The following is a 72,089-nucleotide window of genomic DNA, read 5'->3' on the forward strand; positions in this document are numbered from 1 at the left end:
ACCAAATATATTGAAATCGACTGTCATTTCGTTCGTGACGAGATACAAAAAGGGGTCCTATCTCCAAGCTACGTTCATACAAAGCATCAATTGGCGGACATTTTTACTAAAGCTTTGGGTCGTGCTCCATTCGAAGAATTACTACCCAAGTTGGGCGTCTCGAACCTCCACGCGCCAACTTGAGGGGGGGTAATAAACCCAAGGCTCTAAAGAGCCGTTGCCCTCACAAATCAAGGGATTATCCTTGATTGATCCTTCCCTTATTTGTACATATAGCTGTTGCAAATAATTCTTTACCGTAAATATGAAGATTCCTAGCTTGTATATATAGTTAGTCATATGCTTGTGTAAGGATACAATAAACGTGAATAACATTCAACATATTTCCCACATATTGTTTCTAATAGATCATAATTTGGGTTCGGTTGATTCTATGGGTCGATTTGAATTAAAATTCTGTAATTATGAGTTGAATGGTGAAATTCAGTTGCACATGAATCACTTAGAGCATAAATCAATTTTGATGGTAATAACTTTATTTGTGTGCATAATCTCTATTATAGTAACCACTGAAATGTGTTACGAATTAAACATGCTGATTTATAAAGTGAATTATTGTATATGTCGACCATGTCATGTGCATTATTTGGAACAATTTGGGTATTATTTTCTTTAAGGATTGTTTAAGGTACATGGGTAATTAAGCTGTTACATATCTTCGTATGATTATTTACTTAATGTCCTTGTGCTACGACAAATTGCGGTTTTTCTAAAGGAGTTTGGTACGTGGTGCAAAATTTGGGTTAATAATCAATTAGGATTAGGTTTTATGCTCTTGGAGTCATGGTTAGTAAGCATGAATTCAGGGTTGATTTTATTAACCAAACTTGTGGTTGTGATCTGGGCACCACTAATTCATAAAGATTTTGGGCGAGTTTTTGTGATAATCCTATTGATAAAGTCAGTATTCATACGATCATATATATATTGATAAGCATCTATTGATAAGTTGAATATGTTACTGCATGGCACACTATTATTCACCTTGACTTCGATGTTCATCTACGGATATGGGATTATCGATTTGTTTGGAATTTGGAATGCGTTGGTGAATTTTGGATAGCCACTACTATGATCAACATGCATATGGATTGGCTGCATATTAATTAATTTTTTTTAATATTCAGTTGCATTCATTTCGCCCTAAATTTGTGTTAATTAGCGGCTGATTAGGCTAATATTGTTCATGATATGTTGAGATTATGATTGTGGTTATAATTATTATGTGTCCATAATTTTTAAGGAATGTTCAGGGCTTGGACAAGTGAAAATAAGGATATATACTTGTATAGTCTATCAATTTTACAGACTTATATAACTAAGGAACTATTTTGATATAGTTTTGTATATTATCACTAAAGGTTAAATCACTTGTCAATTAAGGACTTGTGTTTTCAGATTTATAATTGGCCAATCGGATTTATAATAACGGGTCTAATATTTTAGGTTGTTTGATCGACACAATAAGTTGCCAAAGTAACCTCTATTGTGTAAGTTGAATGATTTAGAATATTATGACTACAGTGTGTGATTGAGTTTCATGCGGATAATGGTCGGCCCAAAGGAAGGCTATTATTTGGCCGAAATTCAGTCATGCATGTGGTGGTAAGTATGTAACAATTGTAAGGTTTTCATGTGAATATTAAGTCGGCCCAAAGGAAGGCTTAATGTTTGACAGGAATTTATTGTTAATACTTGATCACTACACCAAGATGACCACTTACAAATTAATTTTATGTCCAAAGACTAAACTTAATGTTGTGCTAGGTGTCTTGTGTTGATGGGGATGTCAATATTGAAATCTGAAAATCAAGTTAAGGGAGTGTCGTTATGTTTATGACATTCATAAAGATTATGCCCATAAAGCTTTTAAATTGAATAAATTCAATTCTTTGGACTAGTGTGTGTAATTCATGCGAATAATGGTCGGCCCAAAGGAAGGCCATTATTTGGCCGAATTACATATACACGTTGGGTAATAAATATGTGACGATTATTCGGTATTTTCATGTGAATATTGAGTCGGCCCAAAGGAAGGCTTAGTGTTCAACGTGAGTTTATCGTCAATATTTGATTACAATTATTAAAGAGTAATGTCTTTAACTAGTTAATATTTACGTCTAATAACTAAATATTTATTTCGGAAAGACACTTTAATTATTTGAATTTATTCAAAATATAAGGATGTTGTTTTGTTCATTCAGTTTGACATTTATGGTTATTATATCTGTCATTTCAGTTACATTCTCAATTCGGATGAAACTATTTATTAAATGAATGGTAAGAAAATGTGAATTTTATCTCTGGTTGCTTTGATCTTACCTTGCTTTAAGAATGTATAATTCTGCTTCTCATAAGTAAAAGTTAACGTAAGGACTAAGGTTGTAACTTTGAGAAGTATTACATTCAAAATGCATGAATTTAGTGATTATTCGAATTTAGGGAAATATTTAAGGGCATTGTTTTAATTAATTCAGTTAAGTTAATTCAGTTAATTAAGAAGCTGCAAAAGTCAAACTCAAAGAAATAACAACAAACATAAGGTTAGATTTTTTAGTCGTTAGTTTGTTAAGAGTTTGGACACATAAGGAAAATCTAGTACCAGTTTTAACTCTTGGCGTGTCGTTAAAGTTAAGCTTCTCATTCGGTTTGTCTAAGGTTAATTTTTATATCCAATCATGTTTGGTGGGTGAATTTGGTTTTTCCACCCACATAAGTATATTGATGCAAGTATAATTGAGATGTTACAAGCCAATTGATGATGAAAGATTCATCTATTTGGGGGATGTCATCATCTAAGTTATTTGAGACAGTCAACTAATTTAGTTATCATTAATGACTTGTTCCTTTATTTGAATTTGGAAAATTCTTTTTGGTACCACCTTAGGTGGAATTCGGATATTTTTCATAGGGTAAATTTGGTTCTTTGTCCATTGAGAAATAATTAATTTTTTTGTTTTCCAAATTCAAATAATGATGAATCCATCATTGTTGATAGCTTTATATAGTTTAAATTTTAGTCTCTTTCAAGTAAGCTTGCATTCAAGTTCAGTGGATATAAAGAAGAAAAGAAACTACAATTCTAACCAAGTGGTGTTAGTCCAGTAGTAGCTGGGTTAAACCTTGAAGCTTGCAGAAATGCAGGAGTTGAGAGGTCTCAGGTTCGACTACCAGCTGGGGCGATGATCACTTGGCCACTGCAGCTCCCGAAGGGGGTGGCTTACATGGTTCATGTGGTGGTGCGGGAATGCATGGGCCCGGGGGGGACTCAACCCCCTCGTCATCAAAAAAAAAAAAAAAAAAAACTACAATTCTTTTCGGTATGACACATTAAAAGGAAAATTAAAGTTTTGTGTCAAAATGAAATTGTTAGCCCCTTTACTTCGGATATTCAAATTTAAGGGGATAAAGACAAACTAAAGGGAGATTAGATATGAAGTGATTTTAGATGTCTTACTATTAATGTAATACTCCGTATTTATAAGTCTTGGGGTACTCTATCGAGTAGCCCTTACTCTGTCGAGTAAGGGCAAGTTGCGAAATAAAATAGTTTCTGACCTGTTGGGTACTCGATCGAGTATTTGGGGTACTCGATCGAGTAAGGGTACTCGATCGAGTACCTTGGGTACTCGATCGAGTGTCCGGTTTACGGGGAGTTTTCTCGGGTTTTGTTAATTACGCGATTAAGGTATTTAAACATATTCGTCATTGTTTTAAATCACTTTTTACAAAACCTAAAAACTGTTTAAGAGAGAAAGCAACTAGTTCTTCTTCCTAATCGCGTTCTTGACAATTCCCGGAGTTCAGACGGTCAGTTCGTATCGTAGTTCGTGTCGTTGGATTCCTTGCGTCGAGGATAAGCTTTTAATATAGTTTTTATAATGTTTTGTTAAGATTGGTGAAACCCTAATTTAGGAATTGGGGGTTTTTATGAGTAGTATTTGAATGGTAGCATCTATGTGTTGTATGATAGGAGGAGAATTCGTAGAGGAGCCGTTTTGATAAATTTGTAGATACCGTCTGCGTGTTGTGCTTTCCGGGTAGGATTTCCTACTCAGTATTAGTCCCATAATGGGATATTGGTGATGTGCTGTAGTTAGTTGTTTGATATGATGATTGTGATTGTGATTGTGATTGTGGTTGTGTTTGTTGATGGTTCTCGAGATGCGTTCTCGGCTGAGTGGGGTCACTTGCGGGAGTGGCTTCACGCCCTAGTTTCGCCCTTCGTGGAACCCGCCACGGAAGGGGATGTGCACATTAATGGACAGGGTTATCGCTCGTACGATGAGCGGGGCTTAGGTGGGAACGGCTGCGGTCCCCATGGCGGCTGGTCCGGTGGACGATCGGTATTGAGATGATGGGAGTTGGTGGTGTGTGTGTGTGTGTGTGTGTGTGTGATTCAAATTTGTCTGTTTATCTTATTGTTGATTTATGTATTGAATTGTGTGATTAGTCTTCGACCCCGTTTAAATGTTTTAAAAGCGTGGTGATCCATTCGGGGTGGTGAGCGATTATTGAGCGAGTGTGATATGACGCGTATGGGATAGTTGGGATGAGTCATCACGTGGCAGTTAGAAGTCTTCATTTGTGTCGACGAAGTCTAGTAGCTTTGATAGTTTTAGCTGTAGACCGTATGAAAACCTTGTAATTCCTTTTATTAGTTTTGGTTTGAACATGTAATCGCTTAATCTATAATTACTTCAAAAGTACGTTTCTTTATTGTCTTATGATATTCAGTACCTCGGGCAACCGAGATGGTGGCATCCTTATACCTGGGTGGTCCTGGTAAGGCACTTGGACTATGGGGGTGTTACAAATGGTATCAGAGCGACGATTTTGGAACCTGTAACAAATGAACATAATGAACATAGGGAGTCTAATAAAATGAACCTGGTGTATGTGTAATGGGAGCCCCGGCTGATGCTAGGTTTTGGGTGAGTAGGCGCCCTCACTTCAAAATCTTGGCCCCATGATACTTAAGCCAGTCACATGGTATGGGAACGTGGAGTCCGTGTGTATATGTGCGACGTGTATGTTAACTGTGTTGTATATGGTTTGTTGAAAGCATGTTGCATGATAGTTGGTTTACATGTTGGTTGGAATCGTTGGAAAAATATATGAGAATGATGAATGATATGGTAGAAAAAGAAAGTAGTTCGTATATGATGATGTGTGATGAAGTGGATTTGTAATGTTGTTGTATTAGCAACATGGAAATAGGATTTGTAGTGTATGGGTGTGGTTTGTGTTAAGAAAAGTTATGAAAATTTAAACATGCGGGTAATACATGATTGAAAGTTGAATGTTATATGAGCATGATAGATGGTAATGTTTGGCTTTTGGTAAGTAGTAACATGAATAATAGAGGTTCAATGATATGTGTTTTATATAACGAATTGGATGAAAAGCATGATGGTTGTTTATAACGTGGCACTTGATAACACGAAGTAGATTATTTTGTTAATTGTATAAGGAGTCGCGCAGATTTGAATGCGTAGTTGTAATCATAATGTTGACATAATAATGAATGCATAGTACGTTGGGGTATGTGAGATACCATGCGGGTAGTATTCTTGAGTCTGCATGACTCGATCGAGTGGGTTTGATTCGATCGAGTGGGTATTTGTCGTTATTTTGACCAGAATCGTGTTTTGGGGCACTCGATCGAGTACCTAGGGCACTCGATCGAGTATGGTGTCACTCGATCGAGTAGCCGGGCTACTCGGTCGAGTAAGTCAGGGATCAGAAGGTCTGTTTGGGTTCTGGAGTCGGGTCACTCGATCGAGCATGTTGGGCACTCGATCGAGTAGCCTCAACTCGATCGAGTAGCCTCAACTCGATCGAGTAGGTTCTGGTACTCGATCGAGTGGGGTCTGTGCAGGTCATATGCGTGTTTCGGGTCATATGTTTATCTTTTGACATTCGTTGCATATTATGTTTAATTCAAAGGTGTTGTATTACTTCTTTATGCATTGTTTTACGTATGTGTTGGTCCTGAAGCGTAAGTTACCCAATCTTATGATGTAAGGAGTGGCATTATGATGAGTATGAGTTCGGTGGGGAGGACATGAGCTATAGGTGATTATGATAGAGGGTGGAAAAAGAAAAGGAAGGTTAGTATAGTTTATTGAGGCATGGCGCACGTTTAGCAAGACGGGATGAGTGATATGATTGTGTGTCGAGTAATGTAAAAATAAGTGAATATAGGCAAGGGATGATGTGAGTATAATGAACGTGAGAATGAAAAGATTGAAAGTAAGAATGTGGATAGTGGCAGCTTGAGATGTGTAAAGAGTTATGGAGGGAAATGGTTAGGAGTCGTGTGGGTTATGGATTTATGTAGTGAAAGTTCGTTTAAAGGGGTTGAGAAGAGTAATATATAGTGAAATTTGTGGAGACATGTCGCGAGGTGTATTCGTAGGCAGTGAGTGAGTTTGGGAGGTTTGGTTTATTAAAAGATGAAACTACTGTGTGATTTCCTTGGAATTAATTAACGGTATTAAATGAATTATGATTTCTAGAGATGTAAAAAGGGAGATGCAATTGTTTGAGCATTAAACGTTGGTTCTATGGATAGATTAGTGGCAAGTATGAGTGATAGCATAATAAGAGAAGATCCATGGTAAGAAAGAGTGAGATGATGTCGGTAGGAAATAATGGAATTAAGTTTTGGAGCAACGAAGGGGTAACCAGATTTCTAAAGAGTTAGCTAGAAGGAATAAGGAGTTGAACTATTAATTGGTATTATTGAGTGCAAAGAGAAAAGAAGGATGAAAGTAAGCTGAGGAAAATGTTCACCGGAGCTATGTGATATAAAGGTAAGGAATCATCGAAAGGTGTGATAGTATCACGAGGGTGTTAGCTAAAGGTTATATAGGAGTTTCAGGACAACATGATTGATAATGAGTTTCGAGGAATTAAGGGAGTAAGAAGTTGGTGGAGTATTGGCACGATACGAAATATTTGGTGGAGAGTTGGATGACAATACAAATAAGACAGTACTGGGAATAATATTGAGGTAATTTTGTGGATGGGCTTGATGTTCGTTATTTGGAATGTTAACCAAAAATAGGAGAAAAACCATGTTATTTTGATATGACTCATATGAGTGTAACAGATTTGATATACGAGCAGTGGTGGCATTGTGGTGTTGTCACTAATGGTTAAGAGTGATGGAATATTAGAAAGGTAGCAATTCTAAAGAGGTTGATTTGGTAGGGACCTGATTGTTGTGTATGATTGTGAGAGGGTATAAGATGTGGTTAGAGGAGGCGGACGCTATTAGTTGAATAGTGAAGGTATGGTTATATTTGGCGGGAAGTGATGGTTGTGTGAATGAGGGAATATGTTATGAGGGGCATATGAGTTAAACTCGGGCAGCAGGTAACCTTTTTCGAGTGGTAACTTACGTGGTCAGGATTGACTAGTTGGTTGTGATTACGGGTCTATGATATGTGTAAATGTTTGTGTGAGGTTCTGACGTCACAAGAAGTGGTATGATGTGATAATTATAAAGTTGTTTTATGAATGTTCTGTAATATATATGTGTATTCAAAAAGGTAATAACTTGATTGATTTGACATGGCTAGTTATAATTTTATGTGTATTGATAACACATGTGTACTCCAGGAAATGGTAGAGATGATGTTCATAAGATGCTTATCTGTTTATCCATATAATATGTTGCGTGGTGATTTAATAAATTGGATTTGAGTAAGTTTTTCTTGTCTGAGAAGTTATGCTGAGTAAGTATTTATGGGAATTGTATGCAGTTGTGATGTCTATCGGTGTGGTTGTGGTGCCTCGGGTGGTGATCCGGGCACGGTACATAGTGTTGTGATGCGGGTATTTTCGCACTACGGTGTGGCTGTTGGTGGCGGTGTTGTAATGCCGTCACCGGTTGTGGTGGAGTAGGCGGAATGATTATGATTCGAGTTTCGAAAGTACATACCAGTTATACATAGATTGTTGTTTTGTTTGATGTTGCTCTCTGCGAGTTTCAGTTTGTGCTGGTAGACAGTTGTCTTGCTTATTCATGTTTTCTTTACCAGGTTAAGTTGGGAATTAGGTAGAGTATGATATGAAATAGAGTGGTATATGTTTCGTTGTTGGCATGGGATAGTGATAATCTGTTGAGGAGACATCGGTAGACATGGTAATGGAAAATGATTCGTGGAACATGTGTTGTAATGATCTGAAAGCGACAGGTAGTTCATAATCTTTTGTTGAGACAGTGAGTGTAGGGTGTTGGGGAAATTAGTGTCATGTTAAGTTGTGTATGATTTTACGGTAATGAAGGAAAGAGCTTGAGGACCTAGTGTGCGTGTACGTAACGAGTGCGGATCGTAAGTTATGCTTACGGGAGATAAGTGCCTTACATAGAGAGGTATGTTGTTTGGCAGTAATAATGAAGAGTGGGTATGGTGATTTGCTATGTATTTATGGTATAGGTTAGGTGCTATGCCGAATGAGTTGAGGAATGGGAAATGCTTATGTATGGGAGCCTTGAATATAAGAATGGTGAGTGTTTGGTTTATAGACGGTTATCTTTGACATATGGTGGTACAGAGGGTAATGAGAGATAGATATGGTTTGGTATTAGTGAGTTACGAGGACGTAACATTTGTCTTAAGAGGGGTAGGATGCGATAAAACAGATTTTGATGGTTGTACATATGGTAATATATTCGGAAGTTGTAGAATAAAAGATCGATTCGTGTTGTGGGTGATTTTATTAAAGGTGATGACCGTGCTTGTAGTAGCGTGATGTTTAGGAGTGTGAGAATATTTCGCTAGTATTGACAGTTGGATGATGAGGTTACGAGTGCGAGTAAACTTCGAGGACGAAGTTCCTTTTAAGGGTGGTAGAATGTAACATTCCGTTTGATGTCTATGAGTGTCTTGGTATTGGATGTGATAGTTGATGATATTATGGAGCTAGCAGCATTAGAGGATGGTAGTTGGTTATGTATGGAGTTGGTATCGTGAGAGATATATATGTGGTAGATACGGTATAGTGAGTCATGTTGTGGAATAAACATAGTTGGTGGAGTGAGTGTTAAGAGTTCATGTTCTATGTTCGGTCGAGTTCTTGAGTCCTTAGCTAAGTTGTTGTGTCTTGGTCGAGTCAGTTTGGTTGTTTTTATGTATGGGTTGAACTTCGGGGACGAAGTTCTTTTTAAGGAGGGAAGACTGTAATACTCCGTATTTATAAGTCTTGGGGTACTCTATCGAGTAGCCCTTACTCTGTCGAGTAAGGGCAAGTTGCGAAATAAAATAGTTTCTGACCTGTTGGGTACTCGATCGAGTAGGTGGGGTACTCGATCGAGTAAGGGGTACTCGATCGAGTACCTTGGGTACTCGATCGAGTGTCCAGTTTTACGGGGAGTTTTCTCGGGTTTTGTTAATTACGCGATTAAGGTATTTAAACATATTCGTCATTGTTTTAAATCACTTTTTACAAAACCTAAAACCTGTTTAAGAGAGAAAGCAACTAGTTCTTCTTCCTAATCGCGTTCTTGACAATTCCCGGAGTTCAGACGGTCAGTTCGTATCGTAGTTCGTGTCGTTGGATTCCTTGCGTCGAGGGTAAGCTTTTAATATAGTTTTTATAATGTTTTGTTAAGATTGGTGAAACCCTAATTTAGGAATTGGGGGTTTTTATGAGTAGTATTTGAATGGTAGCATCTATGTGTTGTATGATAGGAGGAGAATTCGTAGAGGAACCGTTTTGATACTGTTTGTAGATACCGTCTGCGTGTTGTGCTTTCGGGTAGGATTTCCTACTCGTATTAGTCCCATAATGGGATATTGGTGATGTGCTGTAGTTAGTTGTTTGATATGATGATTGTGATTGTGATTGTGATTGTGGTTGTGTTTGTTGATGGTTCTCGAGATGCGTTCTTGGCTGAGTGGGGTCACTTGCGGGAGTGGCTTCACGCCCTAGTTTCGCCCTTCGTGGAACCCGCCACGGAAGGGGATGTGCACATTAATGGACAGGGTTATCGCTCGTACGATGAGCGGGGCTTAGGTGGGAACGGCTGCGGTCCCCCACTGGCAGGGCTGGTCCAGTGGACAGTCAGTATTGAGATGATGGGAGTTGGTGGTGTGTGTGTGTGTGTGACAGTTCAGCTGTCTGTTTATCTTATTGTTGATTTATGTATTGAATTGTGTGATTAGTACTGACCCCGTTTAAATGTTTTAAAAACTGTGGTGATCCATTCGGGGGTGGTGAGCAGTTATTGAGCAGGTGTGATATGACGCGTATGGGATAGTTGGGATGAGTCATCACGTGGCAGTTAGAAGTCTTCCGCTGTGTCAGACGAAGTCTAGTAGCTTTGATAGTTTTAGCTGTAGACCGTATGAAAACCTTGTAATTCCTTTTATTAGTTTTGGTTTGAACATGTAATCGCTTAATCTATAATTACTTCAAAAGTACGTTTCTTTATTGTCTTATGATATTCAGTACCTCGGGCAACCGAGATGGTGGCATCCTTATACCTGGGTGGTCCTGGTAAGGCACTTGGACTATGGGGGTGTTACAATTAACATATATAGATAAAAGTGAACCATTTTATACTTAAGTATTAATGGTTTATATTATTATGTTAATTTGTAGACGGAGTTTAGGCATGAATATCTAAATCTCATTTGTCAGAAGTTTTAATTTCTTGATGTTTTTAGTACATATTTAACTGAGTTATTTTACTCAGTAAAGGAATAATTATGTCATCTTTGATCTAAGTGTTAATACTTTGGCAAATGACTATTAAGGATCAGAACGTCAAGGTTATTATTTTAAAGAATTTCTAGAGGAGTTTGATCTTGTATTTGATATTATTACACCATATGAGGATTCTTAATATGGATGGTGTAGTATGTATGCAAACAAGATCCTAAGGCCTGGTAAGGAGTGTGCTTATTCATACTCTTTTCCATATTACTCTAGTTATAAGTTCTTAAGATTGCAGCTATCTTTGGATACATTTCTAACAATACCATTGACTATTTAATGATAGTGTAAATAATGTACACATCCGGTATGTCCAACTAATTAAGGTTGAGGTTTAAAAGTCATAAAGTTAATAGTTGGACTTAAGGATAGTCAATGACTATTTTGTTGGATAGTACTTAAAGTTTTAAGGGTAATAAAGTAATGATCCCACAATAAAGCTATTTAAGACGGAAATTAAGGGGTTCATTGAGAATATTGAGTTTGAGTGAGAGAAAAGGTAATTGACATTGTTTGAAGTCTCCTTATACACGATTATAAGATCAATTTGGTTAAACAAACTCAAATATTTCAATAACCAATTCATTAGAAGATCCACATAATAAGGTAAATACAACTACATTAATTACATTGTTTTTCTATATGGATAAAAATGGACAACAATGTAATGACAGATTAACTAGTTGTAATAAGAGTAGATAATGGAATGGTAAAGATGATTTAATCTTCTTTTGCCAAACCATTGAAGGTCCTAACTCATATAAGTGGATTGATGCCATAAAGAAAATAAATTATTTGATGAATGATGATATTTGGACTTTGTTCCATTACCTAAAGTTGTGAAATATATTGGTTTCAAATATTCATTTGTTACCAAGAAGAGTGTAAAAGGTAATGTATGTGACAATCAGGATCATCGTGTCGGTATTGACTATAAGGACTTTTGGGCATATTCGGTTTTTGGTTATATTGGATGAATGTTAAAAGGTTTGTTTTGCAATGGTGACATTGATGAAACTATTCAGTGCAGTAACTAGAACTTTGATTCAATAGATTCAAAGTAGAATTTCTGCAATAAGGAAATTCATCCAATAAAGCTCAAGTAAGGTTTTCCGTCATAAAGATTACAAATCTGCCTTGCTGTCATCTTATTTTTTTTTAGATGAATGGGTAGATCATTGTAGATACTCAAGATTTAGTGGGAGTAAGTAAATATTTCTAGTTAATACCCTTTCAGTTAAGGAGACAAATTAGTCTCAAATGCCCTAAGGAAAATATTCAGAAAAATTCATTAATGCTAAATTCACGTGTCTCAGGAAATATTTAATGTGTTTAAGTATTATGGTATATATTTAGCTTGTATGCGTTTGGATATTGCGTACATTCTACAATTTGTTGGACAGATATTAAGGCAATACGGATTAGGATCTTGGATCCACTAAGGGCAGCCAAATATATTGTTTGTTAATTATATTTGGAACAAAACATTATTTATAGGAGGTCGATTCAGGTTGAGATCATTCGGTATTTCGACTCCTAGTTGGTTATGAACACTTGTCATGAGGCTGCAAATTCGGTACGGTACTGAAAGACCACTTAAGTAATTTGTGACAAATGTGACAATTGTTATAGTTTCTAATAACAATACAAGTGATGTATTGTTTAAGGAACAATTCAGAGTGAAAAGGTGTCAATTATACATGTTGATACAAACTCCATTTTGCGGATCCGCTTACTAAGGAATTACCCACCCACGGTCTTTCTTGAGCTTATTGCTCAAATGGGTGTGTCAGTTATAAGGAACTTCAGTTTAAGTGGGAGTTTGTCATGTTAGACACATTAAAGTTTACGGTTATTAAGTTCTGCAGAAATAAGGATTTCGGTTTTCGGTTTCACTCTGAATTATTTTGGTTGATCTCACTAAGGTGGACCAGTTGGAAATATGCATATTTGGATCACATTCAGATGCTATTTTCATGCTGCACTCCCATGCTCGATTCATGTCGTTGGTTATATTGACATACGTGACCATTGAGGGCCCTGTTACGACAAACTGTAGCAAAGGCCGCTTTGATCCTATGTTAGTATGATTGATGGACCGAATTGCATAAGACGGTTGGATTATTGATAGCACTGTTGAGCGCGTAAGGTTATAAAATTAATACAATTTTTAGGTGTCACACACTATCTGTATTTGACCCAAGTGGGAGATTGTAAGAATATTGGGTATAATACTATTTATGTGGACACACTATTATACAGATTGTATTTATTTGCTATCGTTTAAGTTTAGCCCAATATAGTGATCCATCTGGATAATAGAATACGAGCATATTAATTACGTCTTATAAAGTATGGGCCGGATATCTTAATTGTGTAGATACCCATTAAGTTACTAATGCATGATGAGCGCATTAGATTAAGGAGACTATATATAAGTCACCTGGGTTATGGTCCCTGGTAGCACACAATAACCTAATCTCCCCGCATCCCATCAGCAGAGAGATCCTGTCGGTATGTGTGTCTATTAGAAGACCTAATCCTGAAGACCGTCCCTTCAGACGATTCATCCCAACTATTCGTCATGTAATCAGGTATGCTTCCGCTCTACTGTTTATACCGAGTAATTTAGTATGAAGTTTATGGTCTCTATTCGGATTAATTCTAACAAAATGGTCACAAGCTTGTGAGTTATAATCACACACCCGATTAACATATTTCAAAAAAATTCCACACATAATTTAAGAAATGAGAAAAAATTAAAATACAAAGACAATTTTACCTTAAATTAATGTTTTAATATACATCTCAGATTGTCACTCAATTATTATTCCAGCTTAAATAGTGGACGATGGACATGTGTTAATATTGGTTTCAATGATATAAAGTTTACAAATTGCAAGACAAAGTTATTATAGGCTTTGAAATCATATTCTATAATATAAGAAGTAACGTACTCGTATATAAAGTGTTTATTCCATTTCGAATTCGTTAATATGGGACGCTCATATACGACGTCTCATTATAGGTTGAATTACTTTATCCCACTTTTCAAAATTAAAGGACGTTTAAGTGAAGGATACATAAAAAGTGTAAATTCAAAATTTTCCTCAATTTCCCTCAACTAATTAGCTTAAAAAATTTTAACGTACATGCACTTCTCGCAATTTTTCCCCAGGTCATGTGCATCGCTTTACTAAATTATTTAAATTTTATAAATTTATTTATTATTTTCTCAATTTCAATCATTTATTTATCTTTAGCTAAAATACCGCTTACAAGGAATATAAAAACGTAGTTGCTCATTCATGGACGGGTTTTACTCTTTCATGTACTTTTTTTCATTTTTTTCCATAGTATGCCCTTTACCTAATTCTCTATACTTCTCCATCTAATTTTCCCTAATTCTCTCCCTCACAAAATTAATCAAATCAACAAAATTACTCCGTCAAATTACACAATTATGAATGTTAATTCTCGTATCGATCAGGTAACAATTCTAGTTCTTAATTTTATTAACTATATTAGGGTTTGTTTACACTAATTAAATTAGGACTAATTAAATTAGGGTTTGTATCAATCAAGTAATTAAACTCGCGGTACAACCGCGAAACCAACTCAGTTCACAATCGTTGTACATAAACATCATACCACCAAATCGCTACTTGCGCTGAAATCTCATGTTACTCTCAATGTTGGTGATTACTCTGCATGTTTCACGTACAATTTTTTTTTTTATAAATGTTTTATTTTTATTTTAGTGATTTTTTTTATTATTTCTTTAATTTTATTTCCAGATTTCGGATGAGTGTGAGGAATTTTCTTCAAAAATGATAGATACCGGACATATTTTCAATTTCGGAAAAAATTTCAAGAGTCACGATGAATTGATAGCGGATCCGTGAGTTCGACTGATGGCCGGTGGCGCAAGGGAGGCGGCGGTGAGGGTGGTGGCGGACGGGTGGTGGTTGGATGCACTTAGTTAGAGTACTATTAAAAATTTAAAAAAAAAATGAAGAAGAGAGAGTGTAATGGTATTAAAATGGATTCAGTAAAATATAAAGGGTATTATGGTCATGTACGTCCATGATTGAGTAAAACACGTACATGAATGAACACCACCCTATAAAAAACAAATAAATAATTAAAATAAGAGTTGGTCTTGCTTAAGACGGGTCGAATCTTAAGACGGGTAGTTACACTCACAAAACGAATAAGGGGGACAAGGTGGGGGCACCCCCATGTGCTCCCACTATCCTCTATTTGGGCATTTTGTCTCACAAAATGGTATCCGTCTACAACTTAAGACGGATAGTGCCCGTCTTAAGTAAGAATTTGTGTTAAAATAAATACTTGAGATATTCTTTCGTGTACCCCTCAACTTTTTCATTTTCTATGATATACCCCTCTTTTGATGCAAAAAAACTTTGACCGTCAATAACTCTTGGCTACAAGTTCAGAATACGATAATTTTTTTTTTTCAAATTGACCGTCTTTAAGAAGTCTTCTGTTTGAAAAAAAAATCACCGACGTCTCAACTCGTACTCGGGAATTATGGTCGGTCAAAGTTTATTCGTTAAAAAATGTTTGACCAACCATAACTACCGGCTACGAGTTCAAAAAGCGGTGATTTTTTTTTTCAAATTCAAGGCCTTGACGAGATAATTGGTTTGAAAAAAAATTACCGTTTTCTGAACTCGTAAGAGAGAATTATTGTCGGTCAAAGTTTTTTTGTGAAAAACGAGGGGTACACCTTAGAAAACGAAAAAGTTCAGGGGTACACGAGAGAATATCCCTAAATACTTTTATCTTCAATCTATCAATTTTGGAAGTAATCATGGCCCAGGTCAAAACAAGCTTGAATATAAAAGATCCCAAATATGTAGACCTAGTCGGGGTGAGCTTGGATAGTAGCTTAGTTTTTGCCAATTCAACGCTAACGTTTTTAGCATTTGGGCAAAATCGGGCTTATCGGAGCGAATGGCCTTTTCGACCTCTAGATTTTCAGCAACTCTAGAAAATTGCTACGTACTACAACATGTCCTAGTCCAACTTAGATCATGGCTCACGAGAACAATTAGCAGTGTTACCTTAATATAGTAAATGTTTCACTTTATCTAATACTCCCTTCATTCAACTCCACACTACCCTTATCTATTTTGTACACTATTTATAGTTAAGCATTTAATTTCAGTTTTCTTTCAATACATAAGTGAAAATATAATCACAAGGGATCTTGTTTTATTCGTTGTTACGAGTACATTAAAAATATCTTAACTTTTATATTTTTTTGCAAATACGTAGCTAACGATATTTAGAGCGTAAAAAACACTTTGGCAAACGTGAAAAAAGAAAGTGTTAATGTGGAGTTGAATGGAAGGAGTATATGTGAGGAGTATATTATAATAAAAAGAAATTATAGGCTGAATAAGAGGGAGTATAATATTTGTAATTGTAGCTTTTAAGCCATCATCAATAATGAACATAGAGGTGTCAATCAGATCGATCGGGTTTGGGTCGGGTCAAGGCGGGTCGAATCATATTGGATTCAGGTTATATCGGGTCAGCCTATCTTTTCAGATCGGGCCGGTTTCAGGTCATAATCGGGTGGGTCATTTCGGGTCAAGCAATGTATCGGGTCGGGTTAGATTTGGGTCGGGTTATTATCGGGTTCGATTACTTTATCGCATTAATTCAATTTTTGACCACTAAATTTAGTTTTTAACCATCATTTGGTTAAGTTACTTCATTATCCCGTCAAATGTATAAATCAAAACACAAAATCCTTTTCATTTTGATCAACATCTACCTCAATATTTGTCGGCTATCAATTTAGTGGGGTCAATATCGGGCCGGATCAGTATCGGGTCGGGTTTTAGGGCTGGGCAAAATTATACGATACGGTTTTATTTTACGTATGTGATACGCTATGCGAATTTAATTATACAGATTTCCGGATATCCGATACGAATTTCCGGATATCCAATACTGTTCTTTAAAAAATGTATCGGATAAGGATCGACAAAATATGAAACCGGATATATGGTATGCGATATATGTTGGTGATTAAACCTTATTAGTATTAAACTTTATAAGTTATTTAATCTTATAACTTTTTAAAACACTTTTAAGTTACAAAAAAAACCAACAATCACACATAGAAAAGAAAAAAAATATATTAAATTACTTAAGTGAGGCTAAAACCCGAATACCGGATATACTGTTTCTGTATATACGGAAAAACCGTATCAGATAAGGATACTAAAAAAGGAGATTAAAAAAACCGGATATCTGATATGGTTTCCGAAACCGTATCGGATATCCGGTTTTTCTCAACCCTTATATATGTGGGGTATGGGTCGGGTTCGGGTCACTGATTATCAGGTTCTATCGGGTTACAAGTCGCCATCAGGTTGAGTCGGTTTCGGGTGGCAAAATTTCCAAGTCCTATTAATAGGGTTTGCTCGAGTTCCGGTCGATCACTCGGGTCGAGTCAGACTTGCAAGTTCTAAATTAATGATATAGTATAATTGAATATAGGCATCCCGCCCTAAATCAAACAATCAGCTATATGTTCTTCAACCTGCGTGAGATGCAGTGGCGGATCTAGAAATTATTTTTTACGGGGTCCTGTTTATGCCAATTGTACAGCCCGGGTTGACATCAAAACACGGGTCAAAAATGATCCAAATACTAACACATGTTAATAATAGCGACAAACTTTTGCCATTTCCTAGGCAACGTGTCATGCCATTTGGTATCTATTCAACCCGTCTTAAGGTTTAAGACGAATACTTCCGTCTTAAATAAGAATCTGTGTTTTTTCAAAACTTTTTGTTTAATTTTTGTTATATTTATAATTACGGAGTACTTGGTATCAATACTTTACTCGTTTTATTAATTTTAGCAGTATTGCTTTTGCCTTAAATTATAATTGATCACTCAATAATTTGACTGAGAAACGTCTCATAAAAGATCTACTAAAATCACTAATACACAATATTTAACGAAAGTAGGTGCAAAATAGTGAATAATAACTATGACAAGGGGTTACTACACTGTATACATGGGTAAGGGAATAAATAGAAGACTATCATGCAAGCTGTGATTTAACAAGTACTCCCAAAATATCAATGATTTAACAAGTTCCGGAGGTGTCTTTGTGTCACGGTCCGCTACTTTTGCCGGACCGTGGCTGTAACACCCCGGTTTATAAAAGAAGTCCTCGTCAAGACATTCCCTCATAAAATGGACTGTTACCATCTCGGTTTCCCGAGGTAGTGAATAACAAATTAAACTCCAAGGCAATTTACGTAAAATTTTAACTTAATTATTACAATTACTCATTTCAACTCAAATTACAAAAACTGACATAATTAAAAGTGAAAGTCTTCTAGAGGATGATCTAGCTACTAAGTCGTCTGATCCAATGTCTCACGCCCATCAAGCTCCCGTCCTATCTCTTAAACCTGTCAAGTCTGCTCCCCATAAAACGGTTCATCACAGGTGTTCACGAATACACAGGGTCAACCGCGAGGTTGAGTAGGGAAAACAATAAAACAATAAAATATGATATGCATGATACTCCGCCACCTCCATCTCCATCTCAACTCAATCTCATATCACATATCCCCTTACGCCCGGCCATACCGATCCCCGGCAGACACAACAATCGACCGTCGTCGATATACCAGCTAAACAGCTGAGGACACCAGGGCAGGTCCTGCAGAACCCGCCTGGGCCTTATCACAACATCACATCGTATCACGATCTCATCACCACCACACCATCCTCCAACTCCAATGCATATGAAATGCTCAAAAGAAGGTGATGCAATATATATATAAATCAATGAACTGATGAATCATAAAATCATGCCAGTTACCCGATGTTGTGATATCATGCTCAATACGATCAAATCAGTCAATCACCTTTCCGAATATAAATGATAACGTAAAGCAACAACCAGGAATCAAGTCAACACAATTCGACAATGACGATAATAGGACAAGTGTATTTCCCTACCTCAAAGTGCCAGCAATCCAATTAAGCAGTTAAGCAGTCCCGAAAATAAAGCAATGAATTTGATAATTGATCCTTCACGAATTCGTCACCTAAAACAATTATAATATTTATAATTACTAACTACTAAATATAGAAATCTCCTAAAATGGAAACCTTCCCGATATAGTAACTTTCCTCTTTTAACAAACCCGACTCAAGATAATTAATTATGATTAATTATTATTTTATTTTAAGCAACTCGGAACAAAAACCCAAAATGGTAATTAAAGGATTAACGAATTATACTTTTTAAGAAAACCCGCATTAACATTTGAACAACTCAACACCCGACTTGAATTATTAAGTGTCTCGGGAATAATTTATTTAAATGCCTCGGGATTTAATTTGAATAACTAATATGATAAATAGAGATTAAATGAATTATAACGATTAAACTAATAAAAACCCGTCCTTAATTAATTAAATAACTCGGAATATTAATTAATTAAGCATACGATTTCGTTTAACGAATTATAATGATTAAACTATGAAAACCCGTCTTTGATTATTTTAATGCACTCGGAAGTTAATTAATTAATTTTAGAATACGATAACTTAAATAATAATTAAACGAATCAAAACCCGACAACATACACGCATCTTCACTCTCACTCACGCACCACCACCGGCCACCACAGGGCCGTGTCAACCGCCAGCTCAAACACCCACTCTGCCCCAGCCACCAAAGGCCACCCCCACTGGGGTAGACGGCCGCCGGCGAGTCCCACCATGGCCGCCATTTGGCCTGAGTCACTACCACGGCTCACCAACCACCCTCTGTTTCTTCTTTACCACCACCGCAGCCAACCCCTATACTCTGCAAACCCACCACCATCCTGCTCGTCGTCAACCCACCAACATAGACACCGTGGCATCACTGTTTCGATCTCCCCCGAGTCCACAGTGATGCCACCCCAACCTAACCCTCTCAAACTCCCCTGAAAACCATAGAAAAACCCGTTTCAGCTACCCATGTCGACAACCCCCTTCTGCCGCCATAACCACCACCTATAACCACCCTAACCACCACCATGCCTCTCTACCCAGACCACCCATTTCCCTTACCCTACCAGCAACCACCATAAACGAACATATCAGACACAAACAACCACCCCAAAACCCGACACCAATGCGAAAACAGAGAAAAGTATCATGCTCTTACCCTTTTTACGCCACCACAGCCGCCACCAGGGCCACCCACGGCCGTCGACCACCACCTCTAGACCTTCATTGCAGCACCGTGACCACCCATGCTCCCTCTCTCTCTCTCGAAATGCGTGAAGATGGTTGATATTGAATCAGATAAAGGAGGTAGGAGGGAGGCGTGCCATTTTATTATTATGGGTAGTTTTTGGAAGGTTATGGCATGCTAATTGTTTATTAGGGGTAGTGGGTAGGTTTTGGAAGGTTATGGTAGGCATGCACTTGATATTGATTATTACGGGTAGTATGTAGTATATGTAGGCTTAGTGTACCATAATTAGTTAGGTACTAATTATTAATTAAGGTAGTGGGTATTAATTAATTAAGGTGTTATTAATTAATTTGGGCTGGACAGTTATTGGGTCAGCTCAACTGATTAGCTCACAATTCGAATTCTTATAAAACCGTCACAATTAACTTATATCGACACAACGCGAGTTAATTAAAATAACTTATCATAATTATCGACTCGACAATTTACCCGACTTAATTAGTAATATAAAATGTATAATAATTAATATTTAATAATATCCATTTAATAATATCCGTTTAATTAATAATATCCGATTAATTTATTATATAAAAAAATACGGGGTATTACAGTCTTCCCCCCTTAAAATGAACTTCGTCCCGAAGTTCGCTCCCGTACCCAGACAACGGAAAGGTATTGTATATTGTACTTTCGGACGTCACGAAATTCTAACACGGTTAACACACTTTTGACTCATCAATTAAACGTAACAAATACGAAATGTTACATTCTGCCCTCCTAAAAATAAACTTCGTCCCGAAGTTTAACTCCCTTTTTTCTTAATCCAACTAACTACAACCAATAACTACCTGCGAACACAAATGTATAACACTATATAATCATCTGAGAACACCGTCATCTTCCATCTCAATTCCGATCTCAAACTCAAGTAACTCAATAACCATGGTCTCGCTGGACCGCAAACGTAACTCGGCACAAAGGCCCCACAACTCATAACTCAATACCGGTAGTTTAACTACACTCTCTTTTTTCACATCCACCAACTAACAGAAGTAGGAACAAAACATATAGGACTTATTTGCATAGGTAACCTCACAACGAAACATCAACTTGGTCAAAACTACAATCTACAAACGAGTGCAAATTAAGCGTTAAGATTTTACAATCCTCCCCAACTAAAACATGGTTACGTCCTCGTAACCCTCATTATTATAACTAAAGTTCTCAATTACTGCTAACAACTGAAAGAGAATAAAAGATTCACAACTCACGCTCAAGTTAACTAATCCCTACCAAAGACAATCACTATACAAACTCTCTCAAGGAAGCTACTGTTACCAGTAAAATCGTTAGTAATCATTTATTTTACCAATCGTTGTAATCTCATACCTTAGAAACATGGGGTATCAATCACATAAGAAAAGAATTAGGGTCCAAAACTTACTAAATCGATTTATGAAAATTTATACCTTAATAGGTCCAGTCTGTCTTTCTTTTACTTAGTTGTACAGATTTAGGTCAAGTCACCGAATCACCAATAAAATGAAGACAACCAGTTCGTAATATTTATCAGCCTAGAATATTTTAATCCTTATAACAAAGGGTTTGGTATTTATTTATGAATGACGAATGCACATTGATTGACAAATTTTATAAACTTATTGGTCGAGTCAAACAAGCGATTAAACATCGATATTGGAAAGTTAACATACCAGACTATCATTTAAACCAACGCATATCATGCGAATCATCAAAGGGTTATCCCATTATAATTGCTAATATAGTCATCATAAACAATCTTTATTAAAGTATAATTGATAGTAACGACTCGAGAATATAGATATGTCAAATGTCGTGCTGAAATTGCAAAAATCATTTTAGCATTTTATGATAATATAATAACAAACATATTCAATAATGAATAGCAACACAGTTTATTATCATGTTATAGGTTTTAGGTTCAATTGAAATAATTTAATGCAATTAAAGTGATAAGTATAACTTTAGGCACACAACTCACTTGAAGGGCATTAGAACTCAAATGACGTCCTACACGTGTGAACATTTAGACATACTCATTACTACCATCCATGTGTAAACTTTTAAACATAATTATTATTGTAACATTCATGCGAGTATATTAGAATAATCAAATTAACTTTTAATACCATCAACTTTACTGAGATATGACAATATTGTTTTATATTTATATATATCCGACCACTATGCAATTGTGATATGAAATATTACAACATGCCAAATGTATATAAAATATGCAAACAACTGGACTCGTATAAACATTTCACCCTTGATTAAAATCAATTTAAGCTATTCAATTTTGCTCATACTATCATGCCAACAATGTTATCAACTAAGTTTTAATTTTATCACTTGTTAAAATACCTAACTATTGAACATGTGTGTTACTATCGTCATATAAAACATTATAAATTCGCAATATTAAAGCTCATGAATTAACCAAACAAATGCATGAAAACTCAACCTAAAATACACATTTTACAAGTCATGATTCACGTTGTAACTCTTAAAGATCACGAATGAATAATTGCTCGATTAAAACTTGATTCATGTTACTTTTATAAAACACGGAGAATTAAAAACACAGGGGAAAAATAATTAGGTCTAAAGCATAAGAATTCCATTTTTAAAGAATTTTACAACTTAGTTGGTCCAAACAAACATGTGACAGCAATTGGTCTCAAATTTGGGTCAGTTTGCAAAACTTATTATTTAATATAGAGACATCATGAATTTTTCGTGGTTTATCAATTTGAAAATATATATATGAATTTTATGATCGGTGGAGTTGGAATTATAAGAAAAATATTAATACAATTTAAATGAGGTTTTTATAAAATCATTGATCAAACATTACTGCACAGAAACTTCCCAACCACAGCTTACTAAAATATTTATTACTCCTAATCCGTATATCCTATAAGTATGAAACCAACGCCAATTAAATACTAATTCACGAGGCTATCTCCCATAAAATTTTCATCGATAGGTAATAAACAGAAAAGAAATGGCAGTAAGGTCAATTAAAGAGTAACATTAATCAAAACGTGTTTTATCACTATGTCATTCATTTTCTATGTTCCAAACTCTTACAACTATACTATTGATTCTAACCCATCCTAATTTAAATCTCCCACTGTACTTACGTAAGCATATACCCCATAGAATCCCTTCGCATCTCGATCTACTCCGTACATCTAATTCACGATGGCTATGCCTATAAACATGTAATTCGATAGTGTTTCTAATTACTATCACAAGACTATATTAACATGGCTTCGGGATCATATAACCGCATATTACTTATTCATAGTAGTGCTATCAACACATCATTCATACAATTTACTTACCGTAGCGTTGTCCTGCAATAATCAATGTATCAATCAATTAACACTTAGGCAATGATAGAAGAATTTTCCGTTCAACCTTAATCAACTATTCTACCCTTTCTCTCGTATACACTCATGGTTTCCGGTTCAACTGAGAGGACCACTGGTTCGGTGTGAGGGGGCCCCTAACTCATACCTTACCGTAGTGTGCTCCTAACAGTTCTATCCCGGAGTTCATTTTATTTAGACACATCCTATGTTCATTGGGCTCATTGGTTTAGGCCGAGGATCGTTCGCTACGATACCACTTTGTAACACCCCGGTTTATAAAAGAAGTCCTCGTCAAGACATTCCCTCATAAAACGGACTGTTACCATCTCGGTTTCCCGAGGTAGTGAATAACAAATTAAACTCCAAGGCAATTTACGTAAAATTTTAACTTAATTATTACAATTACTCATTTCAACTCAAATTACAAAAACTGACATAATTAAAAGTGAAAGTCTTCTAGAGGATGATCTAGCTACTAAGTCGTCTGATCCAATGTCTCACGCCCATCAAGCTCCCGTCCTATCTCTTAAACCTGTCAAGTCTGCTCCCCATAAAACGGTTCATCACAGGTGTTCACGAATACACAGGGTCAACCGCGAGGTTGAGTAGGGAAAACAATAAAACAATAAAATATGATATGCATGATACTCCGCCACCTCCATCTCCATCTCAACTCAATCTCATATCACATATCCCCTTACGCCCGGCCATACCGATCCCCGGCAGACACAACAATCGACCGTCGTCGATATACCAGCTAAACAGCTGAGGACACCAGGGCAGGTCCTGCAGAACCCGCCTGGGCCTTATCACAACATCACATCGTATCACGATCTCATCACCACCACACCATCCTCCAACTCCAATGCATATGAAATGCTCAAAAGAAGGTGATGCAATATATATATAAATCAATGAACTGATGAATCATAAAATCATGCCAGTTACCCGATGTTGTGATATCATGCTCAATACGATCAAATCAGTCAATCACCTTTCCGAATATAAATGATAACGTAAAGCAACAACCAGGAATCAAGTCAACACAATTCGACAATGACGATAATAGGACAAGTGTATTTCCCTACCTCAAAGTGCCAGCAATCCAATTAAGCAGTTAAGCAGTCCCCGAAAATAAAGCAATGAATTTGATAATTGATCCTTCACGAATTCGTCACCTAAAACAATTATAATATTTATAATTACTAACTACTAAATATAGAAATCTCCTAAAATGGAAACCTTCCCGATATAGTAACTTTCCTCTTTTAACAAACCCGACTCAAGATAATTAATTATGATTAATTATTATTTTATTTTAAGCAACTCGGAACAAAAACCCAAAATGGTAATTAAAGGATTAACGAATTATACTTTTTAAGAAAACCCGCATTAACATTTGAACAACTCAACACCCGACTTGAATTATTAAGTGTCTCGGGAATAATTTATTTAAATGCCTCGGGATTTAATTTGAATAACTAATATGATAAATAGAGATTAAATGAATTATAACGATTAAACTAATAAAAACCCGTCCTTAATTAATTAAATAACTCGGAATATTAATTAATTAAGCATACGACCGTTTAACGAATTATAATGATTAAACTATGAAAACCCGTCTTTGATTATTTTAATGCACTCGGAAGTTAATTAATTAATTTTAGAATACGATAACTTAAATAATAATTAAACGAATCAAAACCCGACAACATACACGCATCTTCACTCTCACTCACGCACCACCACCGGCCACCACAGGGCCGTGTCAACCGCCAGCTCAAACACCCACTCTGCCCCAGCCACCAAAGGCCACCCCCACTGGGGTAGACGGCCGCCGGCGAGTCCCACCATGGCCGCCATTTGGCCTGAGTCACTACCACGGCTCACCAACCACCCTCTGTTTCTTCTTTACCACCACCGCAGCCAACCCCTATACTCTGCAAACCCACCACCATCCTGCTCGTCGTCAACCCACCAACATAGACACCGTGGCATCACTGTTTCGATCTCCCCCGAGTCCACAGTGATGCCACCCCAACCTAACCCTCTCAAACTCCCCTGAAAACCATAGAAAAACCCGTTTCAGCTACCCATGTCGACAACCCCCTTCTGCCGCCATAACCACCACCTATAACCACCCTAACCACCACCATGCCTCTCTACCCAGACCACCCATTTCCCTTACCCTACCAGCAACCACCATAAACGAACATATCAGACACAAACAACCACCCCAAAACCCGACACCAATGCGAAAACAGAGAAAAGTATCATGCTCTTACCCTTTTTACGCCACCACAGCCGCCACCAGGGCCACCCACGGCCGTCGACCACCACCTCTAGACCTTCATTGCAGCACCGTGACCACCCATGCTCCCTCTCTCTCTCTCGAAATGCGTGAAGATGGTTGATATTGAATCAGATAAAGGAGGTAGGAGGGAGGCGTGCCATTTTATTATTATGGGTAGTTTTTGGAAGGTTATGGCATGCTAATTGTTTATTAGGGGTAGTGGGTAGGTTTTGGAAGGTTATGGTAGGCATGCACTTGATATTGATTATTACGGGTAGTATGTAGTATATGTAGGCTTAGTGTACCATAATTAGTTAGGTACTAATTATTAATTAAGGTAGTGGGTATTAATTAATTAAGGTGTTATTAATTAATTTGGGCTGGACAGTTATTGGGTCAGCTCAACTGATTAGCTCACAATTCGAATTCTTATAAAACCGTCACAATTAACTTATATCGACACAACGCGAGTTAATTAAAATAACTTATCATAATTATCGACTCGACAATTTACCCGACTTAATTAGTAATATAAAATGTATAATAATTAATATTTAATAATATCCATTTAATAATATCCGTTTAATTAATAATATCCGATTAATTTATTATATAAAAAAATACGGGGTATTACAGTGGCGCGCACCCTTATCCGTCTCAAGGCAAGATGCAAGCGACAAGGATTTTCGTACTAGTGAGGGATCGCCCACTAGCACGATACTCGGGTCTCGGGGTGTGAGTCGGGATCCTAGTGTCGATCCCACAAACACGGCTTGTTAGTAAAGTGAAGGCTAAGAGTCGTTCACAACAAAGCAACAACAAGCAATACGAAGGCACAAGGTAGGAAATAGATTTTCATTCACTAGTACTCCCTAAAGAGGGAAATTTGATATTTACATCCTGGTAGCAGGAAACATTGATTTTACAAGTTTAGTTCAGAATAGCGATATACCTATTTATGGAAACCTATTCTAAAACTACTAAGAAAATACTTACTACAAATGTACAAGGGAAATGAAATTACATAAGCATAAATAAATCTAAGGGTTCAAGTGTGCGGATCGTCACACTCTCCCCCACCTAATCTGTTGCCGCCCTCGGCAACACAAAAAATCTTGAATGGTGCTTCAGTGAGACATCCTCGGTGAGCTCTGACTGTCCATGCAGTGTTGGGGATTGGCTTGTACAACTCGGCTTGAATGTGCGCTTCGTCCCAAACAATGACTGGCCTCTTCGTCCCCTCAAGGATAGGCTGGAGTTCCTTGACATAGAAGCTGCCGAACATCATGTTCTCCAAGTTCACCACGTGCTCCTTGTCTCTCGGGAACGTCCACTTTGCCGCTGCTTGAAAAGTCCTCTCTCGGGATTCCTTCAAGTACTGGCCGCAACGGACCTTTATCTTGTCTCTCGTCACTTCCGCACCTGCATTCAAGGGAATGTGAGATCTCCAGGACGCCGAATCAGCATTTCGGCGCGGCCCCTTGATGGTACGAGGCCTACTTCTTTGGGCATCTCGGCCCTCATTGTCTACTCCTCGGTGAGGGGGTAGACTCTTCTTTCGTCCCCCAGGCCACTTAGCATCGTAGTTAGCCTGGGTCTTGTTCGCCCTTGGCTCCACCGAACCTTTAGGCATTCTCCAAGGTCGCATCCCTTGTTTCGGCGTCGGTATCACCCTCATAGCCGAAATTCGATGCTGCCCCTTGTCTTCGTCGCTGTCTACCGTCTTCACTACGATAGACCCCATTAGTAGCATTGATCCGTCACTCGGTTTCAACACCACCAATGCTTTCTGAAAGAACTGCATCCCGAGTACTAACTTGAAGTCATCCAGCGGAACGGTGGTGAAGTCGAGCTCCCCTGCCCACTCACCCACTTGGACCGCGACCTTCTTAGCCACTCCTTGGACGCGTCTCATTTTCCCATTGACCGGCTTCAGGCAGCTGTTAGCATCCCGCAGAACTAGCCCCAACCGATCCGCTTCCTCTTTTGTAACAAAGTTATGGGAGGCGCCCGAGTCGATCAAGGCTCGTGCTTTCTTCCCATTCACCATCAAGTCCACGTACATGAGCCCGTTGGATTTCTTGGCGGAGGACTCTTCGTATTTCCCCATCGCGTTGATCCGTTGGAGTGAGCCCATCCGTGGTTGGTCTTCATCATCACTCGAGTCTTCGTTACACTCTTGGTGATAGTCGGCCAACGCCCCATCAAGACGTTCTTGAGCCCCTTTCGGCATCTTCTTCAACATGGCATTGAACTCCGCTTGGTTCGGACAATCGGCCATCTTGTGAGGACCCTTGCACACAAAACACGCGAACGGTCTCTTCGTTGTGGAAGCAGTAGAGTTTCCCACCTTCGAAGACGAGCTTGAGGGCGAGTTTGTAGTGCTCGCCGATTGGGCTTGACTTCCTTGCGAGCGAAACCGACTGTTCCCAACTGAAATGGCGCTGTTTTGTGGCCTTTGTCCATTGTACCCACTCGTGACGCACTTTTGGTATTCCCCGTTGGTGCCACCACTCTTGGTGCCTCTCGTTCCCCGTGAAAGTCGAGCGGGCGCTCATGGTGATATGGCCGAAAACGAGTTTTGGGATTACGCCTCATGACCTCTGTTGTGCTTGACTCTTCAACCCATCAATGAATTCGAATGTCCGGTCCGTCTCGGACATTTCGGTAATCTCGAGCATGCACGCTGAGAATTCCCTCACATATTCCCGGATTGATTTGGTGTGCTTGATTTCCTTCAGCTTCTTCCGAGCAACAAACTCCGTGTTCTCGGGGTAGAAGTGATCCTTCAAGATCCTCTTGAAGTCGGCCCACGATGTCACCGTAATCGTGCCCGCATCGATTTCCTTGTATCTAGCCCTCCACCACATCTTGGCATCGTCGACTAGATACATGCTTGCCGTGACAACTTCCGCGTCTTCGTCGAGCCCACTTACTCGGAAGTATTGCTCCATATCGAAGATAAAGTTATCCACCGCTTTCGAATCCCTCTCCCCATCGTAGGCACGAGGTGGAGGTGCCTTCACCTTATGGCTCCCCACAGATTTCCCGTCATTGGCCACCGCTTTCACGAGCGTGGCGCAAGTGTTCTCTAACATCTCGACCTTTCGATGCAGATGATTGATCTCTTCCTCCCGATCGTCGGGGATCGCACCACTGATCGCTTGGATGCGGGTGTCCATCCCGTCCACCTTCGTCTCAAGGTCACAAACCGTCTTTTCCAACTCCTCGAGGCTCGCGGCCATCCGCATAACGATGTCCTCGAGTTTGGGAAGCTTGACGTCGATTGCGTCCTCTAAGGCATCCACTCGGTCCTCGATTGTTTCGCCCATTTTCTCGATCTCGATGAACAAATGTGGCGTGCAGAAGCCCGTCCGAAGACCGGGCTCTGATACCAAATGTCACGGTCCGCTACTTTTGCCGGACCGTGGCGCGCACCCTTGCCCGTCTCAAGGCAAGATGCAAGCGACAAGGATCTTCGTACTAGTGAGGGATCGCCCACTAGCACGATACTCGGGTCTCGGGGTGTGAGTCGGGATCCTAGTGTCGATCCCACAAACACGGCTTGTTAGTAAAGTGAAGGCTAAGAGTCGTTCACAACAAAGCAACAACAAGCAATACGAAGGCACAAGGTAGGAAGTAGATTTTCATTCACTAGTACTCCCTAAAGAGGGAAATTTGATATTTACATCCTGGTAGCAGGAAACATTGATTTTACAAGTTTAGTTCAGAATAGTGATATACCTATTTATGGAAACCTATTCTAAAACTACTAAGAAAATACTTACTACAAATGTACAAGGGAAATGAAATTACATAAGTATAAATAAATCTAAGGGTTCAAGTGTGCGGATCGTCACACTTGCTTATATTCATCTACTTGTTTTTATCTAAGTTATTTTCTACTCCATAGTATTTTTAGCCGGGTTGCGAAACGTCGTCGGCGATTTTCATAAAAATGACAGTAATTGCCCTTGCTCTTTCTCTTTCCCTCTAATCTCTCTTTCACACTCCCCTTTCAACCCAAAACCACCAAAAATCCCTTCAACCCAACACCACACCGTATGCCTCTACTGCCGCATCCGACCACCACCACTGCACTAGCCTGCCGCACTCGCCACCCTACGCATCTGAGTCGTTCTTACCCTTTCACATCTGGCACTCAACTATCTATCTCTCACTTTCCTTTTTAATCGACATTCACTACCACCACGCATCATCACCGCCGGCATCATCAACACCACGCACCACAACCAACGAGCAGCACCCCACCACCAACACCTTAGTTTTTATAAATTCAATTGGATAATTTTAGTTAATAATGCACTTGAATTCGATTTGTTTCTCTCTTTTTGTTGTTGTTGTTGATGTAGTCGAATTAGTTGTTTTTAGATTGGGATTGATTAATTTGAATTAGTTTGAATTATTTCAATGGTTTTAATTAGTTTTAATTAGTTTCCCTCTTGTTGTTGTTGTTGTTGTAGTTGAATTATTGTTGTTGTTGTTGTTGTTGTTGTTGTTGTTGTTGTTGTTGTTGTCGAATTGTTGTTGTTGTTGTTGTTGTTGTTGTTGTTGAAGGATTTGTTGTTGGTGTTGTTATTCGATTGGAAGTCGGGTTTAAAGGAGGGAAGGGGGATGGATAAGGACGTTGATATTCAACGTCCAGGCTAAGGGGGAGGACGTGAAGATTCAAACTCCATGCTGGGGGAGGACGTGTGGATTCTACGTCCAAGATGGTGAAGGACGTTGAAACTCAACGTCTGAGTAGGTGTAGAACGTTGAATATCAACATCTATCTGGAAGGGACGTCCAGTTTTCACGTCCAAAGCTGGCATGGACATCCAGTTTTCACGTCCAGCTTGGTTAAGGACGTTGAGTTTCATTGTCTTGGCCATGCTCGGATTTTGAAGCTCAACGTCAGTTTCTGATTTGGACTGTTTAATTACATTTCGACCGTTAATTTAGTATTTAAATGGTTATTTTATATTATTTTTTTATGAAAACTTGTTTATTTTTATTTATCTAACGTTTTAATCTCGTAAATGCAGATGTCGGACAGCGAAGATTACATTATGACTTCATTGGGCCGTACGAAAGACCGAAGAGTGACGAGCTCTAAGCGGCGTATTCTTTTAGCGTCAGTGCCACGTCGTGGTCGGGCAGGTAGGGGTAGGGGCAGTGGCGTCTCCAGGATTCTAGTAACGGGGGTGCGGATTTCTATGAAAGTTTTTTCATTGAAAATATTATTTTATCACTATTACAAATAATAAAATATTTATCTTGGTCATCCATAACATCAAAACATAACAATTAATATTATCTATAGAATAACACTTAAACATATGGTAATAAAGGTTGCTTAAATGAAAATAAATTTTTTTGAGGTTCATACATGAATACATCTAAATACCTAAAAGTACTAATTAATATTTAATATAACTCAAGTATGATACGGGGTAATAATGCCACGAATATATGAAATGGGCTAGAAGTTGGAATTAATGCTTGCTTTTTTAGTTGATGAAATGGGCCAACAAATCTCGAAACCCAAAGACCACCAAAAAAATAAAATGCTAGTAGCTGGATTTGAACCTGAATGGCAGGGGGAAGAAGGTGGGACTCAAACCACTGCACCAACTAAATACAACTGAAACCTATACGCGGTTCGTTTTACTTATTTTTGCAGAAACAGGGGGTGCGGGTGCATCCACTGCACCCCCCGTGGATACGCCTATGGGTAGGGGTAGGGGCATCCAAATCTGTTCTTCTCCTGACCCTACTCCTGATCCCGTTATGACCGAGATTGATTTACCGAGTTAGTTTTTTAGGGAGCTAGTAGCCGATTCTGATGCTGAGAAGGAGGAGCATTTTGACTATGTGGTTCAGCATGAAGATGATGATGAAGAGGAGGAGGAGGAAGAAGGGGATGATTCTCGATTTCTTCACGAGGAGGCCGCCGTACTACCACCTAAGAAGGTGGTACGGGATGGTAGAGGTCGATATGTGCCGCTTGGTGATGTTTCATCTAATAGCACGGAGAAGAATAAAACAAAGACTCCGGATCTATCTTCTTACAGGTCTGGTTGAATGAGAACCTCATTAGTGCTTTTGTAAAGAGGTGTCAGCCCGTGATGATTCAAAGTCTAACCTCGCAAGTGAATGAGTTCGTTGCCCTATTTAAGGGTCGAATCCGCAAGCTGCATGGGAGAGTACTAATTGTTTTAAGTCTTTGGTTTAGCTAAGTCGGCGAAAATTGAGTTGAGATTTTAGACTAAATAAATAAACTAATTAAAATAAAATGTAAATGAACTCAAAATGGAAATTGAACAAGTGTGATTAAGAGGTTTTAATTCAAGGATAAGAAAAGTATAAGACCCGATCTTCCCACCAACAATTCGGATTTACTATCATGATTCCATTTTGACAAGCCATTGGGGTGATACAAAAGGGGAGATGACTCTAATTCGCTTAATACCTCCTCTCGGGTTCACATTAGGACACTAGTCCTACCAACCCCCCCCCCCCCCCCCCCCCTCTTTCGGTCTCGGAGGTCAGAATCCTAAGGTAGAAACCCGACTACCTTAGAAATGTGCACTTCTCTAAGGTATCCTAGCTTCTCCTAAGTCCAAAAGCCCTCATCATTTTCCGGGTCATCCAACTTCTTCTCTCGTAGGTCGAATTCAAACACTAGTCTAGAGGTGCCCTCCCATGGTTCTCTCTTTCGGTCTCAACCTTGGTTAGCAATAACTCTCAATTTTTGGGTACCCGGTTCCCAACCTAACCAACCCTCGTTGGTGGACAAGGGTCACAAACCAACAATACCCACAATTGACCAAATCATCAAAACAATCCTCTAGCCTACCCCTACTAATCCTCCCCAACAACTATTTTATAGGAATCAATCAATTAAACCACTCATGCTGGGGTTAAATCGAGTCCTAGCAAAAGAACTACTCACTAATCATGGTTATTAAGACAAAATTATTGATAAAGATGGATGCTTTAACCATGGACATGATATGAAATTGAATTCTACAATTAAATATGCAATAAACCAACAAAACTATGAGAAGAGACTAATTAAACTAAGATGGAAAAGGATTAATGCAAAAAGGAACAAACTTTGGCACAACAAATCAAAAGATTTAAAATTTTATGAGAAATATCAACTAGAAACATGAAGAAGATAAACAAGAGAGAGAAAATTATAATCTAACAACTAATAAGAGAAATTCAAGTGCAAATAATGGAGATAAAACTTGAAGGAGAGTAAATGTAAACAAATGAACATCAAGGAACACTAGATCTAGGGTTGTGTTTCCAAGGGGAATTAGTAATGGGTATTTATACTATCTCCTTTGATTAAGTAACAAGAGAAAAGAAATTAAGCCCATTTGCGTCTGAGGCTCCTGTGCCGGTCCACCGGCTACCGGCCTCCCTGCCGGCGGCGAGTTCTTTTGCCAAAATGTAAATAATTGACATGGGGTTGTTTGCTGCCGGTTGCCGGTCAACCGACAAAGGACCCTTCTTCTTTGGCCTTTCTTCAATTCCTCACAAGCACAGGTCGTGCATGCCGGATGACGGCTGCCGGTTCACCACCTGGCAGCGAGATATCGGCTATTTTTCTTCCTTTCTTCTCTTCAAGATGGTTAAGTACTTGGGAGGGGTTCCTGCCGGTTAGCCGGCTGCCGGCCTGCCGACAGAGAACTCTTATTCAATGTCTCCTCAACATTCACGATTTTCTGATGGGGTTGGCCTGAATTCTGATGTTCCTTGTCGTACCTGTCAAATTTAGTTTAAATGACATCCCGATTTTTTCAAAGTTGAAGTTTCAAGACAATCAAAGGTTTAGGAATTAGGAGGATCCCAATGCCTGACAACTGTGACAACCAAGGTAGTCCCACTGAGGCACTCAAGGCAAACTACTGGTAGAACTCTCCCAACTTTGATTATTTTCATTCGCAAGAGTTAAGAAGCGAACCCCTCATAAATTTGGTATAAGTCATACATTGAAAAGGTCACTGATGCGGCAATCACTAATTGGTCATCATAATTGCGGATAAACTGAAAGGAATGCTCGCATTATACCTCATTTAACACAGAAGGCAACTGATCAACAAATTGAGTCACTGAAGAGAACAGCTCCGGATCATTTTGTGACATTACAGCGTTCAACTCCTCCTACCACCAAAAATATCTCAGCTCGCAACAAAGAATAGTACAAGTGAGAGGAGAAAAAGGGTATTATAATGAAATTCAGCAATCAGAGATATTCAAACAAGTTGATCAGTTCAGATGATCTGAAAATTTTCAATCAACAGCATTATAGGGCAATATCGTCTACATTTACGCCTTTACGGTGCATCAATCAAGATCATATCACAGTGACCGATTCCGAGATGGAGTCTCAACCCCGAATTTAATTTAGCCATTCATAAATCTGAAGACTCGATATTTGATGGCATATTGAGCCAACGTCTAGCAGGTAACACTGGAGTAAGAAAGAGTTAAAAGAATTGCTGAACGATAAAGTAAAAAAGAAAACATATACTAATGTTTAAAGGGCCTCACCTGATAAGCTGTTAGCCATTGAAAACACTGGAGTTGTCTCCACCATGGGTAGAACCTGACTAACTAGAGGACCCAACTGCAAGTAAAATCCCGAGATCAAGACAAGTGCATTTGTAAACACAAAAGCTACAACAGTTTTTTTCCCTCCCGAGACTATTAAAAAGCACTTCATATTTATTAATAAAACTAGCATTCTAGGCTCTACCCGGTAGATGAAGAAACAGATTTCGAAGGTAAGTCTCTGATTAAGAATATCAAGAAGATGGTTTTACCAAAGACAATATGAAGAAAGAGTATTACCTGTTCAAAGTAAGGAACTACCTCTGTTGCTGGCCTGTTGTTGAAGGAAACTATGGCATTAGCCTTCCACAAGAGATATTTCGTCACATTTTGTAAATATCACTCAAAATGCCACTCATGAATGTAAAGTGGAAGGGGAAATCCAACCTTCGGTATTTTGTCAGAAAAGTAGCTTGCTGTAAGAACTTGGAGAAGTGCTCCATTGCTGCAGTACAGGCCATAACAACTCGTCAATAAACACAGGTGTCAAGATCTCACTAAAAATCCAGTTAGTAATAAAAAACATAGAATCTTGTCCAAGTTCTCAAGAAGTTTCGTGAGAAACAACATAGCATCTTGAACTAACTACCGCCTTATGCAGCATCCATTTCCTCTCCTAGCTTAATATGGATAACATAAAGTGATAAAACTATAAGTCGATCATAAAACGTTGACACCTCACTGACTGAGTCTATGATAGTTCAAGTGCAAGAAGTTGAAGAATGCATATCTCTTCTGGTATAGTACCAAATATCTTAGATGAGCACACATCCTTCACTAGATTAGTTCAATCATCCAAACAAAATTGATACAACTAAATTGCACAGGTACAGCAAAAGACATGATGATCATAGAGCAAGGGGAAAGGCCAAGCGGAATGTGACACCAATGTAACTATATAGCCTTTCACTTTGCAACCATTTTCAGTAAGAATCCTACGTATGTATTAAAAAGTCCGCAGAGCTCTTTCTACAACCAAACTTCCATAACCATCAAAGAAATTATGTCATGTGCCTTTAAATTGGAGGATAAATGTCTTTTGGCGGTTCATTTTAGACGCAGTCTATTGGCATAAGTGAATCATAGCTCATAAATGGACGAGAAATAAAGCACAATAACGAGTTTGAATTTTACCTGTGGCCAACAGAGAATACAGGAAGGTCAACAAGCTGGGAAGCCTGGATTCCTGCTTCAGGCAATCCCGAAGTGAGAAGGATATCCAAGCATGCATTAAACCTCTCATACACTTGCCTGGTAGCATCTTCGTGATTGAATGTCACATTGTAAGGGACTAACACAACCAAATATCCTTCCTTTGCCAGGAACTCAACTAGATAACTGAAAATTAGAAACAAAAATGACTAGTCACCATAATGTTCAATGCAAATTTAATTCTTTTATTGGGTTGGAGAATCGAAGCAGCGGAAAATTGATAGTTTATTGACAAAGTTGCACCATTGTAGATCATAAAACACATAATGCTAACAGCAAAATCTTGAGTGCATGCGCACACTTCTATATCCAACCAGACATTAAAAAAACTTTTAAAACTAAACAAGAGTTCATAGAGGAACCAGTGAATGATCATACACCACCACCGCCACTGCCCAGGTGACTAATGACTCTCGCGATGTATGCAGCCTTACAAGATTTTAGGAATTTAGGACACAATCTGATCGTCCTAAAATGCAAATTTCAAAACCCAGGCCCTTTAGTCTAAATAAGCCCACAATCACATCTAAAACATTAACAACACTATAATGAACTTCTTAGCAGTGGCGGAACCAGGATTTGAAGTTAGCGGAGTGAAACATCTTAACAAGGGCAAACTAATAATAATACTATAATGTGGTAAAATAGAAACACAGTATACAGCTATTGAAAATCCAGGCCCTTTATTCCAAAACTTGTTTAACGAGAAAACACATTGAAACGGAATTTAAAAACTTCTACAACAGTATCTGAAATATCAGACTATATAGTCTTCAAAAAAAGCCATCTCGCTTTGGCTATTTTTCTCGACACGGTCGCTAGACTCCGTATAATAGATAAATAATACAAATGCCAAAAGCGCCGGCTTATGCTCGCTGATAATGGTTTAGCTTGTAGAGCTGTACTTTCCCAGCAGCATTTCCGATAGCCATGAAACCACCGGCAGGGCTAAAATCAAGACATCTTGGAACAGATAACGATCTGTTTGGAGGGGGCCAATTGGAAAAGACGGTAAATGACGGGACATGAACCAACTTCAGGCTGCTTTTGCCATTTCTTGAACAAATAGCTAATATCTGGGCATCATGGTTGAATTTCATTTCATGTACTTTAGTAGTTAAATTATCAATTTTCTTGATCGGTTTTCTATTGCCCCCCAAGAATTCATCCCTGTTATAAACATTAACAATTCCACTATCAGAGCCCGATGCAAATAGATTCCCCATTGGTGAAGTACATAAAGCAGTACCAACAAGGGATCCTTCATCTACACCCTTATGGAAGCAAGTTCTTGTTCTTAAGTCCCAATGATAGATCTGCCCGTCACCCCCGGAACTTAGCAACTTTTGCCCGTCAGCAGAAAAGGCTAGTGATCGCACGGTTCCGTTCATTTTAAGAGTGCCAATTAGTTCCTTTGTTTTGGAAGAGACTAGCAAGATATAGCCTTCATTACCTACAAAAGCAATGGTACGAGAATCTGGAGAAACCTCGAAAAACTCCAAGCTCTTTTCTTCTCTTCCTGTCAAAGGTCCAATTTTATCAACACTTCCTTTTGATATGTCGACACTATAGAAGAACTTTCTTCTTCCGGATACAATGACTTGAGAACCATCGGGCAAAAATGAAGCGTTGAAAATAGGACAATCTTCGAAAAAGATGGTATCCATCATTTTATTCCTTTTACCATCGATTTGGAAAAATCTCAACTTTTTATCATGTCCAGCAGTAAGAAGCAACTGATGATTTCTATGGAACTGGACAGAGTTTATTCGGGCATTTGACGGGTCTTCTGCATTAGCATCAACTAATCTCGAGTACTCAAGGATTCCAGGCAAAAGCTTCGCTCCTCTCTTCACCACAACATCTTCATTTGTTTGAAGAATGTCGTCAAAATCTCCCGACCTTCGATCCCCATTAGCTACCAACTCCCCATTTTCCACTTCAGAATCTGCATCAGAGTCATACCCTTTCTTACTCGAATCAAGCTGGGCCCATTTTGTTGCAGGGTTCAGCTTGGCATGCTGAGCCCTCACCCTTGCTACATAAGAAGAACCCGAAATAACACGCTCATCTTCTTCCTTCCTCAACTTCCTTAACCTATTAACATTCGAAATATCAACAGTAGCCTCCTCTTCCTCATCATCCACCCAAACAGGCCTCCTTTCCTTAACACCATCCTCATCATTAACCCCAACTACGTATCTAGCATCACCATCATCCTCATAAACCGACAAATCCTTATTACCAGACCTGTCCATAACAAACAACGCAGAATCATCACCGCCATTAATTTCAACCTCATCATGGCCCCCCTTTCCAAATTCAACGGGCGAATGCAAAGAACCAAACAACAAGCTTCCTAATTGTTCCATTTCCAATTGTTCTTCTATTTTCATCGCCTCGACTTCCTCCTGACTCCTTTTCTTTTTCTTCTTACGGATTCCCCCCTCATCGACATTCAAATCCCCGTCTTCAACAATCTCCTCAACGTGATTAACCAATGTCGTCTCTTCTCCCTCATCATCCTTACTCTTACTCTTAGACTTTCTCTTAACTTTAGTCTTAACAACATTTTGTGAAATTAAACTCATACTTTAAAAACCTATTAAACTGCTACAACTCTCTTATCTGCAAATAAACAATTTCAAATTCTCAACAACACAACAAATACAACAGAATTAAAGCATAAAGCTTTAACCTCGACAAAGCAACAACTACAACGGTAAATAAACAAAACCCAAATCAAACCTTGACAAATTCATAACAAAGATTGAATCTTTACGCTTTAAATAAGTGAAACGTGCAATTAAAAAGGTTACTAAAAAAAAAAAAAAAAAAAAAAAAACAACGGGAAATTGGGGAAGATAAAATTAAACACACACACACACAAACGAGAGAGATTATAGAGATGAAGGAAATACCAAGTTTTGATGAATTAATGGAATGAATCTCGCAATCAAAAAGCTTTGATGATTAATTGGATAATTTGAGTTCAATTTTTCTAGGGTTTTGGTGGGTTTTGTGTAACAACTGATGGAAGAGAGGCGACGGAGTGTGGAAGACGACTATGGACAAAGGGCTCGGGTCAGTCACGTATACGGTATACTGCATGTCTGCATACCGTTTATCTGGGTCGGGTAAAACAGGTTAGATCAAATACGCGTGTCACATGTAAACGAGTCATGACTAGGGATGGCAGTGGGTCGGGGACCCGACCCAGATCCTGAGGGTCGGATCCTAATGGGTCGGGTATGGGTCTCATTTTTTCAGACTCAATGGGTATGGGTCGGTTATGGGTCTTAAGAAAATATTTCGGGTCCGGGGCTAAGTTATGAGACCAATACCCGACCCTTAGACCCTTTATTAAAAAAAAAAAAAAAAAAAAAAAAATCACAACTTTTCTGAATTCATACTGGCAGACCGTAGAAACCCAACTAAAGTATCTTTCTCTTCCCTCATCCCATAAAGTGATAAAATCCAACCAAACTCTTCTGACAATACCACCACTCCACCACTGACACAAGAAAACCAGCACCACCTGATACGCGATTGGCAACCACCTCTCTAATAGGCGGCGACCGACACCCACCATTAACGGCAGATTAATAAACTCATAATGTTAAAGTAGTATGAATTTTTTTTAATATTATTTACCTCATAGTTGTTAATATTGTTATTAAAGTGGCTGAAACTCAGACCCGCGGGTAGACCCAGACCCTACCCTTACCCATAGGGTCCGGGTATAGGTCCTCAAATTTTAGACCCTTGCGGGTCTGGGTCGGGTACGGGTCCAAAGGGAAAATCTCGAGTCCGGGTCCGGGTCTAGGCGGACCCTACCCAAACCCTACCCATTGCCATCCCTAGTCATGACTCAGTGACTCAACCCTTCGACCCAAATTCGATCCAATTAAATCTCGTGTCTTGTTCATGTCGACCCACTTATATAAACGAGTCATTAAGCTTCAACCCTAACATGTTAGTTTCGTGTCGGGTCGTGTTGATTTCCGTGCATTCAATATTTGGAAAGTGAAAATATATTTATGTGATGGTCAAGATATAATAAGATTAATTTGGTAAGTATGTCATTCGTGTCAGATTCGTGTGTAGAGAGCTCATAGCTCAACCCAAATTTAACCCAATTAAATATTTTGTCGACCCACTTTACATAAATGGGTCAATAAACCTTAACCCAACCAGTAATTTTGTATCGGGTTTGTATCGTATTTTCGTGTCATGTCATTGTTTGTCAACTCTAATATTTATCGTGTTATTTTAAGTCAGCTCGTAATTATTTTTTTATCATTGATAGTGATCCCCCAAAACTATCTTAGCACGGCGTAATTGTTTTCATAACGAACATATCTATGTTATTTTTCGCTCCAGATTCTCTCTATTACCTTTCTCTCCATTACTTATTAATGGTTAGGATTTTGTTTAGGGTCAAAATTGAGGGATTCGGATGCATTCCACACATTTCATCTTCACCTCAATTTTTTCACCATCACAAGTAAATCTAGGCCGTCGATTTATTCTCGAAATTAAATCGCATCCATTGATAAGTAATGGAAAGGGATAGGTAATGGAGAGGATGCAGGTGCCGTTATTTTTGATTGTGACTATTTTTTGTAAGGGTTATGCTCTTTCATAGACATAATTTACTTAATCATGGACATGACTGGCCATTTTACCCTCCCCAATTCAAACACTCCTTTTGATCTATTTGGTCCTCATTTCAGTAAACTTTTCAATTTTCTCTTTCCAACAATACCACCCAACAACCACCGCTTACCACCATCCCCACCTCCCCCTCCCCTACTCCACCGACACTTTCTCTGCGCACCGCCGACCATAACCACCGACCCTTGCCACCACCCGCACCTCCTCGCCTCCCTACACCCCTCCGTCGCCGGTTTGCCCTGCCCTTCTCGATTACTTTAAATTTCATATGGTTAGAAAATAATTTTTTTATAACTTGTAAATTATTCAGTGATGAAGTAATTACTAACTTTTTTTTATTTCAATAGAAAGACTAAATGTAATGAATATTAATATTAAATATGATTAATTTTTTTGTTATTTGCCAGGAAGAATCCAAATTATTGTCGAATAATCCAAACTATTGTTCACCTGCTCATATTAATCTGAACTACATTTTAATTGAAAATAATTCCAAATATAGGTACCCTCTTCTTAGAATCCCCTATCTAGGGGTGTATAGGGCTGAGCAAAATAAACCGAACCGAATTTTTAAACCGAAATCGAACCGATAACCGAATTAAGAAACCCGATAATTCGGTTTTTTTCCGGTTCGGTGCCCGAACCGGTTTTTTTTGGGGGAAATTCGGTTCGGTTTTGGGTCCTAAAAAAGCAAAACCGGGTACCGGTTTTAAACCGGTTTACTTTTTTTTTCGAAAAAAAACAATAATAAAACGACTTAAAATAAACAAAGATGTGTGATTTGGTTGAATTAATAGGGATGCAAGAAGGTTTACGTAGGAATTTAAGAGTTAGGATGGAGAGGTGGGTTGAAAAGCGTCAATTTGGGATAAAAAAAGTTAAAACCAGTTTATAAATTCGGATCCGGGTAACCGGTTTTGGGATGCGGTTTTTAAATTGCTAAAAAACCGGTTAACCGGTTTAAAACCGGGGCGGTTTCGGTTTGGGAAAAAACCTGTTTTTGAAAACCGGTAACCGAACCGGTTTTCAAATCCGGTTCGGTTAACCGGTTTTGCTCACCCCTAGGGGTGTACACTAGGCTGGGCTGAGCTGGGCCGGGGGGCTTGGCTGGGCTGCCAAGTTGTGGCGAGGCACGACACTAAAAATGGGTCAGGCTGGGCTCCATAATATTTGGCCCAGGCCCGACGCACATAGTTTTTAGTGTTTTTTGCGGGCCAAGCCGGACTGGGCCAAAAATTTGGGGCACTAACCTGGCCCATGTAGAGGGGCGGGCTGGACTGGGCTAGAAGAAACCGGTCCACTAATGCGGGCTGGGCCGAGCTGGCCCGCACCGTTGGATAACTCTACCTCTATCTATTATAGTAAAAGAATAGGTGATTCTACAAATTTCCCCGCCTAACTATGGTAACCTAAAATTGGGCTTTTGATTTTGTCACCCTACTTAACACGTGACCAAAATGTGCAAGCTCAAAAAATGAAAAATAAAATAAAAATAAAAATGTAAACTACATCAATCATCCATCATTTCTTTTTGACAACAAGCGATGAATAACTTACATTATTTCAAACATTACAAAGTAAGTTATTCGACCAAGTAGCACCAGAAATCTGACCAATAAATCTAGTGCTACCAAGCCATTCCTACAATTCACGGACTATATAATCAGTTGTATATGTTGTACAGTGTAGAATCTGAGCTTTGTGATAAAGTATCCGAGCTTTATGTAAAAGAATATGAGTTTTATTAGAAAGTATTGAGTTCATCCATTTGCACATTAAAAAACATGAACTTTGAATTAGCTCAGAAAAAATACATATAAGCTCGGATTCTTATACTTTGGTTGTACAATGCTTATGGTACAACTGGTTGCTATTTGTGCCATTTCTAGAGATTACATAAACATCAATCATCCATCATTACTACAATAGGTTTCAATAAACAACAAAACATGTAAAACAGGAAATTTATTTGATTAGAATCAAATATCATTATTACATCAATCATTGCTAAAATTAAGTATATAATACTACAAAAATCTACACTTCAATCCACTACAAAAATCGACTTATACACCAACAATAACGTCGTTTATATGGAGTATAATCTCCTGTTTACTATGAGGTTAACAAATTTCCAAATTTTTCCGCTTAGTTTTCCCGTCTAGGTGACACTTTACAATAAAATATGTGTCTTCTAATTAATTGATCTCACTATTTAGATATTTAGTCTTATACAATATTTAACTCGAACTCAATATGACACGATAACAACTCAAACCCGACCCGACAAACCCGAAAAAATTGGATGACTCGATATGATTCGAACCCAATATAACTCGATCCGACTAACCTGATTTTCTACCTCTACCCCTATGCATGTTCACGGACCTAGTTCCAAGAGAAAACCCAAAACACTTGCCAAAGTTATTTTTTTTTTATAGAACTTGCCAAAGTTACTTTACAACCTTATAAAATCAACTTTTCTAAATTTACACCCTTATAAAAAAAATTAATATTTTACACCCTTATAAAACACTTTTGGTCAAATTTTGCCCCCTTACTCTCATTCCGGTGTAAAAAAATGGAATATTCCGTCAAATTTTAAATTTCTCCCTAAAACCCATAATTTGTGACGAAAATGCCCCAACCCTTATTTTTTTCTTCCATCGCTCCCTCTCTTTCCTTCTCTCTTGTAGCTATTTCCTTTTTTTTTTTCTACCTTTTTGATCTTTCATTCTATCTTCTATCTATCCCCCCCTCTCCTTCTTTTGGTGACTATGACGGGGTTCTCGCTACTCTAATTTCGAAATAATATTTTCCATGTAGAAGGGAGGCTTGATGAAAAGACGCCTCAGCATATGAACGGATTTGTTGATTAGTATCAAGTATAGCATTTAAGCAATTAATAAGGCACTGCTCTTGATCAACAACGATAAACTACTAAATTGGTCAAATTAATATCATATCTCGCCTAACATAAGATAAAAGAAAATCTATATATATATATATATATATATATATATATATAGAGTGAAGTTCAAATGAGTCCACCTAAATTGGTGAGTCCTTAAGTCCTAATCTAAGCCATTGATCTTCTAAGATTGATGGTTGAGATTTGAAACTTCTTAAATGAAACTTTAGTGTTTTATAAGTGAAACTTTAATCTATTATGTAACTTTTTTTCTACGATTGAAACTTTAATCTTTTATGGTGATTTTGTATATAAAATTTAAATTTAGGTTATATAATGTAATTTTAAATATAAAAATTTAAATTTCACTGATTTAAGAGTGAAACTTTAATATTTTACGAGTAAAATGTTAATAATTAAAAGTGAAACTTTAATTTTTTTAGATCATTTTTTAATATAAAAATTTGAATTTTTGTAATAATGTAATTCTGACTAAAATTTATGAAATTTCATTGATTTTAGAGTGAAACTTTAATGTTTAACGAGTGAAACTTTAATACTTAAAAGTGAAACTTTAGTTTTTTTAGGTCATTTTTCAATATAAAAATTTGAATTTATATAATAATGCATGTTACTAAATTTTATGTAATTTCACTAGTTTAAGATTGAAACTTTTATATTTCTCGAGTGAAACTTTAATGCTTAAAAGTAAAACTTTAATTTTTTTAAGTTATTTTCTAATATAAATTTTTTTTATGTAATTTCACCGATTTATGAATTAAACTATTGTAACTGTAGTCCTAATTTATGAAACTTTATTTGTTTATGAGTGTAACTTTAACACTTGATGGGTAACTTTATACTAATTTGAATTTACGTAATTTTAGTCCTCTACGAGTGTAATTTTAGTCCATATCAGTGTAACTTTAGTACTTTACGGATGTAACTTTAGTCCATATTAGTGTAACTTTAGTCCTTCACCAAAAACAACCACAATCAACACCCACCAAGTCCCTCTGCAACCACCACTACGCACCACCAGATCTTAAAAAAAAGAAGGTAAAAGGCAACGCACGCACCACCACCAACGATCCCCTGCAACCACCACCAAGCGCAAATTAAACCTGAAAAAAAAGACAAGGCCGACAACCACCACCCCACGAAATACCTGACAAAAAAAGAACAAAAAAAAGACAAGGGAAAGGCAGTAGCCCTCACCAACACCCACCACGACCACCGTACCTGACCTACCACAAAACCCCACCACAACCACCACCACCCCGACAACAAATCTGACAAAAAAAGGAAAAAAAAAAGGAGAAGGGAAAGGCGGCAGCCCTCCCCAACTGCCACCAACACCCACCCTAACCGCCAACAACAAGCCGCCTATATCAACACATTTTAAAAAAAAACGAAAGGAGAAAGGAAGTGGCAGTCTCACCCACCACGATTTCACCACCTTTTCGTAGATCGGAACAAAAAAAAAGAATGGAGAGAGGCGGCTGATTGGCGGCAGAAGAGGAGTATTGGCGGCGGGTCTGGTGGGGTCGTCAGTGTTGCCGGGGTTGTTGAATGAAGGTGAGAGGATGGATGCACGGAGAAGGAGAGGGGGTTGTTGTCGTGTGTATTGGCCGAGGGAGGCACGGTGAGAGAGGGAGGCTGTGGTGGTCGACGGCAGGTGGCGGCTGGGAGAGTTTGAGAGAGAAGTGGGAAGAGAGAATGATGAGAGGGAGAGAGATGTGATTCTTGTGTTAGGGTTTGTGAGATTGATTGAGTGAATAGGGTTTGGGTGTCTTTTATATCTTAGTTTTTTTTTTTGTTTTAATCTTAGCCATTGAATTTTTAAGATCTAAGGGTGTAAAATAGACTTAGTGACTAAATCTATAGAAGAAGGTGGACTTAGTTGATCCTAATTTATATATATATATATATATATATATATATATATATATATATAGAAGGGTTCTTCTAAGGTCCTCCTATCATATAAGGCCCTAAGTCCTTATAAGGGCCTTTGGATGGAAGGGATGAGATTACATCTCAATGGAGGGCTACAAATCTCCCTCCCTAATCTCCTTCCCTAATTGTGTATAACTCTACCTAATTGTGTACAACTCTACCACCATTCTAATCTCCCAACTCACTTCCTCATTCACTCATCCTCTCTCATTTCTCACATTCACTCTTTTTCTCTCATTTTCTTCCCACCCTCTCTAAAAAAAAAAAAAAAACCAAGTTGATAAAAAAAACCCAAACTAAAATAAAACAAAAAAAAAAAAAACCCAAAATAACCCCTCCTCTAAACACCACACCCGACCCACCACCACCCCACCACACACCACACCCGACCCACAACCCGCCACACACCAGCAGACCCGCCAACACCACCAACCAATCCCGACTCCACCGCACTCCACCACGCCGCACCACACCGCACCAAACTAAAACAAAAAAAAAACCAAAACCACCCCTCCTCCAAACACCACACCCGACCCACCACCACCCCACCACACACCACACCCGAACCACCCACACGCGGCCGTCCCTTCCTCATTCACCAACACCACCGCACCACTACCACACACATCTGCTCGTGCCGCCACCTTCTCGCCAGATCTGAAGGTTGCTTGCCACAAACCACCACCGCCATATGCCGCCTCCCTCCTTTTCTCCTTTTTTTATGGGTCGAATTTGCAGATGGTAGCTTGCTTGCTTAGTTAATTATGTTAAAATTGTTATTGTTTGAGTGAGCTACTAAAATTGTTATACTTCGTATTTATTTGCTCTTGGTCATTTAGGAATGTTAACATTCAGGTGAGTTGTCAAAAAGTTTTAGCACTTGTGCAACATTTGTACTAGAAACCACACGTGAACAGTTCACTTATTTTAGGTTTGTTGATTTTTGTTTGGTTTTGATTTTTCAGATTTGTTTTGTTTTGTTTTGTTTGTTTTTGTTGTTTATTAATTTTTTGGTTTTGGTTCTTTGTTTTGTTCCTTCCTTCCTTCCTCCGCCAGTACTGCGTTTTTCTTTTCTTTTTTTTCTTTTTTTTTGTTTTATTTTTGTTCTTTGTTCTTTGTTTTGTTTTTGTTTTGGTTTTTTTTGTTTTTATTTTTTTAATTGGTTGTTATTGTTATTTGATTTTTTGGACTAAAGTTATACATCTTGTCTATTAAAGTTATACACTGCGTGCATTAGAGTTATACACACGATATTTAAATTTGGTTTTGTTATTTGGTTTTTTATTTAGATTTTAGATTTGGTTTTTTGTGATTGTTATTTGGTTTTTTGTTTTGTTATTGTTATTATTGTTATTTGGTTTTTATTATTGTTATTCAAGTTTTTTTATTTGTTTGATTTTATGATTTGTGTTATGTTTTGATTTTATTTTTTTTATTGTTTGATTTTTTTACTATTTACGACTAAAGTTATACATTTTATGACTAAAGTTATACATTTTATGACTAAAGTTATACATTTTATGACTGAAGTTATACTCTTATGGAATAAAGTTATACAATTTTGGACTAAAATTACACAAATTTGGACTGAAGTTATACAAATAAGGACTAAAGTTATACAAATAAGGACTAAAGTTATACAATTTTGGACTAAAGTTATACAATTTTGGACTAAAGTTATACAAATTTGGACTACAGTTATACAAAATATGATTGAAGTTATACAAATAAGGACAAAAGTTATTCAAATAAGGACTAAAGTTATACAAAAATGGACTAAAGTTATACAAAAAAGGACTGAAGTTATACAAAAATAGACCAAAGTTATACAAAAAAAGACTAAAGTTATACAAAAATTGGACTAAAGTCATACAACAATGGACTAAAGTTATACAAAAATGAACCAAAGTTATACAAAAATGCACCAAAGTTATACAAAAAATTGGACTAAAGTTATACAAAAATGAACCAAAGTTATACAAGAATGAACCAAAGTTATACAAAAATCGACCAGAGTTATACAAAAATGCACCAAAGTTATACAAAAAATGGACTAAAGTTATACAAAAAATTGGACTAAAGTTAGTCCATATTTGTATAACTTTAGTCCATTTTTGTATAACTTTGGTTCATTTTTGTATAACTTTGGTTCCTTTTTGTATAACTTTGGTTCATTTTTGTATAACTTTAGTCCATTTTTTGTATAACTTTGGTGCATTTTTGTATAACTCTGGTCGATTTTTGTATAACTTTGGTTCATTTTTTGTATAACTTTGGTTCATTTTTGTATAACTTTGGTTCATTTTTGTATAACTTTGGTTCATTTTTTGTATAACTTTAGTCCAATTTTTTGTATAACTTTAGTCTTTTTTTGTATAACTTTGGTCTATTTTTGTATAACTTTGGTTCATTTTTGTATAACTTTGGTTCATTTTTGTATAACTTTGGTTCATTTTTGTATAACTTTAGTCCATTTTTGTATAACTTTGGTGCATTTTTGTATAACTCTGGTGAATTTTTGTATAACTCTGGTGCATTTTTGTATAACTCTGGTCCATTTTTGTATAACTTTGGTTCATTTTTGTATAACTTTGGTTCATTTTTTGTATAACTTTAGTCCAATTTTTTGTATAACTTTAGTCCAATTTTTGTATAACTTTAGTCTTTTTTAGTTATAACTTTGGTCTATTTTTGTATAACTTTGGTTCATTTTTGTATAACTTTAGTCCATTTTTGTCTTAGATGAAAAAAAAGTATCTCACAAAAAAAAAAACGAGATTTAAAACACGAAATCTTAAAAAAAAACGTATAACAAGAAGAGATTTAAGAAAATGAATAAAAAATGAGAACTAACAAAATAAAAGACAACTAAAATAAAATAAAAGACAAAAAAAATAATGAATGGAAAAAAGAACTCAAAACATAAAAATTAACACAAAACGGAAAAAAAAAAAAAAAAAAAAAAAAAAAAAAAAAAAAAAGTCAGTGGCGGTGGGGCGGCGGCGGCGGCGGTGGTGGGTGGTTAGTTGGTGTCGGGTGGGGTGGTGGTGAATGAGGAAGAGAAGAATGAATGATTTATTTGAGTTTTTTGATTTATTTGGATTTTTTGGGTTTTTTATTTATTTGGATTTTTGGGTTTTTTTTATTTATTTGGGTTTTTTTTTAGAGTTTGAGAGAAGAGAGAAATGAAATGTGTAAGATGAAAGAGAAATGGATGAGTGGAAAACAAATATATAGTAAATTAGTGATTAATTAGAGTGGATTAGTGAAGGAGGAGAGAGATGGTGATGTTAGCTTATAAACACACTTTTTTGGGGTTGATCTCATCCCTCCATCTCCCTCCATCCAATGGCTCATAATAGAACTTATGGACTTAAATTATCTAAGAACCTTAGTTGATCTCTTCTCTCTCTCTCTCTCTCTCTCTCTATATATATATATATATATATATATATATATATATATATAGAGAGAGGGGTTCAAATGAGTCCACCTAAAATGGTGAGTCCACTAAGTCCTCATCTTAGCCATTGATCTTTTAAGATTGATGGTTGAGATTTTAAAATTTTAAGATAGAAACTTTAATGTTTTAGAAATGAAACTTTAATTTATGATTGTAACTTTAATTCTTTATAATTATAACTTTAATATTTAAAATAATTTTATAAATAAAAATTTAGATTTATGTTATAAAATTTGATTTTAAATATATAAAATCAATTTTTGAGTATAATTTTAATATTTTAAGGTGAAACTTTAATGCTAAAAATTGAAACTTTAATTTTTTAGACAATTTTTAATATAAAAGTTTAAATTTATTTAATTTTACTGATTTATAAATGAAACTTTAATGTTTTACGAATGAAACTTTAATACTAAAAATCAAAACTTTAATATTTTTAACTAATTTTTAATAAAAAAAATTTGAATTTATTTAATTTATAAATGTAACTTTAATGTTTTACGAGTGAAACTTTAATGCTAAAAATTAAAACTTTAATTATTTTTTTGACAATTTCTAATATAAAAATTTGAATTTAGTTAATGTTTGTGATTTATAAATTTTATGAAGGTAACTTTAATGTTTTAAAATTGGAACTTTAGTCGTAATTTTTAAAACTTTATCTTCATTTTTTTTAGGATTGTAATTTGAATTTATGTAATATAAGTCCTTGGTGAGTATAATTAGTCCATATGAAAGCATAACTTTAGTCCATATAAGCGTAAACTTTAGTCCGTAAAAGCGTAACTTTAACTCATGCCGCTGAAACTTTATATTAATAACCACCACCCTCATCTCGTCCAGCCACTCGGCCCACGACCACAACGTTAACACAACCACCACCACCTCTAGCCACCAGCCACCACACCCTCCACCGTGAGGTCGTCTGCCCTGCAACAACCGCCCCCAATCTGAAAAAAAAAAAAAAAACATAGAAGATGGCCACGACTATAGGCGGCAGCCACGACCTACCACGGCCGATGACCACCAGCCACGACCACCACTGACCACCATTTTGAAAAAAAAAAAAAAAAAAAAAAGGAGAAGTCCGCGACACCCAACCCACCATGAAACCAACCATCAGCGACACCTAACAACATCACAACCACAGAAAAAAAAAAACGACAAACCACCCTACGCAACAATAACACGACAACATAAAAAAAAAAAAAAAAAAAGAAGAAGAAGAAGAAAGGTCGGCGGCAGCAGGTTAGGCGAGAGGTGGTAGCGGCGGCAAAAGATGCTCGTGATGAATGACGTTGGTTATGGGAATAATGGTGGTTGGTGGATCTGAAGACAGATGGAGGCGCGGGTTGGTGGCCGAGGGAGGCAGAGGGATGCGATGGTGGTGACGGGGTGGTGGCCGAGGGAGGTACGAGAGAGAGGGACGCGGGTAGTGGGCACCGGCAGGAGGTGGAGGTGGGACGGAGAGAGAAAGGGAGGAAGAGAGGGAAAGGGAGGAAGAGAGAGAAGCAGTAGGAAGAGAAATGAAGGGAATTAGGGTTTGGTTGTTTTATATAGGGCTTTTATTTTCAGATTTAATCTCAGCCCTTAATTTTGTTCTAATCTAATGGTTTAGATTAGGACTCATGGGACTCACCTATACTAAGGGACTCACTTGATCCCATTTCTATATATATATATATATATATATATATATATATATATATATATATATATATATATATATATATATATATATATAAATATATAGGAGCGGGTTCAGGTACGAACTAGCTTATCGTACGAACCGTACGAACCATCTAAAAAGGAAAGTTAAGCGCTGTAATAAACACACACTAACCTAAAAACTCATCCCAACAAAAAAAAAAAAATTGATCGAAGAAACGCGATTCTCCATTGCTGCAAATCATCCTACTTTCCGCCATTATTGTTCCTGTCCCATGCGAATCTAAGAGGTAAGCTTTTTACTCAGATTAGGGTTTACAAAATTTAAATCGTAAATTAGGGTTTGAACAAATTGAAATTCTTAAAATTAGGGTTTACCAATTTTAATCGTATTTTGAGATTTTGATGGTAATTTAGTTTGTGTTTTGATACTATTTTTAGGATGGTTATAATTTCATCATCTTCTACTGATTCAGGTATGAATTATTGTTGTAAATACATTTTTGGGAACTATTTTTTCAATTAAATTTGGGATCCATTTCTGAAATTGCTTAAGGTGTTGTAGGTGATAACGGAAAAGAGGATGATTCAATGACAGAAGAAGTTATAGGTACACATTACTGTTTTTCTCTTATTGCGGGATGTCAGATACATGTATCTACTAAACTGAAGTAGTGTATCTAGGATCACAAAGATGTGTACCTCTGTATAATTTTTCTAGCTGTGGATAATTTTTCTGACTGTTTTTGTATTTTTTTTGGGTGGTTTAATGGGGGCCAAAAGATATATCTCTGACAGAATAAAATTCTTAGCCAAAGATACATCTCTGGCTGTTAGATACATCATTCCAGCTATTTTGAAAAAAAAATGTATCTGGCTAGCTAAACAGTATATCGGCTAGCTAAAAAACACAGTGTACCTAATGTGGCTTGGGTGGGAAAATATGTGCTCCGTATGTGATAAATACTCGTACTGATTATGATTTTGTGCACCGTAGAGCAGTCTTTCAAAAAATTAAGCTAGTATAGCATTTGAAAATTTTTGGATGAATGTTTAGCAGTTTGAAAATCGCAAACTTCTTTCTCTCTGCACAAATTGTTGATGTATAGTGACATATGAATTATTGTATCTAATTTGAATGAGATGTGTACCTGTGCAGATAGTATACCTGCTACTAATGTCCATGCCTCAGATATACTGGTTGTACTTCCCTTGACAGATGCAACAGGTACGCAAAATGTAGCGTAAGCATGTATCTAATATCATAGTAATGTGTACCTATGGACTATATTTTTCTTGATTTTAGTCTTTGGAACATAATGCGTTTCCTACTGTGTGTCATTTCCTGTGCAGACAGTATAGTTGCTTCTAATGTTGATGCTCTAATGAACAATGATATACCTCCTATGATTCCATTGACTAATGCACCAGGTAAAAAAATTGTGGTTTGTTCATTTACAAGGTTTGATTTAACTAATATAATGTACTTGCCTTAAAAATAACAACCTTTTGGTTAAATTGTCTTGTAGAAACCCCACAAGTTGGTTCTGAAAACACAATTTTTGGATTCCCAAGCTGTCCAGAAGATCTAAAACCAATCAACGGTATGATGTTTTCAAATTTGGAAGATGGAATAGATTTTTACAACAAATATGCAAAAGTTTGTGGGTTTATTCCAAGGTTAGATTCAACAAAATTGGTTAATAGGATTGTTACACACAAGCGCTGTGTGTGTAATAAAGAAGGCAAAAGTAGGAACAAGGGGACTAAAATAAAGAGGACTGTTACGAGAACAGGATGTGAAGCTAAGGTTAGTTTTAAGAGAATTGACACCGGTGAATACCAAATTTATGATTTTGTTGAGGTACACACACACGCAATAGTTACCCCAGCTACAATGGTTCATATGAAACCATCTAGGAATTTGAATCTCTTTCACAAGAAAATGATCATGGATAATTCAAGGGTAAATCATGGTCCAGTGGATTCCTTTAGAATGTTTAAGGAATATGTAAAAGGGTACAAAAATGTTGGAGCTTCTTTAGAAGATTTCAAAAAATTTTCAAGGGATGTTAAGAAATATATCAAGGAATATGATGCTGAGATGTTATTGGAAACTTTCATGCAAAAAAAGGCTATGTCTCCATCATTTTATTTCGACTTTGAGGTGGATGATGAAAAAAGACTAAGTAAGGTTTTTTGGGCAGATCCAATCTCAATTAAAAATTATGCCCTTTTTGGGGAAGCCGTCTCTTTTGATGCTACTTATAACTTCAATGAATATAAAATGGTGTTTTGTCCGTTCACTGGTGTGGACAACCATAAAAGATGCGTCACTTTTGCGGGTGGTTTGTTAAGAAAGGAAGATGGAGAATCATTTACCTGGTTATTTGAGAATTTTGTGAAGGCTATGGGTGATTGCTATCCTACTACAATTATAATCGACCAATGCAAAGGCATCAATCAAGTGTAAAAGATGTGTTTGGTGACAAAACACAACACCGATTATGCATGTGGCATATAATGAAAAAGTTGCCAGACAAAGTCGGGCCGACAATTTGCCAAAACACAAACTTTTTGAAGGAAATAAATTCTATTGTTTGGGATGGAGAGATTGATACACAAGAATTCGAATTGAGATGAAAATCAATCCTTTCTTCGTATGAGCTTTCTGATCATGAGTGGCTGAAGTCAATGTTTGACATTCGTTCAAGTTGGATTCCCGCCTACTTCGAGAGACATATATCTTGGTGGGATTATGCGCACAACATCAAGGTCAGAATCTGAAAATAGCTTCTTTGGAAATTTTACAAACCCGCACCTCACTCTTGTTGAGTTTTGGATGCGTTTCCAATCGGCTATGGATGCGCAGCGTTGGAAATATGCTAAGGTGACTGCCGATGATAAGAACTCTTCTCCAAAATTATCAACACCTCTCCTTCTAGAAAAAAAAACCTCTGAATTTTACACCACCTTTGTTTTTATCAATTTCAAGAAGAACTCCAAGTGCGTGTTTTACTTGTGGTCTTTCACCGAGGACAATCAAGACAACAATGAGCATATTTCAATAATGGACCGCGAGAAAGACAAGGTATACACAGTTGATTTAAGTGGTAATAAATTTTCTTGTTCATGTAAGATGTTTGAAAGGATTGGGTTACTTTGTAAGCATGTTATGTGGGTGTTAAAAGATAGAGGGTTTGATGATATCCCTACGGAGTATCTATTAGACAGATGGGGCAAATATGCAACTTGTCGTCCCATTTTTAATGTTGTTGGGACAACCCTCCTAGCTGATTGTATGTCAATAGAAAACCACCAAAGTAAGATAAGTGAATTGTGGTCGGAAGTATTTACTTGATTTCGCTTGTTGAAGATAATGAGGAACTTGGTGATGAGCTGCTTGAACTTCTTCGCGCTTTCAACGAGAAATTGATGATTTCAGTTAAGCGTGGGAAGTCAAAAAACAAGAAAGCTGAAATTGAGATGCTTATTGGCTCGAAAATACCGTCTGAAGCTAGTGTTCTACCACCAGAAAAGTGTAAGAATAAGGGATCAGGAAGACGGATTACTTCAAACAAGGAAAAGGCAGTACAAGAAAATGCAAAGCCCTTGAGGAAATGTTGTGCTTGCAGTGAAATGACTCATCATGATAGTAGGAATTGCCCAAGTCGAGCCACTCAAAAGTGAGTCCAGTTTGATTTCAGCTAGAAAACGTTTAAGTTGTATTAAGTATTCTAAAAACTTTCTAGTATGTAAAGACTTCTAAGAAGTATGTTGTATTTGACTTTAAATAGTGGTCTTTCTAGTAAGTAAAGACTTCTAAGAAGTATGTTTAATTAACGCATCATGATAGTAGGAATTGCCCAAGTCGCGAAGTGTTATTTGGTTGTCTAATGTCTCACGTTTACTGTTCAAACACTTTGCTTCTCTATTATTATTCTAACTTTTATTGTGTACCCTCAAAAGTCGAGGTGTGACACACATAATTAAAAATAAAATATAAATACAAATTGAAGATTAAGTTCTTTATTTTAAAAAATTGATGAAACAATGGGAATAGTGAATTGGTGTAGTTTTTCTCGTATCTTGAATGTTGCATGTGGTGTTAATCGGTATGAGCGAATGACGTTCTTTGAAGTAATCTCTTGCACAAGTGATATGATAGCGCTACTCATCAAAGCCCCCAATTCCCATGGCACCATAATCATAAATTGTGGGACTAACCACCCTACACTCATAGGGACAACACCCTTGGGAACATCAATAAGTCCATTCCTACTTGCAACATGGACCCTCTTTGTCTCGATCAAGGCAAAGAACAACAATTGTAATAATTGATAACCGGATCCTGATCCTTTGAAGGGTATTTATTCCGGAAGGGATTTTAGTGAGTTTTCTCATTGTAGGAACAAAGAGTTTATCATAAAATGGGACAAAAATTAGGATTACAATCCCCGGGATAACTTGTAAATAGGCCGGAGGGATCTTAAATTTAGGTCCAATTGAAAAGGTTAAGGGTAGAGGCTTGTTGGATGAAAAATGTATGCGCTTGGGACCCATCTGAAACCGTCATTCACAGGACCCATCTGAAACCGTCATTGACTTGGAATTAAACGAAGAATGAGTTTCAATTCTTTTTGGATTAAACCGTCATTCACTTGGAAATAAAAACATTGACTATTTACAACGTTTCTATTTACCACACATTTACACATTTCTAGACATTTCGGGATAACATTGACTATTTACAACGTTTCACACCAAACATTCATTCGTTCAACTCTATGCATTGCATCTGCCTTAATTATTTCTATATAAATAGGTTTTACAATCTCTTTGTTTCAAAAAACTTCAAACTTAATCTATACTGAATTCCCTCTCAACCATTATGTCTTCTAATAATTCATCTGATGCATCCTATGAATCTGATGTAGAATCCTTTGATTCAGTAGAAAGTTTCGGACGCCATTCCGAAATATCGTACGTCAAACCTGTGATGTGTATTCTTTATAATTTGCCAAGCACACGAGATGGGTTTGGAAAGGAAACTCTCTCATATGATCTTGACAGATTAGTAGAAATTATTCGGGGTGCTGGATTAAATTTAGTTCAAGCTATCCACCCGGCTATTTCTGACAATGGGTCGTTCAAGGGACATGCAATGATTGAGTTTGGAGCGGGAGATGAGCGCAAATGCTTCCTTCAAGCTCGCAAACTGGAGCGCGCTTTTTCTAATAATGAAGCTTCGAGGTGGTGGTTTGAAAACGTTAAACCTCCGTCAGGACCATATTTATGGGTTGCTAATAGAGATGATTTGGGACTGGTCGCATATTTGTATGCTCAGGGGCCTTCCTTTGAGTTCGGGACAATTCCGCTTGCATGGGAAAACGACCCGGTGGATTGGGTTGAAGGTGATAATGATGTTTTCAGTGATATTCGTTTTGAAATCCGCAATTACTTTCCGGATTATTAATTTGTACTGTACTTTTTATAATGTTGGTTATATTTTATTAACTTCAAAGATGGGCTACAATCCACATCTATAAATATTATTAAAAGGCAACTCTAAAATGCCCAATTAAAGCCACGTAGACAATGCCACGTGGCAAAAATTTATTATGACATGACAAAATTTTAATTGTGACATGACAAAATTTATTTTGACATGACATTAATCTATACAATGTAAATTTACTAAATTAACCCTTTTATATATGCATAAAATGTACTCAAATGTCTAATAAAAATCACATTATTATCATCATTATTCTTAAATAAATTAATACAATAAACACAACAAATAAATTAGTATGAACTTTTTATTTTCCACTTACAACTTTGGTTATGAATCTATCTTTGAGATTATGAATCTATCATATCTATCTACATATACTTCTTTTATTTAATGATAGTATGTTATTATTCACCATTATTAGGAATTATGTTATGATAATTTTTAATCTTCCCTTCATTCACAAAATTTTTCTTCTTCCTCCAAATAAATTTTTGAAATTAATAGGAGAATTAATTACAAATATGATCTTATTATAAATATCACACCAATCCTAATTTTCATTTTTATTACAAATGCCGGTAGGTAAAAAATACATAGAGAACTAAGTGTATTGTTTCGATTTTTATCCTTATTATGTTTTGAATTAATAGTTAGAATCTAATTATTTTGTGTTTGTTTTCGAATTGCAGGAGGGTGACATACTCACATATCAATAACATTACATGAAATTAGAAATAATGGTAATATTTACACTTTTCTTTTGGTTTGAATACTCTTTCATTTTTGTCGAGTTTTTCTTTTTTCTATTATGGTGTGTAATATAAAATGATAATATGAATCTCTGATATGTGGTGGCATGTTATATCTATCTATAATCTATAATACCCTACCAAATTTATTAGAAATTTTCATATATATATTTGCTTCTTAAATGTCAAAACAAATAATTGAGCAATTTAATTAAAAAAACTATCAACATTCTACCATTTACTCCGCCCATCTATGAGTTTCTACTTTTTTTTTTGAGGAAATTAATTCTACCATTTGAAATTCCCCGTTTATTCCATTGAATTATAAGTCTTATTCATTTTATCATTTAAATATTGACATCAATAGATGAACACCATCACTTGTCGATATCCACCATTTGCTCTACCAATTACATAGTAGTTGCTTTTTGGTTTTATTGAAACCAAACAATTTGTTTTGCATATGGAAGTTTGGTAAATTTTAAATGATGTCTTCCACAATACACGCCAAATGCATTATGTGACGCAAATTGTTATTGAGTTGAGTGTTTATTGGAATTTGTTACTTCAATCGTAAAATTATCTTAACTTTTACTTCATTATTTACTTTGTAGGATTTCTTTGATGGGAATTCAAATACACCAATATATTATCTTCTAACTGAGGAGATTTAAGAGTTAAGTAGTACGTTCTATTTTGATATGATTATTGTTTGATTTTTTTAGCAAGTAAGATTAACTTATTGATATAAGATTATTTTTGATGATTGTGCACTTTATTATGTCATTTCATGTCCTTATATGGTTTCTTATTTTGTCAGGTTTATATGTTTTGAGGTGTTCAATGGTCGCTTCCTAAATCACCAAAACATCGACTCTTTACGTAATTTGTTAGCAAGTGTTTACCGAAATTTGTTTACCACAATCGTAAAATTATCTTAACTTTTACTTCATTATTTATTCAAACACACTGATATATTGTCTTCCAATGGAAGAGATTTGGGATGTAAGTAGTATGCATGTTTTATCTTGCCATGATTTTTGTTTGCGTTTTTTAACAAGTAAGATTTGATATAGTACTCTGGATTATTGTGCCTTTAATTATTTAATGCCATGTCCTTATATGGTTTTCTTATTTTGTCAGGTGTATTTATTTTGAGATGTTCGGATGAAAATGGTCACTTCCTAAATCCCTAAACCCCCGACTACGTAATTTGTGTGATTTTTTAGCGACTAATCCTTTTGGTTTAATACAAAATCGATAGACGAAAACTTTTAAACTACTAGCTACTAAAGTGAGTTCGAGAGTGAATGACAAAATTGTAATCCTTATTTTTTAATATTAATAATAATTTGTCTTATTGGAATTCCATCCTTCTTCGTATTTACTCTCAATAGCTTTTTTGGTATGTTTAAATGCTATACCATCCTTTTCTTTAGGGTTGTTGTTAAAATTGTGACTTTCTTTTAGTGCTAAATGTTTTGAGTGATGTTAGTAATGTGAGATACAACAAATTAATGAGGAATCATTGCAATATAAACAAACTACTAGCTCAAAGACTATTTACTCCGTAACACAAATTATAGATATGAGACTTTTCATTTGCGTTAAAAAAATCATTTGTTGGTGATAAATAAGATGTTTTTTTTTCATAATAGGACTGTCTCAATTATTATAATATTAAGAAATTTTTTGTAATTAATTTCTGCATTAATTTCAAAAATTTATTATAGGGAAGAAAAAAAATTTGCGAATGAAAGGTAGATAAAAAAATTATGGTAACATAAATACAAAGTATAATAATGTTGAAGGAAAATAAAAAGGTCATCCTATTAAATAAAAGAAACGGATAATTCACGTGGTACCCTTAAAGTTTGCCACTTTGCACAAAATACCCATATTTTTGATCCGGAAAAATTAAAGAGGCCAAAACTCGTCTTTACGAACTCAGAAAGTGAAATTTTTTGTTTTCAAATCGATCATCTTTCCGAGACCTATGATTTTATAAAAAAATTTGACGAGGTTGGAACTCGTGACCAAGAGATATGATCACTCAAAGTTTGTTTGCTCGGAAAAACTTTGACGCACAATAACCCCTAGCAACGGATCCAAATGCGACAATTTTTTTTTTCCAAAGTGTAGTTCTCAGGAAGATAAGCGATTTGAAAAAAAAACGTCACTTTCTGAACTCGTAAACACGAGTTATGACCTCTTTAAGTTTTTCGGATCAAAAATTTGGGTATTTCGTGCAAAAGTGGCAAACTTCAAAGGTACCGCGTGAATTATCCGTAAAAGAAATAAAGGTTAAATAAATAGGGTAGTTTTATAACAAAGGAGAGGAAAATAAAAAGTTTGTTTTAATTTTTTTTTATGTTAGCAACTAATATTTTTAACAAAATTTTTACTTATTTTTTAAAATTTTAAATAAATAAATGTGTAATTTTTAAGTAGATTTTTTAATAATTAAGTTTTAACAATTATCAAAGAAAAAATATATATCAATTTCAATCAATATTTTATCATAAGAAATTAGTTAAAAAAATAATATGAAAAATCTTAATCGATTCACTAACACGTTCAATTATGAAAAATTTAATTAAAATGTCAATTTTAATTATAAAATATGAAACTTAGATGTGATCCGTAGAGTCTTGGAATTTTTAAATTCGTGAAATTTTTAATGTACACAATTAATTTAATATAGATATAATAATATTTTTGTAAGGAATTTTAAATTAGGATTATTATAATATTATATAAGAATTTTTTTATAATTAATTTTCACATTAATTTCAGTAATTTATTACAGGGAAGAAAAAAAAAATTGTTAATAAAGGTGAAGATAAAAAATAAATTATGGTAACATAAATACAAAGTATAATAATATTAAAGGGAAACAATATGTCATCTTATTAAAGAAAAGAAATAAATGTTAAATAGGGTAGTTTAATAAGGGCCTTAAAAATGATTATTTATCACTGAAAAAAATAATATCATAATACATGTAATGATTTAAAACTCAATTTTCCAAAGTATTACCCCGGCTATATCTCAATTTTACTGTTCATTTCCTCCGAAAATTTATCCTAAAATTAAAGCCCTCTTTTTAATTTTTGAATATCCAATAATATTGCCTATATATTAACTTCCTCATCTCCATCATAAGAGCATTGTCTCAACTCTCTTTAGTTAGAAGGATAAAGTAGTATGAAAGTTCGTGCTTAACACACACAAAAATATAACGAAAACTAAAACAAGGTTCTAGGCTATCATCTAAATCTTAATTCTTCACAAGATGTCAAGATAGAGTACATTGAACACATGACATCAAACAGTAAACATAAGCGGAAAACCATAAATAGTCCTGTGAATTCTCACGAGTAACAAAACTAGTTTTACAATTTAAAACTATTACGGAGTAGTAGGCAATCAAACCGAGGACAATAGTAACAATAAAAAATCATTTTACTTTTTATAATGTTTTAGTAAAATGAAAGCACTCCAATTATCATTGTTTCGCAAACAATTATAGTTTGACTATTAAATTTACCAATGTGAATTTTTGTGACTTACTTTTATTTAGCCCAAATTATATCACAAACTATAGAATAAGACGGTCTTATATGCTGAGATTTATCTTATACTTGTGGATCTAAATACATTTTCGTTGATAAATATATGTCCTGCTATTTTAGCCTAGGAAGAATGGGATAGATCAAATATATGATGTGCTATATATGTAGAAGTTGGAAGATCAAATGATTGATTGTTGTTAAATGAAAGAACAACAAAGCGAACGCAAAAAGAATATTTTGAAGTGTATCCACAAAGCCGGGTATGTGTATCCACACATCCTTTTATTTTGGAGTGTAACTGTCCAATGGCCTATACCAGGAACATTATGTGTATCCACAAAGCCGGGGATGTGTATCCACAAAGCCAGGGATGTGTATCCAGACAGCCGACAATGCGTATCCACACGAGATGCGGTGTGTATCCACATGACCATGGGTGTGTATCCACACACGGTGGGGTGTATATCTGTACCCCGAGAAAGTCATATATGTGTATTTACACAACCAAGTAATGTGTACCCACGCAATAACCGCAAGATGTCTTAATAGGAATTTAATAACTGAATAGTATTAATAGTAGCCATACATTGAAAAAGGATTGAAACAAAAATACATTTGATGAACAAAAACAATTGAGTCAAAAATGTTCCTGGAATGTTTGAACACAACACTATTAAATTCAAATACATTTCACTACGCACAACACATCCTCAAAACACACTCCCATCTACGAACTCACCTGGTCATAAAACATGAAAAAAGTAACGTTAAGTTAGTTTAAAATAATTTTATATGTAAAATAAAATTAACATCTCCGGCACATAAGTGTCTACAAAACAGTAGGGATGTGTATCTGCGAAGCCGGGGTTGTGTATTCACAAACCAGCGGGTGTGTATCCAAACAGCCAGAGATGTGTATCCACACTAGTTGCAGGTGTGTATCCACAGAATATAACCACGAGGTTGTGTCTAAATTTGGAGTTTCAGAAACTTCTACTTTCTATATCTATATTAATATTACCAACTTGATGAAAAGTAGACATTATAATCAATGGCAAGTGGGAGTTAGTCTTGTGTAAGATGATTTTACACTAATATAGTTGTAAAACGGATCTAAACACAAACTCTATTAGTAGCTAAACAAAAGTGATTTAAAGATTCCGTCTTACAATAAATTTGTGTAAAACCGCCGAACACGAATATTTGTGTTTGTTTTCCTCCCAACATATATGAAGGCACAGAAAAAATGTAAACGTCTCAAGGATGAGAAGGTAAAATCTGCCATTTGGTGAAGGGAAATGAACTCTAAAACTAGTGGAGAGACATTTGGTGACATGGATAACTAACTATAAACTACTACAGAAATTACTATCAGGTGTGTATGCAGCCAGAGATGTGTAACCGCACATTCTGATATGTGTATCTAGACAGCCAATAATGCGTAACCGCACATTCTGCCGGTGTGTATGCAGACAGCTGCAGGTGTGTATGCAGACAGCTGCAGGTGTGTATCCAAGCAGCATCTGGGATGTATCTCGCACAGCCCCAAGAACGTAACCTCACAACCTCGTGGACCGGATAAGTGTATCCACACGGCGGGAGGTGTGTATCTACACACTGAAAGAAGTCTATCCAGCAATTTAAGATTGTGTACCCCTACTAATGTATTCTATCTCACCTACATATATGTATCTATAAGTTCCACATATTCAAAAATTACCTTTGCAGTATTTTTCTCCCACTTGAGTAGTTTCAACATAATTTGTTGATGATAAGCAATCATATTCTGCAAATTAAAAAACATTGATAACAACAGTAAAATACGATAAATAGAGAAATGAAAAACTGACATTTAGCTAATCTGGCAAGCTTACTTTGAAATAGTTTTGGTCCTCCCATAATTTCCTATCGTGTATTGCACCCTCCAGAAACTTCATAACAAAAAGTCCGCAATCATAACTACACATACAGTTAAGATTATTAGACTAAAAAAACTGCTTCCATTTTCAGGCTAATAAATAAAGGATTTTTTAGAAAACTTACGTGTTTTCTTGCTGAGGTACATTGATAACAACAGTAGTAAACAAGATGATGCCCTTAAGATGATTGTAACCCTTGTGGCCCTCATATTGACTTGCAACATGGAACACCTTTGAATGACAACAACTTATCAAAAATAGTAATAAAATAATTTCATCCTAACTGATAATAAAAATGCAAAAATATAACAAAAAAAGTAGGGGTCATACAATATCCTCCACATAAGAATTATACTCCTCAAGATCATCTGCTTTTTCTAACTTTGGCTTGCATGAGTCCAAGATATAGTTTTCCTGTTTCTTGAGGCCCGACACACAAGCTAACCAATGATTACCATTTTTGCCAATTGTGAAAAACACCTACCAATGTCATAGCAGCAAAGGTCATACAATGACATTCCACCCAACGCCAAAACAACTTTTCCGGTAGATTCCCAACAAATTTACCTTTTCAATAGTTGCTCCATTTTCAGGCTTGTAGTGCATCTTAAGATGAGGGCACCAGACAATATTCCCTTTCTGAGGCCTTAATGAGGGCTTAACAAACTGAAAATTATAAAATTGTTTAGATATTGAGGACTAATACATCTGAAAAACTGTATTTTCAAATCTGAATCAACATGTATAAAAATGCATTTTTGAATCTGAAAACCTGCATTTTCGAATCTGAATCTTAATTATCTACCTGGACTGTTGTTGGCAAGTAGAGAATATCAGTTCTATCATATGTGCACATCACACCATACATATCAAGCACCTACATATAAATGATCATGTTCTAAATATCACAAAAAGATTAGTATAAATAATAATAATAATAATAATAATAATAATAATACTAATAAAGGTTTAGGAAAACTTACCAAATCCATTATCCAGTGCCGATTTTGCAAACTTTGCATTCCTTTTCGACACTGCTTTCGCCATCCACTCAAGTATTCACAAGAGTCTCGTCTAAACTGTAAATGAATATAATTAGAACATAAAAGTGCATCAACAAAATTTAATTGTGCAAATATGTTATCGATTTCACAACTTACTCGATGCCTTTACCCCTTTTCATTACAACAACAAGAAGTTCCGTGTATCGTGAGTTGACGTTGACATTGATGTTGTATTTGCCTTCTCATTTGGAACTCTTGGTCAACTGCTTCAAATCTAGAAAAAATAAGGGACAAAACAAAAAATTAAATTTATCAAGAAAATTACAACTTCATTAGAAAGTAATTTATGATTATATTTACTCAAAGGAATAGAGGGATACCTCGTATCAAAACTCAAAGATCCAGCTTTTGATAAGAGTTTATCCTTGATTTATTACCGTCGAAACAACAAATCGAGAGCAAACTCTTGCAGCAAAAAGTTTAACTTGGTTGTGCTACAAAACAAATTGGAATATATGTTAAGCATTACATGTGTCTAGAAACAAATTGGAATATATCTTAAACATTATAGACTAGCAAATTGATTGAATTGTATCTAGGTAGCTAGATGTATACTATATGAAATCATAACTTACATCATTTAGACCCAGAGGGAAACCCTTTCTAGTGCCTCTGTACTTCTCCAACAAACGCATGAGATAAATCCCAGAATCAACTCCATCACCCATATTTGATTTCGGAATATACTCCTCTCTCACCAGATTCTTGACGTCTTGTATAGATGGAATCTTGTTTCGGACCAAGCAATTCATAACAAATTATACCTGCATTTGGCAAAATTGTTTAGCAAACCAAAATAAATATGACATTCAGAAAAGGACTTTACAGGTCATACCGTAGACTCAATAATTGTTGTATAATTCACAGATTTTGGCTTCATCACATGCAGGATTTCCAACTTCATTGCTATGAAGTTAAAACAAAACACAAATGGCGTCTCGGAGATTATTGGAACAAATATCTGCAATTTCATGTTAAAAAGTCGAGAAAACTTGCAGTTTAAAAAATAGTAGTAAAGCGGCACATTGAATAAAAAACTTGCGGTTTAAAACGCAAATATTTACTTACGAGATTTGCTCCCGCAAAATTGTGATTAATGCCGGTAGTATGAGTAGCAATAAGGGGATCCTGGTGATTAGAAAAAAAAATTATAAGAAAATGTAGCGGAGTATGACTGCAAAAGAGATAAACATGAGTAATCCCAAGAATATCATCAGATTATTATACAAAACTTACTTCTTCATCGGTTTGCGGGAGATACACCCTATACGGTGAACTGGCTGCTCTACGTGTTTCACTTTCGTTCAAAATGAAACACCAAGCATGTATGACAGATTTAGGCACTATGTCACCTGTCACTACCGTCTTCAAATCCGCCCGACTAAGTTTATGGTTATCACATTGGAAGAGGATCTCACTGAATAAACATGTATCGATAAAAGTTAGTTACGACAATCATACTTTATAAACAAAAAAAGTGTCTAACACAAATTCATAGATAATGTTAGTAAAATCATACCTTTCATCAGATGTCTCTGAAAATACATATTCCAATACATCTTTTTCAACTTTATTCAAATTCCCAGCAACTATAATACTTCTCTGAAGGAAAGGAGATTTGAAAAATTGTGATTCAACTCTCTTTCTCTTAAGCATTGCTCTTGTAATGTGCACTGGTTCTTTTGGTGGCAATGAGGAAATCGGTTCAACAACAAGTGGTTCCACAACTTCAACCCCATCTCCAATATTTAGAGCAATATCACAGAACTTTTTTAACTCATCTTCTTGTGATTGTGATTCTGAACTTAGTAATCTAAATGAAGGTGGGGTAAAATCATTATCCGATGGGAGGGAAGGTGGTGTAAACTTTGGAGGGGAGGGGTGTATAAACCGTGGAGACCGTCGAACAAATGTAGAAGATTTTTGTTTCTTCTCAAAATTCAGTGGCTCAAACTCTTGAGACTCAGAGTCCAAAACAATAGGAGAAGCTGGCTTAGCTTTGGTGTTTGAGAAACAGAATCAAGCCGTTACACAAGTTGGTTTGTTGATAACATTACTTTTCTCCTTTGCTGGCCGTTTTCCCAAAGCAATTTCTAATTTAAGAAGAGCTGCCAACAACTCATCCTCATTATCAAATTTGAGTATACCAAACTTAGTAAGTGGATCCTGCTCCTCACTATCACCTTCATTACAAACAGCTCCATTATCTCCCACGTTGTCAGCTCCTCTCTTGTTCACTTTTTCAGCTCCCTTCTCTTCCACTCTGACAGACTCATCAACTTTATTCCCAGGAATATTCAATCCCTCTGTTGTAGGTTGTGATGAATAAGAGCAATCACTTAAAGCAGACGCGATTTGAGCCATCTGTTGTACAATCTTACTGTCAGGATAATTCATTCTAGCTTCTACCAAAGACTTTGAGAAGCTAGAATAGGCAAGAGCAAGATTGTTTGCATCTTCTGCCAAATTCTTGAAAGTAAACATACTGCTCCGGCTACTGTCCTCCTCCACTGTCTCAGTAGCCTTCGGGTCCTCAGTAGGCTTTGGGTCCTCAGTAACCTCAGTAGGCTTTGGGTGCTCAGTAGCCTCAGGTTCTCGAATAAAAGCCTCAGGCATATCCAATTGTATTGGGATAGTAAAAGTTACATCTTTGAACCGTAGCCTTGACAATGCGACATAGAACACCTCCAGTACCAAACCCATCCTTCATCTCATCCTTAAGCCTAGATTTTATCCTTTCTTTCGTCCATGATGCTATTGTTGGGAATACCCGAGGGACTGAAAAATAACTGAAGGATACTCTATCAAGATAGATGAAAACGAACACCATGATAGGCCCAGCAAAATTATCATTTCCAGACATTCTCCAATCTTTAACAGCTTCAATAAACTGTTGTCTGGTAAATTTGCACCAGTTAAATGATGCAACAGCTGAAATATCTTCTAAACACTTCAACACTCGTAAGCTGGCACAAGTCCCTTTTACGCCCATCAAAAATCTTTGAGACAATGAATACAATAAAGTTTCTTTTAAAATCTTCCCCGCCGTCTCTTTGGCTAATTATCAGTTGTAATATATCCTTAACATCAACCTTTGTGGGATCTTTTGTATTGAATTGTCTCAACCATCTACTCTTTAACTCAACAAAGTCAACACTCCTATCTGTTGAGGAAGCTATCGTGACATCATTTGCACCCATAGGAATACCAAGTGATAAATGAACATTTTCATCCGTTATTTGAAGTTGCCCTTTCATATAGGAGCATGACGATATGTTGAATTTGGTAACTAACCAATGCGCAAGAGCACCTGGAACCATATCTGTCCGGAGATTAAGAACCCCACCAAAGCCCATGTCCTTTACATCAGCTACTTGTTTTGCACTCAAATTACTGTTGATAAATGTCAACAACATTTTAGGTGACATACGTGTCCTCAAATAACACCGCCCCAAGCCATCATCATCTTTTAAATTCGTTTTAACAGCTTTCTTGCATCGACTTCTCTTAGTAATAGCATTCTGGGTTTGCTTGCTTGTACTTGCACCATCATTATATAGCGTCAACTTATCCATATGTGGTAATCTGAAAATAGGATTAAAATGTGTGGTTAAAAACATGTGTATCTATAAACCAAAAAATACCATTGACAAAATACATTATTCACGAATGACATAAATTTTACATTGTGAAGAAGATAAATGGAATAAGAAGCAAAAATAGGAAGCACAAATCTGAAAGAAAGTGAGACAATGACATTTGACAGACACACCTACCAAACTTTAAATAGTGAATCTAGCGTGCTAGATGTAAGTATCTAACTACTGTAAAACATGTATCTACCTAAGAAATAAGAGCTATGTATCTATCAAACGGAAAAAGGATCAAAAAACGGGACAGAAATCATAAAATTAAACTAAAAAAAGTAAAAAATTATACAAAAGAAGATGATGCTAATATTGGATACAAAAGTAAAAAATTATATTACAAATAGAGAGTACGCAAAATGTTAAACAACTTACTACAAATTATACAAAAGAAGTACATAATTATACAAAGGTTTATAACAACTACATAATTATACATAATAACTACTTAAAAAAAAGAGAAAAATTACACATAAACTAGCTTGCGCTATATGTCAAGCGGGAAAGGGAAATCAAAAAAAGAGAAATTTTCACGAGTAATTAGCAAATCTGCTTTGCAATGGAAATTCTTTGTGCTTCTTGTCTCGGATGGCGAGCTCTAAGCAACAACAACACTTCGCCAATTGCAATATCATTAGGAATGTTAAGATGCATATTAGGACTTTCATTTTTTGCCTGGTGAAAATGGAGGATGAACTTTGTTATCATATTGTCCGTTAAAAAACATTTGCAGCTTTGATAAAGGATGTTAGGACCCCTACGAACAATCCGTACCCCATTCAAATCATTTAGAACTAAAGACCCCAAGAATGCCATGTCAACACGAGGTGCATTTCGATGTATGAGAAAGAGTTGACACCAATTTCTACAAACCATTGCCATATTTGCCTTATCTTCGTACAAATCAAGTCGTGTGAATATCTCATTCATTAAATGTTGATTATTAAAAACATCATATTGTGCTTCAGAGCTTGTGCCATTGACGGTAACTTCCTTTAACGGATCAAATGAAAACTCCATTCCCGTTTGCTTTTCAGATACATAATTACTAATAAAGTTTTCTTTATCTTCTGCTAGAATATTAACAACACACCCATTGTACCAATTTTCCATAGATGATTATGTAGACTTAATTAAGAATAAAGTATTTGGACCTACATTTTTAGCAAGTTAGGAAAAAAAGAAAATTAGTTACAAAAAAATAAACTGAAAATAACTAAGATGAAATTTAATTCTGTTTCGACACAACTCCCGCACATGTGTAACCTATAGAAGTATCATGTGTATCCTATAGAAGTAGCATGTGTATGTTGTAGGCAAGAGATGTATACCTAGAGGTAAAAGTACAGCTATGAACACAAAGAACACATGCTAATATTGGAAGACACACAGCTAACGCTACGGATACATGAAAACAAATTGTGCATCCAGTAAGAGTATCATGTGTATTCCGTAAGTGACAAATGTGTATCCAGAATACAAAAAGACCTAACATGGCATCCTAATTGTGGACTTAGCCTAAAAAACGTGAGACTCTTCTGAATTATGACCCAGCACAAAAAATCGCAAACATTAAAATAGTTCCATCCATTTTTAAAAGAGATATTGTCACTTTGTCAGTCACTGCCAGTAAGAGATCTATATCTAGAGGTAAGGTACAGCTATGAACACAGCAACACATGCTAATATTAGAAGATACATAGGCTAATGCTACCGGATACATGAAGCAATTTCTGTATCCAGTAAAAGAAGCATGTGTATTCCGTAAGTGACAAATGTGTATCCAGAATACCAAAAGACCTAATATGGCATACTAATTGTGGACTTAGCACAAAAATGTGAGAGTGTTCTAAATTATGACCCAGCACAAAAAAAATCGCGAACTATTTTATATAAGAAAGTACATAGGCTAATGCTACCGGATACATGAAGCAATTTGTGTATCCAGTAAAAGAAGCATGTGTATTCCGTAAGTGACAAATGTGTATCCAGAATAACAAAGACCTAAGATGGCATCCTAATTGTGGACTTTGCCCAAACCGTGAGACTCTTTCGAATTATGACCCAAAGACAAAAAGCGCGAACATGAAAATAAAATGGAGGGATATGCACAAGCTATCGCATCGCATACGAAAGAAAAATTGTGTGGATCCTATAGAAGGAGCATGCGTATCCGTATGTAAGAGATGTGTATCTAGACTTAAAAATACACCAATAAAACACAAGACAATTGAGCATACCACTTAACAGAACTCACACCAAAGACGCCAACAGAAAAATCAATCGTATCCCCTCAAAACACATGACAACTTAACACAACAGATAACCATAGCAATTAAAACAGTAATTATATACGTTTGAGCTTCAATAATCAACATGTGAAGCTTAATAAAGATCAAAAATCAAAAAATATAAATCAGCTGAAACATAAACAACATAAAAATGAAGAAATTAGGGTTACAGCAGGATAGAAAACGTCACCGTCGGAAGGCAATGGGAGATCAAGTCGCCACCGTCGCCGTCGCGAGCGGTCGTCGGTGATGTCGCCGTCGGGGGGCGGTGGTCGGTGATGAGAGAGAAGTCGTCACCGTCGGGGATAAGAGTGAGATGTACGGGAGTGTAATGGGAAATTGTGAGTGACAGTTGTGCGTTAAAAAAAAAGTACACAGTGAGGGGTATTAGTAGTTAAATGCAGTTCGCACCGTAATTTGGTTCGTACAGATCTCGATCTATATATATATATATATAAATATATATATATATATATATATATATATATATATATATATATATATATATATATATATATATATATATATATATATATATATATATATAAAAGAAAGTTTTTCGAGCGATCTTAGAGCGTCCACATCATCAAAAATCAATTTAGGAAAGTATAATTTTTGATGTAAAAAATAAAGTGGAAAATCTTTTAATTATTATAATATGTATATTTCCTAAATTATATTCAAGTGATATTTCCAATTTTTATATCAAACTTTTACATTTCATTTGGCAAAAAAATATCGTTAAAAAAATTATGAAAATAATATAATTAGCTTTGTGGTAAAAAATGCTATCATTAGAGTATAGATTTCATATTATTTGCACATATTAAAGATTGTGTACTTCTTAATACGTAAAATTGTGTACTTTTTAGTACGTTTTGTCCCACATTGGAAAATAAGTAGGTGTGGTGAATATACTACATATAAATAGTAGAATTGTCCCACATCGAAAGATTAGTATAAGTTGATGTGATCCTATGATTATAAATAGGAGGCATATTTGGAACTTATGTATCCACTCAAAATTTTTTGAGTCTCATAAATAATGTTTTGAAGAGCTCTTAAGATTTTCTATCATTATCTACGATATGATATAAAAAATAAAACTAAAAATTTTACTAATGGTTGTCTTCTGAATGCAGTAATAGAGCGTTAATGAGTCGTTATATGTACGATGAGAGATTTGTATCTAATGATCGAGATTAAGTGGTTTTACCTTCAAAGAAAAATAATATGTATACAATAGTGGTTTTTTTAAGAAGAGACATGTGTTTCTTGGTATGTTATATCTTTCACATTGAAAAATAATGTAGACATGATGAACATAATACGTCTAAATAATTAATTTATGTATCTCACATTGAAATAATAGCATACGGTAAGGTGATTCTATAAATATAAATAGGAGGCATCCTTGAAACTTAAGTATTAACCCAAAATTTTAAGGTAAAATAGCAGAACATTTCATTCAATCATCGTCTCATTACACTATAACAATAAAGAGCAATGCTAATTATTTAGAATTACACATATAATTGTTCATCATTAAACTATTATAAAATATTACGAGTAATACAATATGTAGAAGTTGTGTAGAAGTGATCTAGATAACCCGTCCACGAGACCACGAGTTAGTTAAATATGTAGAAGTTGTGTAATTGATGTGTATTTCATTCATTAACAATAACATACATATATAGGAGAGACAATACAATAACCTAAAGATACAAAAATTCTAGGGCAAGCAAAGCATACAAAATACAATAGGCTGATATCTGTTCGTCCCCTCCCACCCCATAAGTCCATTCTATAAATATAAAAGATATTTACTTTTTAGTATGTTATATGTCTCACATTGACAAATAATGTAGGTGTGGTGAATATATTATGTATAAATAATAGAACTGTCCCATATATATACATTTTCTATATTATATAAAAGTGATGTTTATAATTTTGATATCAAAACTTTAGATTTCATTTGACAAATAAGTATCGTATGAAAATTATATAATTAGATTGTGACAAAAAAATGTTATCATTAGAGTACAGATTGTATTGTATTGTATTGTATTGTATTGTATTGTATTGTATTGTATTGTATTTTCTCATTATTAAATCGGGTTGATGTAAAAGTAGGTGCATAAAAAATGGTGTACTTAGTATGTTATTTGTCCTACATTGAAAAGTAATGTAAGTGTGGTTAATATACTATGTATAAATATTAGAATTGACCCACATCGGAAGATTACCATAAGGCAGGGTGATCTTATGATTATAAATAGAAGTCATAATACAAAATCTTTTGATTATCTTAAGTATTGTCATAGAGAGCTCTTAAAAGAGTTTGCATTACTGTCTCTACAATAATGATTTCTAACCTAAGTTAATCTTTGGAAAATCTTTTAGTTATTATAATATATACTCTGTATTTCTTATTTTATATTCAAGTGATGTTTCTAATTTTTATATAAAAACTTTTACATTTCATTTGGCAAAATAATGTCGGTAAAAAAATTATGAAAATAATATTATTAGATTCATGGTAAGAAATGCTATCATTAGAGTATATAAGATTTCATATAATTTGCACATATTAAAGATGGTGTATTTCATAGTATGTTATATGTCTCACATTGAAAAATAATATAGGTGTGATAAATATACTACATATTAAAAATAGAATTTTCTCACATCGAAATATAGCATAAGGTGGGTGATTCTATGATTATAAATAGTAGGCATCCTTGGAACTTAGGCATCAACCCAAAATCTTTTGAGTCTCTTAAGTATTGTCTTAGAGAGCTCTTAAAAGATTATATAATTATATTTTCTACCTATAGATTTTATATGTCCCATATTGAAAAATAATGTAGGTGTGGTAAATATACTACTTTTAAATAATATAATTAGAATTGTGTTAAAAAAAATTCTATCATTAGAGTATAGGTTCCTATCACTTGCACATATTTTAATTATGATAAAAAAAAAATAGAAAATAAACGTCCATGGTAGCATGTGTAATCTATCAAAGTTCAAG

The 72,089-nt window shown here is 36.0% G+C and overlaps 3 protein-coding genes and 1 long non-coding RNA gene across 5 annotated transcripts; 1 reads left to right on the forward strand and 3 right to left on the reverse strand.

Moving 5' to 3' along the window:
• Positions 1 to 18,024: 18,024 nt before the first annotated feature.
• Positions 18,025 to 25,993, reverse strand: LOC141648007 (uncharacterized). 2 transcript variants are annotated; one of them, XR_012545901.1, is made up of 4 exons: positions 25,758 to 25,993; positions 24,558 to 24,647; positions 18,817 to 18,905; positions 18,025 to 18,269 (listed from the first exon to the last, which is right to left on the reverse strand). It is a non-coding gene; the product is annotated as an uncharacterized LOC141648007 (long non-coding RNA). The 2 variants fall into 2 exon arrangements; XR_012545900.1 differs by lacking the exons at positions 24,558 to 24,647; positions 25,758 to 25,993 and adding an exon at positions 20,018 to 20,249 and having other exon boundaries at positions 18,034 to 18,269.
• A 7,441-nt stretch (positions 25,994 to 33,434) lies between these two features.
• On the reverse strand, positions 33,435 to 35,873 carry LOC141649662 (uncharacterized). Its single transcript, XM_074458346.1, has 7 exons — positions 35,842 to 35,873; positions 35,531 to 35,734; positions 34,784 to 34,841; positions 34,637 to 34,699; positions 34,337 to 34,412; positions 33,854 to 33,946; positions 33,435 to 33,547 (listed from the first exon to the last, which is right to left on the reverse strand). Exons 1-6 carry the CDS (start codon positions 35,871 to 35,873, stop codon positions 33,915 to 33,917), a joined length of 465 nt encoding a protein of 154 aa, XP_074314447.1. The 3' UTR covers positions 33,435 to 33,547; positions 33,854 to 33,914.
• Positions 35,874 to 36,214: 341 nt separating this feature from the next.
• Positions 36,215 to 38,734, reverse strand: LOC141648008 (U3 small nucleolar RNA-associated protein 18 homolog). Its single transcript, XM_074456417.1, has 2 exons — positions 38,530 to 38,734; positions 36,215 to 38,236 (listed from the first exon to the last, which is right to left on the reverse strand). Exon 2 carries the CDS (start codon positions 38,197 to 38,199, stop codon positions 36,475 to 36,477), a length of 1,725 nt encoding a protein of 574 aa, XP_074312518.1. The 5' UTR covers positions 38,200 to 38,236; positions 38,530 to 38,734; the 3' UTR covers positions 36,215 to 36,474.
• An 11,994-nt stretch (positions 38,735 to 50,728) lies between these two features.
• On the forward strand, positions 50,729 to 53,976 carry LOC141649663 (protein FAR1-RELATED SEQUENCE 5-like). Its single transcript, XM_074458347.1, has 7 exons — positions 50,729 to 50,762; positions 50,852 to 50,896; positions 51,446 to 51,514; positions 51,640 to 51,717; positions 51,816 to 52,700; positions 53,001 to 53,585; positions 53,663 to 53,976. Exons 1-7 carry the CDS (start codon positions 50,729 to 50,731, stop codon positions 53,974 to 53,976), a joined length of 2,010 nt encoding a protein of 669 aa, XP_074314448.1.
• The last annotated feature ends 18,113 nt before the right edge of the window (positions 53,977 to 72,089 follow it).

The sequence above is a fragment of the Silene latifolia genome, chromosome 3 (genome assembly GCF_048544455.1).
Source record: "Silene latifolia isolate original U9 population chromosome 3, ASM4854445v1, whole genome shotgun sequence".
In the NCBI taxonomy this organism is placed as follows: domain Eukaryota; kingdom Viridiplantae; phylum Streptophyta; class Magnoliopsida; order Caryophyllales; family Caryophyllaceae; genus Silene; species Silene latifolia.

Bases quoted from the DNA above. Each gene is read 5' to 3' on its own strand.
- LOC141649662 (XM_074458346.1), bottom strand. From the start codon at position 35,873: ATGTGTTTTATGATCTACAATGGTGCAACTTT. The intron at 34,700-34,783 runs GTTGGATTTCCC...CTCTTGTGGAAG, and splicing joins TTTCTGACAAAATACCGAAG to GCTAATGCCATAGTTTCCTT. The intron at 33,947-34,336 runs GTGAGGCCCTTT...TTTTGGTGGTAG, and splicing joins AATGGCTAACAGCTTATCAG to GAGGAGTTGAACGCTGTAAT.
- LOC141648008 (XM_074456417.1), bottom strand. From the start codon at position 38,199: ATGAGTTTAATTTCACAAAATGTTGTTAAGACTAAAGTTAAGAGAAAG.
- LOC141649663 (XM_074458347.1), top strand. From the start codon at position 50,729: ATGGTTATAATTTCATCATCTTCTACTGATTCAG. The intron at 51,515-51,639 runs GTACGCAAAATG...TTTCCTGTGCAG, and splicing joins TCCCTTGACAGATGCAACAG to ACAGTATAGTTGCTTCTAAT. The intron at 53,586-53,662 runs GTATGTCAATAG...CGCTTGTTGAAG, and splicing joins GACAACCCTCCTAGCTGATT to ATAATGAGGAACTTGGTGAT.